The sequence below is a fragment of the Zea mays genome, chromosome 5 (genome assembly GCF_902167145.1).
Source record: "Zea mays cultivar B73 chromosome 5, Zm-B73-REFERENCE-NAM-5.0, whole genome shotgun sequence".
Classification (NCBI taxonomy): Eukaryota; Viridiplantae; Streptophyta; class Magnoliopsida; order Poales; family Poaceae; genus Zea; species Zea mays.
The window spans coordinates 53,760,061-53,825,401 of NC_050100.1; the positions used below are offsets into that span (position 1 = coordinate 53,760,061).

General features: G+C 49.9%; 1 protein-coding gene across 7 annotated transcripts; it reads left to right on the plus strand.

Annotated features, from left to right (window-relative positions):
• The first annotated feature begins 18,429 nt into the window (after nucleotides 1-18,429).
• On the plus strand, nucleotides 18,430-55,875 carry LOC103626355 (DNA repair protein REV1). Of its 7 annotated transcripts, XR_004849267.1 has the most exons (23): nucleotides 18,430-18,849; nucleotides 19,004-19,119; nucleotides 19,203-19,279; nucleotides 19,920-20,440; nucleotides 20,619-20,753; nucleotides 28,326-28,458; nucleotides 28,557-28,645; nucleotides 28,752-28,802; nucleotides 28,912-29,115; nucleotides 47,014-47,067; nucleotides 47,159-47,278; nucleotides 47,593-47,685; nucleotides 50,450-50,509; nucleotides 50,596-50,682; nucleotides 50,775-50,858; nucleotides 51,143-51,215; nucleotides 52,226-52,294; nucleotides 53,131-53,226; nucleotides 53,519-53,868; nucleotides 54,016-54,338; nucleotides 54,422-54,626; nucleotides 54,742-54,802; nucleotides 55,464-55,875. XR_004849267.1 is itself a non-coding variant. In XM_008646760.4 (22 exons), exons 1-22 carry the CDS (start codon nucleotides 18,544-18,546, stop codon nucleotides 55,503-55,505), a joined length of 3,432 nt encoding a protein of 1,143 aa, XP_008644982.1. In that variant the 5' UTR covers nucleotides 18,430-18,543; the 3' UTR covers nucleotides 55,506-55,875. The 7 variants fall into 7 exon arrangements, 5 of the variants coding, with proteins under 5 accessions (XP_008644982.1, XP_008644986.1, XP_035814691.1 ...); XR_004849268.1 differs by lacking the exon at nucleotides 47,014-47,067; XM_008646760.4 differs by having other exon boundaries at nucleotides 54,016-54,626.
• Nucleotides 55,876-65,341: the final 9,466 nt, after the last annotated feature.

Genomic DNA, 65,341 nt, shown 5'->3' on the forward strand with positions numbered 1-65,341 from the left:
TATGAATTTTACAAACTGATTGTTGTGTTCTGTCCACCGTCAGAACAGATTTCGAAAACTGTAATGTTTGATTTGATTAAACGTGGAATCACCTCTTGGTGATTATAAAGGTTGTGTAGTACTTTTGCTAAGATTTCCAAAAAGTCTTTGATCACTCTTTTTGGTGGTCTGAAGGTTAAGTTATAGATGTTTGAAGTGTGAAGTCTGAATCTGTCCAATTCTGAACAGCAAAGCCTTATAATGTATTTTACCCTTGATACATATTAAATCAACCTGAGATGTTTATAAATGATTTGTAGAAAATTTCATTATCTTACTAGAAAGTCTAGGATCACTTTATTTGGATGTCTGAATCTCTAGTTATGAGTTTTTAAAGTCGCAAGTCTGAATCTGTCCAAATTTGGATAGAACTGCTGTGTTAGCACTTTTGACCTTGCTAAGTGTTGAATCATGTTGAGATAAAAATATCAAAGTTATAGAACACTTTGTAAGCTTTCCAGAAAATCCTAGTTTGCTATTTTTGGATTAATATTTGAAGAGTTAGGATTAAAACAAGTAACTACTGTGTTGCTGTCCCAGAAATCTGCAAGTGCGCATTTGATTGTTTAGTTCATCTTTTTTGCTAAAATTGTTTGGTTAGCGCTTAATTAATATAGAGTTGCCATGACTAATCTTAATAATGCATGTGTGTTATGTTTTATATGTTTCTTCTCTAGTTGATTGTGATACAGGAGTTTCATAGACATTGATGCCTAGGTCCTATTTAAACTTACGTTGTCTTGGTTGCTCTTGTGTGGTCAATAGGAGAACAAATGAATGATTAAGATGAGCGTAGTAAATGTGTGTACTTATGATGTCGTATTTGTGTTGCGTAAATATATAAAATGTTGTCATCTTTTTAATGGTGTTAATGTTGATCGCCGATAACGTGTAGATAACTAATGCTAACGTGTGGTTGTTCCGGTGTCTTCCAATTTAATGTTTAGTTCGCTACTGTGTATTTGAATATCTTGTGCTACTTTCATTATATTCATACATATGCATCTTGCATCTCATTTAGGACCAAGATGATGATCGTGCAAGTGATGTGGTGCCAACCACAAGATGCAGTTGGTGGGTGACCTGAAGAATGATGGACATGACCAGTGGATGCTCGCCAAGCGAGTATCCTCGAGCAAGCACTATCTAAGTGTTAAATTCAAGGCAAGCCCCGGTTTTATGCATAATCATTATATATGCTATTTTACTGCACTTAACGTTTGTAGGCTTGTACTGTGCACTTAAGTGTAGGAGTTGACTGAAACCCTAGTTGCATGAACTCAGGAATCCCTTTGAGATGGATACTAGTATGCTAGATAGAGTAGCTGCTTTACTAATTAGGGATCTCGGTAGAAGTCGAGTAATTTTTCTAGCACTCGCGCGAGGTCAGGAAATTGGTTGTATCCATTTTTATATCGTAATGATGATGGTCTGTGGACAACGATCCATGGGGATGCGTTGTCTATGAGACGGAATTTGGAATAAGGATTAAGGTGTGGTACCGTGTGTCAAGCGTTTGAACGTACTAAGCACATGCCGAGAAATATGGTAAATCGGTAAGCCTAGTACCTAAGTGTCGGGGACCATAATTAGGGGTACCCCCAAGACTCCTAATCTCAGCTGGTAACCCCCATCAGCACAAAGCTGCAAAGGCCTGATGGGTGCGATTAAGTCAAGGCTCGGTCCACTCAAGGGACACGATCTCGCCTCGCCCGAGCCCGGCCTCGGGCAAGGGCAGCCGACCCCGGAGGATTTACGTCTCGCCCGAGGGCCCCCTCAAGCAACAGACACACCTTCTGCTCGCCCGAGGCCCAGTCTTCGCCAAGAAGCAACCTTGGCCAAATCGCCACGACGACCGACCGTATCGCAGGAGCATTTAATGCAAGGAAGGCCTGACACCTTATCCTGACGCGCGCCCTTCAGTCAACAGAGCCAAAGTGACCGCAGTCACTTCGCCGCTCCACTGACCGGCCTGACAAGAGGACAGCGTCGCCTACGCCGCTCCGACTGTTGTGCCACTCGACAGAGTGAGGCTGACAGCAGCCAAGTCCGGCCTCGGGCGCCATAGGAAGCTCCGCCTCGCCCGACCCTAGGGCTCAGACTCGGCCTCGGCCCCGGAAGACGACAAACTCTGCCTCGCCCGACCCCAGGGCTCGGACTCGGCCTTGGTCCCGGAAGACGACGAACTCCGCCTCGCCCGACCCCAGGGCTTGGACTCGGCCTCGGCCCCGAAAGACGACGAACTCCGCCTAGCCCGACCCCAGGGCTCAGACTCAGCCCTGGCCTCAGCCGACGGTCTCCGCCTCGCCCTACCCAAGGGCTCGGACTCGACCTCGACCTCGGAAGACAGACTCGACCTCGACCTCGGAGGAGCCTCCGCCTCGCCCCACCCAGGGCTCGGACCGACCATGTCACAGGAGGGACCATCATTACCCTACCCCTAGCTAGCTCTGGCTACGGGGAACAAGACCGGCGTCCCATCTGGCTCGCCCCGGTAAAACAAATAATGATGGCGCCCCGCGTGCTCCATGACGACGGCGGCTCTCAGCCCCCTTACGGAAGCAAGGAGACGTCAGCAAGGATTCGACAGCCCCAACAGCTGTCCTTCCGCAAGGCTCCAGCGCTCCTCCGACGGCCACGACATCACACGAACAGGGTGCCAAAACCTCTCCGGCTGCCACGACGGCATGTACTTAGGGCACTAGCTCTTCTCTGCTAGACACGTTAGCATACTGCTACATCTCCCATTGTACACCTGGACCCTCTCCTTACGCCTATAAAAGGAAGGTCCAGGGCCCTCTTACAGAAGGTTGGCCGCGCGGGGAAGGATGGGACAGCGCGCGCATAGGCCTCTCGCTCCCTCCCGCGCGGACGCTTGTAACCCCCTACTGCAAGCGCACCCGACCTGGGCGCGGGACAAACACGAAGGCCGTGGGTTTCCCCTTTTACGCCTGTCTCCCTCCGGTTTTTCCCCCCTTCACGCTCCATCTCGCGCCGACCCATCTGGGCTGGGGCACGCAGCGACAATTTACTCGTCGGTCCAGGGACCCCCCCGGGGTTGAAACGCCGACACTAAGTGAACATGCCCGCAGATTGATCTCCTCACGCGACCTGAGACGTGGTCTCCCATTCCGGTTATGGTGGGTACAAGTGCGGTCACTGCACGACGGCAGTCGGGGTCAGTGAGGCATTGTACGCTAAGGCGGTGGGCCTCTTTCTGTTGATAGGGAATCGATGGGGACGGTTGATGTGTGTGGGGATGGAGTAGGGCTGGACGAAATACTCGTGGCTCACTGGCTCGCTCGGTTCATGGTCAGCTCGGCTCGGCTCAGATCGGCTCGTTTGAATTTTTTCATGAGCTGAGCTGACATCCTAGCTCGTTTCGTTAACGAGCCTGCTCGCGAGCTAAACGAGCTACCATATTCCAGCAAAACGAAACTATATGCATATCATTTACAGAATAATTGATGAACATGTTATATATATGTGAGGTGTCTATGGCCTATGAATTAAACTAATGATTAATGAACTATGTCTATGTGTTAATTTGGTCTATGCAAATATAATTATGGGTTAAACTGATGAACATGTATGTGAATTGTGAATTAATGAGTGATGAATTGTGCTAATTTAGTGTTATGTTGACGTGGTTTGTGAAACTATGAGTATAATTACTATTTTCTATTGTTAAATTAGTTTGAAATTAACTAAAAAATAATTATTATGTACATTTTTCTGTTATGGCTCGCGAGCAAAACGAGCCAGCTCGAGCTCATAAACGAGCCGAGCCGAGCTGACTCTGTGGCTCTTTACCTTAACGAGCCGAGCCGAGCTGGCTCGTTATCCACCCATAGGACGGAGTGCCTCGCCACGTCGTGTGTTTAGGTTTACCTTGCAAGGTTAAAACTCGATTCGAATCGTCTGCTTCTCGCAGCTAATGAGACTGCTTGATCCATGCTGCTACATTGAGTAATAAGTGGAAATGAGGTGACTGGCAAAAAGATGTTGATTGATAAAATGTTTGATACCATGTATGAAAAGCTAGGTACTCACATAGTTTAAAAAGGATCATACTAAAACTTGAAAAGCTAAAACTTGATTTCAGACTCAGCTAGGGCTTTTGGCAAACTAAACCCCTCAGCCAAACAGTTGCATGTCTAGAGGTAGATGAGTAGACTCCTCACACCGGGTAAGTCTAGCTGAGTATTAGTATACTCAGCCTTGCTTATGGTATAATTTGTGCAGGTACTCCTTAGGATGATTGGTTGCTGGTGTGACTTGGCCTTCATCCCTGCCACCGGGATAGACGGTCGAGTGAGTTACTGCTTCCGCAGGAGAGGACCTGGAGTAGTGTGGCTAGGCTTTGCCATGTTACTCGGTTTTCTCCATTAGTTATTTCCGCTGCATTAAAATTTATGGTTATTATTTCTGAAACTCCGATAATGTAATCACTAATGATACTTTCTTAATTTATGGTATTATGCTTTATTGTATTTCTCTGTGCCTCACCTTCGAGTGAGCTAGTGGTATTCGATCCTGGATAAGTGGCTTTATCGGACTAGATCCGAGGGACTGACGAGTTATTCTGGTTTAAGTGTGTTGCTGCCTTTAAGGGTGCGACTTAGACACTTAAGCTAGAATAATTCGGTCAGTTCCGCCACAGAGCGGTGCCGAGCTGTCTTTCCGTCGTGTGCTATGGTCGGGTCCCCTAGGTGCGTAATCCAAGGTATGGAAACCTCGCCCGTGTTCTCCTTGCATACCGCAATGTGTAGAGCCATTTAATTGGAGTTTGGTGCGCCAGGGCTGAGTATTTGCTTCACCGGCGATGGTCGTGGCCACCGTCTTCCATTTGGGGAGTTTGGCCGGGGGTAGGACGAAGGGTTGTGGTTGGTCGATAGACTAATCGACGGCCCAGATCGATCTCGCGTTAGGACCACGCGATTTGGATCTAAGGGTAGAAAGCGCGCTACGCGTCACAACTAATTGAAAGGGAAATGTGCCCTTGGGCCATTTCTAAGTATTTTGGTGATTAAGTGCCCAACACAAATGGTTTAAGTGCAAAATGGTGGATGAAGTGCAAAACATCAAGAAGGTATGATTCTAGACTTAGTACATTGTTTTTGTGTACTAACATATTTGTCTAAGTGCTAAAATCAGGGAAACAGAAAAAGAAAAGGACTTGGCTGAAGCAGCCAAGACTCAGCGCAGTCTGGGTGCACCGGACAGTGTCCGGTGCGCCAGGCTGGATTCTGGTCAACAGGCCACTCTCGGGAATTCGTCGGCGGAGTACGGCTAAAATTCACCGGACTGTCCGGTGAGCCAACAGTCGGTCGAGCCAACGGTCGGCCGCGCAATCCGCGCGTGACGCGTGGCCGAGCCAACGGTCTGATGGGGGCACCGGACTGTCCGGTGTGCACTGGACAGTGTCTGGTGCACCAACGGCTCCAAATCTTCAACGGTCGGCTGCGCCAATTTATGAAAACAATCTGCACCGGACACTGAACGGTGCCTGTCCGGTGGCACACCGGACTATCCGGTGCGCCACCCGACAGAAGGCAAGAATTGCCTTCCTGGATTGCTCTCAACGGCTCCTAGCTACCTTGGGGCTATAAAAGGGACCCCTAGGCGCATGGAGGAGTACATCAAGCATACTTTGAACATTCTAAGACTCCCGCACTCCATCTTCGCACACTCGATTGACATTCTTAGTGATTTGAGCTCCGTTCTAGTGGTGAACTTGTTGTGTTTCATTTGAGCTCAAGTCTTGGCTTGTGTGTGTGCGTATTGCCGGGATTTGTGTGTGTTGTTTTTCCCTCCCTTACATTCGTGCTTCTTTGTGATCATCATTTGTAAGGGCGAGAGGCTCCAAGTTGTGGAGATTCCTCGCAAACGGGATATAGTGGAAAGAAAGAAAAACATTGTGGTATTCAAGTGGATCTTTGGATCACTTGAAAGGGGTTGAGTGCAACCCTCGTCCATTGGGATGCCACAATGTGGAGTAGGAAAGTGTTGTACTTGGCCGAACCACGGGATAAACCATCGTGTCTCTTGTGCTTGTTCTCACTGTGACTATTGTGTTTCACAAGAGCTCGGTCTTTAGCCACTTGATTTCATTGCGCTAACACTTAATCAAGTTTTGTGGCTTTAAGTTTTAAGTTTTTACAGGATCACCTATTCACCCCCCCTTTAGGTGCTCTCAATTGGTATCGGAGTCGTTCTCTTCACGAAAGGGACTAATCGCCCGAAGGGATGGATCCTAAGGGAAAGGGGATGGTGATCAACGACAAGGAGAAGGAGTCCTTCATCAATGAGCCAAAAGACGACAAGCCCACTGACTCGGGCTCAAGTCACAAGAAGAAGGATGGGAAGAAGAAGAGGCGCATCAAGAAGATAGTCTACTACGACAGCGATGAGTCCTCTTCTTCCCAAAGAGACGACGACGACGAGAAAAATAAAACTGTCAACTCAAACTTTTCTTTTGATTATTCTCGTATTCCGCAAAATTCCAATGCTCATTTGCTTTCCATTCCTCTTGGTAAACCTCCACACTTTGATGGAGAGGACTACAGATTTTGGAGTCACAAAATGCGTAGCCACTTGTTCTCTCTTCATCCAAGTATATGGGAGATAGTAGAAAATGGAATGCAATTTGATAGTACGGATAATCCCATGTTTATCAATGAACAAATTCACAAAAATGCACAAGCTACCACTGTTCTTTTAGCATCCTTGTGCAGGGAAGAGTATCATAAGGTGGGCGGCTTGGATAATGCCAAACAAATTTGGGACACCCTCAAAATCTCACATGAGGGGAACAACGCCACCATGATCACCAAGATGGAATTGGTGGAAGGCGAACTAGGAAGGTTTGCAATGATCAGGGGGAGGAGCCAACTCAAACGTACAACAGGCTCAAGACCCTGGTCAACTAAATCAGGAGCTATGGAAGCACGAGATGGACGGACCACGACGTCGTCCGGCTTATGCTAAGGTCCTTCACTGTCCTTGATCCTCATCTTGTTAACTCTATCCGTGAAAATCCTAGGTACACCAAGATGACGCCCGAGGAAATACTCGGAAAGTTTGTAAGCGGGCGAATGATGATCAAGGAGGCAAGATATGTTGATGAGGCGTTGAATGGCCCAATGCCGATCCACGAGCCTCAAACCGTTGCTCTCAAAGCAACAAGTAGCAGAGAGGCGCTACCTAGCAAGGTGGCGCAAGTTGAGACGGCCGGGCTAAATGAGGATGAAATGGCCCTCATCATCAAGCGCTTCAAGACGGCGCTCAAAGGTCGCAAGGAGCATCCCAACAAGAGCAAGACGAAGGGAAAGCGCTCTTGCTTCAAATGTGGTAAGATTGGTCACTTTATTGCTAACTGTCCCGATAATGATAGTGACCAGGAACAAGGAAAGAATGGGAAGAGAGAAAACAAGAAGGTTTACAAGAAGGCTAAGGGTGAGGCACACCTTGGAAAAGAATGGGACTCGAATGTTCTTCGTCTGACTCCGACGACGAAGGACTCGCTGCCACGGCCTTCAACAAATCGTCTCTCTTCCCCAACGAGCATCACACCTGCCTCATGGCAAAGGAGAAGAAGGTAAGCACTCAAAATACTATTGCATATGCATCTTCAAGTGATGATGAATCTAGTGATGATGAAGTAGACTATGCAAGTTTATTCAAAGGCTTAGATAGAACTAAAATTGATAAGATTAATGAATTAATTGATGCGTTGAATGAGAAGAATAGATTGCTAGAAAAGCAAGAGGATCTTTTATATGAAGAGCATGATAAATTTGTAAGTGTGCAAAAGTCTCTTGCTTTGGAAGTTAAAAGAAATGAAATGCTTTCATGCGAATTATCTACTTGTCATGAGTCTATTTCTAGTCTAAAGAGTGTCAATGATGACTTAAATGCTAAGTTAGAAGTAGCAAATAAATCTAGCTCATGTATTGAACATGTAGTAATTTGTAATAGGTGTAAGGATTTTAATGTTGATGCATGTGTTGAGCACCTTACTTCTATTGCAAAATTAAATGGTGAAGTGGCTAGTCTTAATGCCCAACTTAAGACTAGCAAGAGTAATTTTGATAAACTGAAATTTGCAAGGGATGCCTACACCATTGGTAGACATCCTTCAATTAAGGATGGGCTTGGCTTCAAGAGGGAAGCCAAGAACTTAACAAACCAAAGAGCTCCCATTTTCAACAAGGAAAAAGGGAAGGCTCCTATGGCTAATAGTAGTCAAAAGAATCATGCATTTATTTATGATAAAATTTTTTCTAGAAATGCTTATCATAATATGAGTTGTAATGCTTATGATTCACATGTCATGATTGCTTCAAGTTCTTCCTTTGTGCATGGTAGAGATATGCCTAGGAAAAATGATGTTCATCATATGCCTAGGAGAAATGTTGTTAATATGCCTAGAAAAGTGCATAATGAATCTGCTACTGTTTTTCATGCCTGCAACACTGATTTTGTACTTTTATGTAAAAGTGAGAAAGTGGTTGCTAGGAAATTAGGGGCAAAATGCAAGGGAGATAAGACTTGCATTTGGGCCCCTAAGGCTATTGTTACTAACCTTGTAGGACCCAACAAGAGTTGGGTACCTAAAACCCAAGCCTAATTTGCCTTGCAGGTTTATGCATCCGGGGGCTCAAGTTGGATTATCGATAGCGGATGCACAAACCACATGACGGGGGAGAAGAAGATGTTCACCTCCTACGTCAAGAACAAAGATTCCCAAGATTCAATCATATTCGGTGACGGGAATCAAGGCAAGGTTAAAGGACTAGGAAAAATAGCTATTTCATCCGAGCATTCCATCTCTAATGTGTTTTTAGTTGGATCGCTCGGGTATAACTTGTTGTCCGTTAGTCAACTCTGTAGTATGGGTTACAATTGTTTATTTACCAATGTAGATGTGTCCGTCTTTAGAAGGTGTGATGGTTCATTAGCTTTTAAGGGTGTACTAGACGGCAAACTTTATTTAGTTGATTTTTCAAAGGAAGAGGCCGGTCTAGATGCATGCTTAATTGCTAAGACTAGCATGGGCTGGTTGTGGCATCGCCGTCTAGCACATGTTGGGATGAAGAACCTTCATAAGCTTCTAAAGGGGGAACATGTGTTAGGTCTAACACATGTATCTTTCAAAAAAGATAGACCTTGTGCAGCTTGTCAAGCAGGTAAACAGGTGGGAAGTACTCATCATAGAAAAAATGTGATGACCATATCAAGACCCCTGGAGATGCTGCATATGGACCTCTTCGGACCCGTCGCCTACCTCAGCATCGGGGGAAGTAAGTATGGTCTTGTTATTGTTGATGACTTTTCCCGCTTCACTTGGGTATTCTTTTTGCAGGATAAAACAGAAACCCAAGGGATCCTTAAGCGCTTCCTAAGGAGAGCTCAAAATGAGTTTGAGCTCAAGGTGAAAAAGATAAGAAGCGACAATGGGTCCGAGTTCAAGAACCTTCAAGTGGAGGAGTACCTTGAGGAGGAAGGAATCAAGCATGAGTTCTCCGCTCCCTACACACCACAGCAAAACGGTGTGGTAGAGAGGAAGAACAGGACGCTCATAGACATGGCGAGGACGATGCTTGGAGAATTCAAGACGTCCGAGCGGTTTTGGTCGGAAGCCGTGAACACGGCTTGCCACGCCATAAACCGAGTCTACCTTCATCGCCTCTTCAAGAAGACGTCATACGAACTCCTAACCGGTAACAAACCCAACGTTTCATATTTTCGTGTATTTGGGAGTAAATGCTACATTCTAGTGAAGAAAGGTAGGAATTCCAAATTTGCTCCCAAAGCTGTAGAAGGGTTTTTGTTAGGTTGTGACTCAAATACAAAGGCGTATAGAGTCTTCAACAAATCATCGGGTTTGGTTGAAATCTCTAGCGACGTTGTATTTGATGAGACTAATGGCTCTCCAAGAGAGCAAGTTAATATTGATGATGTAGATGAAGAAAATGTTCCAACGGCCGCAATACGCACCATGGCGATTGGAGATGTGCGACCACAAGAACAAAAGGAGCAAGATCAACCTTCTTCCTCAACAATGGTGCACCCTCCAACTCAAGATGATGGACAGGCTCATCAAGAAGAGGCATGTGATCAAGGGGGAGCACAAGATGATCATGTTATGGAGGAAGAAGCACCACAGGCCCCTCCAACTCAAGTCCGAGCGACGATTCAAAGGAACCATCCTATCGACCAGATATTGGGTGATATAAGCAAGGGAGTAACTACTCGCTCTAGATTAGTTAATTTTTGTGAGCATTACTCTTTTGTCTCTTCTATTGAGCCTTTCAGGGTAGAAGAGGCCTTGCTAGATCCGGACTGGGTGTTGGCCATGCAAGAAGAGCTTAATAACTTCAAGTGAAATGAAGTTTGGACACTGGTGCCACGTCCCAAGCAAAACGTTGTGGGAACCAAGTGGGTGTTCCACAACAAACATGACGAGCACGGGGTGGTGACAAGGAACAAGGCGAGACTTGTGGCAAAAGGTTATGCCCAAGTTGTAGGTTTGGACTTTGAGGAGACTTTTGCTCCTGTGGCTAGGCTAGAGTCTATTCGTATTTTGTTAGCCTATGCCGCTCACCATTCTTTCAGGTTGTTCCAAATGGATGTGAAGAGCGCTTTCCTCAACGGGCCAATCAAGGAGGAGGTGTACATAGAGCAACCCCTGGCTTTGAGGATGAATGGTACCCCGACCACGTGTGTAAGCTCTCTAAGGCACTCTATGGACTTAAGCAAGCCCCAAGAGCATGGTATGAATGCCTTAGAGACTTTCTAATTACTAATGTGTTCAAGGTTGGGAAAGCCGATCCAACTTTATTCACTAAGACCTGTGATGGTGACTTATTTGTGTGCCAAATTTATATTGATGACATAATATTTGGTTCTACTAACCAAAAGTCTTGTGAATAGTTTAGCAGGGTGATGACTCAAAAAAATGAGATGTCGATGATGGGCGAGTTGAACTACTTCCTTGGGTTCCAAGTGAAGCAACTCAAGGACGTCACCTTCATCTCCCAAACGAAGTACACTCAAGATCTTCTCAAGCGGTTTGGGATGAAGGACGCCAAGCCCGCGAAGACACCTATGGGAACCGATGGACATGTCGACCTCAACACCTTAGCGAATACTTAGATATTTAGTTGCTACGCCTTGCTTCGGGATCTGGTATCCAAAGGGGTCTACCTTTGACTTAATTGGATATTCAGACTCCGATTATGCTGGATGCAAGGTTGACAGGAAGAGTACATCAGGGACGTGCCAATTCTTAAGAAGGTCCCTGGTGTCTTGGAGTTCTAAGAAACAAACTTCTGTTGCCCTATCCACCGCTGAGGCCGAGTATGTTGCCGCAGGACAGTGTTGCGTGCAACTACTTTGGATGAGGCAAACCCTCAGGGACTTTGGCTACAATCTGAGCAAAGTCCCACTCCTATGCGACAATGAGAGTGCAATCTGCATGGCGGATAATCCTGTTGAACACAGCCGCACAAAGCACATAGACATCCGGCATCACTTTTTGAGAGACCACCAGCAAAAGGGAGATATCGAAGTGTTTTATATTAGCACCGAGAACCAGCTAGCCAATATCTTTACCAAGCCTCTAGATGAGAAGACCTTTTGCAGGCTACGTAGTGAGCTAAATGTCTTAGATTCGCGTAACTTGGATTGATTTATAGCATACATGTGTTTATGCCTTTGATCATGTTCTTTTATGCATATTGTTACTTGTTTATGGTGCTCAAGTTGTACACATGATCCCCGGTCCTCACAAGTCCATTTGCAAGTGATGCACTTATTTAGGGGGAGGCATGCTACAACTTGACACTTTGAGACTAATCATGTGCTTGAGTTTACTTGTTTTAGTCTCAAAAGTGGATTGAAAGGGAAAGGTGGACTTGGACCATGAAAGACTTCCACTGCACTCCGATGAGAGGGTAACTTACTCCAAGTTCATCTCCATGCTCTTATTGCCTTTTTACTCCTAATTGAAGATTTTGGTGAGGCAATGAGGTTAAAGGGCCAAAAATGATCTCGTTTTGGTGCTTAATGCCAAAGGGGGAGAAATTAAGGCCATAGCAACAAATGGATCAGCTACCACTTGAGAATTTTGAAAATAGCAGAGTTAGAGCTTTTGTTTTTGTCAAAATACTCTTTGTGTCTCTTATTGTCAAAAGTTGGTCTCTGGTGGGGAGAATGTTTGATTATGGGAAAAAGGGGAAGTTTTTGAATCTTTGATCAATTTCTCTTGGAATACCTCTTTTTATGTCTCAACAAGTGTGTTTGACTTAGAGATAGGAAATTGAAGTTGATTTGCAAAAACAAACCAAGTGGTGGCAAAGGATGATCCAAATATGCCAAATTTGAATAAAAAACAATTCTTGTTCAAAATTGCATTGATGTTGCACTCCTTTTAGTTGCTTTTTGTTGTGTTGGCATAAATCACCAAAAAGGGGGAGATTGAAAGGGAAATGTGCCCTTGGGCCATTTCTAAGTATTTTGGTGATTAAGTGCCCAACACAAATGGTTTAAGTGCAAAATGGTGGATGAAGTGCAAAACATCAAGAAGGTATGATTCTAGACTTAGTATGTTGTTTTTGTGTACTAACATATTTGTCTAAGTGCTAGAATCAGGGAAAACAGAAAAATAAAAGGACTTGGCTGAAGCAGCCAAGACTCAGCGCAGTCTGGGTGCACCGGACTGTCTGGTGCTGCAGGCTGGATTCTGGTCAATAGGCCGCTCTCGGGAATTCGTCGGCGGCGTACAACTAAAATTCACCAGACTGTCCGGTGAGCCAACGGTCGGCCGCGCAATCCGCGCGTGACACGTGGCCGAGCCAACGGTCTGATGGGGGCACTGGACTGTCCGGTGTGCACCGGACAGTGTCCGGTGCACCAACGGCTCCAAATCTTCAACGGTCGGCTGCACCAATTTAGGAAAGCAATCTGCACCGGACACTGAACAGTGCCTGTCCGGTGGCACACCGGACTGTCCGGTGCACCACCCGACAGAAGGCAAGAATTGCCTTCCTGGATTGCTCTCAACGGCTCCTAGCCGCCTTGGGGCTATAAAAGGGGCCCCTAGGCGCATGGAGGAGTACATCAAGCATACTCTGAACATTCTAAGACTCTCGCACTCCATCTTCGCACACTCGATTGACATTCTTAGTGATTTGAGCTCCGTTCTAGTGGTGAACATGTTGTGTTTCATTTGAGCTCAAGTCTTGGCTTGTGTGTGTGTGTGTATTGCCGGGATTTGTGTGTGTTGCTTTTCCCTCCCTTACATCTGTGCTTCTTTGTGATCATCATTTGTAAGGGCGAGAGGCTCCAAGTTGTGGAGATTCCTCGCAAACGGGATATAGTGAAAGAAAGAAAAACACCATGGTATTCAAGTGGATCTTTGGATCACTTGAAAGGGGTTGAGTGCAACCCTCGTCCATTGGGACGCCACAACATGGAGTAGGCAAGTGTTGTACTTGGCCGAACCACGGGATAAACCATCGTGTCTCTTGTGCTTGTTCTCACTGTGACTATTGTGTTTCACAAGAGCTCGGTCTTTAGCCACTTGATTTCATTGCGCTAACACTTAATCAAGTTTTATGGCTTTAAGTTTTAAGTTTTTACAGGATCACCTATTCACCCCCTCTAGGTGCTCTCACTAATATAAACTGTGGATTTGCGATCCGGAGGCCACGGTTTCGTACCGCTTCATGGCGTGTGGTGATCTAATCTGCGCCGTCTGCGCATGATCCAATGGTCGGGGTAGGCCGATACCCCTTCGCGGGTCTAACTTTCACTCTAACCCCTCTGTTTAGACGAATTAGAACCCGTCGTCCACGCTAGGATCTTACTGTGTCTTAGGAAAAGTTACCCCGAGGCCTCTGTCTTTCCTGATAAATGAGGCCTAGTCCAGAGTTCATAGGAAATGGATAATTAATAACAGGAAATGATTTTAATGGGAAAATAAATCCTAGAACTTGTTTATTCCATAGAAAATTCATATGAACTCCAAAATAACCCATTCCAGTTTCTAAAATTTTGTAATATTATTATCTATCATTTAGAGTCTCTGTTTTGACATGAAAACAGTAAGAAAAATAATTTCCCACTTAATCCTATTTTAAGCACATAAAACCTTTGGAAATTCATATCTTAAAATCTATAACTCCAAAATTTATGATTCATGTTTCTAAGATTTTATTTTAATGTGTAGATTATTATTATATATTTTGTTTACATGTTTGGTGTGATGTTAATTTTCTCTATATACTGTGCTTGTTTGTATTGTGGCGAGTAGAAGAGCCTATGACTGAGGATCCTGGTGCCCAGCAGATTGAAGTTGCTGAGCAGGATCTTATTGAAGGCAAGTTGTGCCCTTGACCACTTTTTACACAATAATGTTCTTTAATATCACTTATTCATGCATAAGTTTAATTTCGATGGGACCTAGTAGGTCTCCCTAGTCTGTTATCCTTTTTACATTGTTTACCCCTGAATCACATGGGTAGTTTCACTATTGCTTTACATGGTTTTTGGGTTAATATTTCATTATATCCATGTTCCAATTATGTTGTTATTTTATTTATGTTCATGTCAAGATCATCTTTAATGTTAATTGGAACATGGAGAACCACCCGAGAAAACAGTGCCACCACAAGGGTTTAATGGGACGCCCTTGGCTAATTAACTAGGAAAGCTAGTGGAAGACTAACTTACCCGAAAGGGGCAAGGGCAGTAGGAGAGTTGCATGCAGGGAGGTTCTCTGGTTGATTTTGCTGCGATGGCGGTCAGACGAGGGATTCTTGCAAGTGCTCTTCCCATAAACTGTAGCGGGTTTTCAGAAGATAGTGGAACTTTGTAAAGGCCTCATAGTGGATCCCTAGCCATTCACCTCGGTAGTGTCTAAGGGTTTAGCTAACCCTGGCGACATGGGATACACTACTTGTGGGTACAAGGTACAACCTCTGCGAAGTTAAAACTGGTATACTAGCCATGCTCACGGTCATGAGCGGCTCGGACACTCACATGATTAATTTATGTAACTTAAATTCAATTTGTCATTTGCATTCACATGAGATTATTATTAATTTTGTTCTATTATTTTTTTATGGTTTGGTATCCACTTACATTTAGTAATTGCTAATAAAATTTGACCAACTTATTAAAAGCAATGCTCAACTTTAACCCCTATTGTTGATCAGCCTTACACACATGAACTCCCACCTTTGGTGAGTTCATGCCACACTTTGTCCCCACAACTTGTTGAGATATGATCATATGTGAGCTCACCTTGCTGTCTCACACCTCCATAGGAGAAGAACATGTGGTTCAAGAGAAGCCGCAAAACGAGGAGTTTGAATTGATCTAGGTGGCGTTTCCCAGTTGACTTTCTGGCGCCAAGGATATATTTTATTTTGATCTATATTTATCTTTTATTTTGTAAGACTTCTGCTATGTAATAAATACTCTGATTTTATTGTGACATTTATCTCTATACACTCTGTTATTATATATGTTGTCTTCTTTGGCTCATGTATGAGATGCACCCGACTTGTCCCTTAAATCCGGATGTGACACCAGTGAAGACAATAATTCTTGGCGAAGACCTCGATTGACGACTCTCCGCCGTACAATGTCACCGCCCAAACAAACTTCGCCATTGCCACCATGGCATTCGGCATCAGTTGATGAATTTGTATCTCAAACCTTCGCTGCACTTCAACTATAAACCAGTGCGTAGACCAACGAAGTCCAATAGTAAAGAATGCCTCAAAAACCACCAATTCACCCTTCCGCTCGGGGACATCTTCAGCCCACGGAGCCCGCCCCACACCATCCCCGAAATAGCCCAAGCGTTGCATCTCATGCACGCGGCCCGATTAAATCCTCGAGGTCCCAAACTCAACCGTATGATCCGGTTGCAGCTCCACTGCCACCACCGGATCGCTAATCGTCTTCTCTGACGACAACGCATTTAAGGAAGCGATCGTGGCAGAGGCTGATGAAAAAGAAGACGACGACATCACGTACCGGCGGCGGTGGCGATTGCTTAATGCGGGCCAGTTCACCGGCGATGAGAGAAAGAGGACAATACGCAGAAAATGCTGAAGCAATCGAAACTAGGGTTTTCTGTGAGTCAAGTGGGTAAAAATCCCACCGCCTCAGCCGCACCGTCTTTTATAGACTCGAAAAGCGCATCGGAAAACCAACAGTCCCACAGTAAAACGTCACCTGCCAACGACCACATTTAAAAAAACCCCGCGGGGACCACTTCAACCTAGCGAGGGCAGCGTCTCGGCCATCTCCCGAAAAAGACTTCGGGACCAGCTCACCAAGTTGAACCGACCCCTCGGTAGGCAAGTGTTGGGGCGAAGGCCATCCACCCCCTCGCTCGGTTTATTTAAAACATAAAGAAAACAAGTCATGTCAGTCACAGAGAGCGGAGTCTACCTCAACCCTCACACGAGGCAGCCCCTCGGTCGAAGCATCAGCGAAGGCTTGGGGTGAAGGGACCAGTCGATCCAAACGGAGGCTCCTCAAGACCTCGCTTACCGCAACTCCACACGCTGACCATGACAGGACTCGAAGACCCGACGCCCCGAGCGAAGACCGCAGTTAATACCCACGCGTGTTAGCGAAATGGGCCCACACGACATATCTGTTGTTTCGTGGTTAATTATAAATATCTTACACTAACAACACCATTGGCCCAGTCCATCAGAACATTCAAACTTTCCATTGCTTGGGTCACCTGACCACCTCACACCACGAGCCTGTTTGGTTCGGCTTTTTTCTGAAGAGCTTTTCTGAAAAGCTGGCTGTGCAGAGAAGCTGGTGGTTAGAATCTAGGTGTTTGGTTCGCCTGCTGTGGAGAAAAGCTGGTGGTTAGAATCTGGGTGTTTGGATACGCAGATTCTGAGATTGTAGATTCTGATTCAAACAAGTAAACAGATATAAACACCAAACCAGCAAGAAGGTCATTACATTAACATTAGTAGAGTTCATTACAACATAACTATCGGTACATTGATATATTAAACTACGACACTAATGCATTAGCAATTGCATCTTGAAATGCACTCATGTCTAACTCATCTGATGTGCTACTACTACTCTCACCTATGGGTACATCATGAGCATGGCTAGTAGGTACAAGTTGGTCAAAGTCTCGATTGTGTAGAGCACTGTCTCGAATGAAGTTATGCAATGCCATGCAAGCAATAATTATCTTTGATTGCTTTCTCAGCGAAAACGAAGGTAGACTAAGAAGAATTCTCCACTTCGTTTTAAGCACCCAAACAGTCGCTCTATAACATTACGTAGCGAAGAGTATGCATAGTTGAAAAATTCTTTGCTACCAACAGGTTGCCTCGCATTTTGCCATTCTGAAATATGGTACTTCTAACCCTTATAAGGTGCAAGGTACCCCTTTCTGTTCGGATAACCTGAATCCACAAGATAGTATTTACATGCACAAACATAAATGTTAACTTCAATACATATGACACAAAATCATAAAGTATGATACAAAAGTAAAATATAGTTATAATTTCCGGTGGATGCGGGAACCTATCCGCATACGTTATCAAAGTATCTTGTAACACTCTAGTGTCATGCACTGAACTTGGCCAACCCGTGACAACAAATGTGAACCTCATATCGAAGTCACAAACGACCATGACACACCAAGAAAAGCAGTAAAAGTAACCAAGAAGTTGATATTAACATCACCTTGGTACAACTGGATCTTCGGACGCAACAAGAACAACCAGATTAGTCACCGAAATCTGAACATCACATGTCACACGTTAATCGTTAGTAACCCGTTTTGAAATAGTCGTGAATAGAGGGGGGAAGTATTAACCACGGACGTGGATGCAACCTAAACCCTAATCACTACATGGGGGAGGAACGGATCCGTAACAACACGGCGGAGGATAGACAGGGTCGAAATGGAGGTGACGAATATACCTGCGAAGACGACGATGCGATGGGGGAGGAGTCCAACCTTGACGATGCCTGCGGGATGTGGCGACGGAGTTGCGGCGGCGCGGTCAAAACCCTGGTGAACTGAACGGTCATGGACCTTATCCAAACGACCCAGGCGGTGGAGGACGACGAGCGGAATCGTAACGACATAGAGGATAGGAACCTCGTACCTGCGAAGACGACGAGGAAGGCGGCGGATGAAGCAGAGGGACTGCGGAGGAGGCCCGCGTCCCGCTGCGACGGTGGGAGTTGCGAGGGGAGAGAGCTGCGGCGCCGCGCGGTCCAACCCTAGCGAAATGACCTCGGCTTCCAGCGGACGCTAACTGCGGGCGACTTTTGGGTTCCTATAGGTGGACAGCTTTTGAGCGAAGCGCGGCGCCTAAAGCTGTCCCAAAAGCTAGCTGTTTGGGAGCCGCTTCTGCTTCTGGCGGCCATAAGGCGCACACAAGCTGAACCAAACAGGGGCGCGTCTCTCCTCCGGTACCGGCCGGCATGAGCTCCACCTCATCGGGCCGCCGCGCCCCCTCATCTTCGGCGGCGGTCGCCTCGTCGCCGGGACAGAAGCGGGCGAGGGATGAGGCCAGCAGCGGGTCCCCATCCGACCCCGACGCCGCCAAAAACCCTCGCCGCGCTTTTGCCTCCTCCCCGTTCGCCGACTTCGGCACCTACATGGCTGCGAAGAACAGCAAGCTCGCTGCGCAGTTCGATGCCGACGCCAACACCTCAGGCACGGACGCCGGCGGTCTATTCGATGGCGTCTCCATCTTCGTGGACGGCTTCACAGTCCCTTCTAGCCAGGTGACTGCCGCGCGCCAACGGTTCATCTCATCTCAAGGGTTCTCATACACCGCTTAATTATCTCACCGCAGTATGATTACTTTAGATGCAACCGTATGATCATATCGATTTGACTTTTTCCCCCGGGGTTCGTTTTGTGTTTGGGGTTTGGTAGGAGCTGAAAGAGATTATGCTGAACAATGGAGGCCGGTTTGTCAACTACTTTTCCAGGCACACGGTAACACACATTGTTTGCAGCAACCTGCCTGATAGCAAAATGAAGAATCTGAGGTACGTAAGGGAAGAGGGCCTCTCGGTTGCCATTATCACGCTTTCTGGTTCGACCATGGTGATCATGCTGCTGTTTGATCCAGAGCATTCAGCAGAGGACTTCCTGTTGTTAAGCCAGCATGGGTGGTGGATTCCCTGGCAGAGAACCGGCTCCTCAACTGTATTTTCTCTTGTCCTTACTCACCTTTGTGTAGACAGCGTGCAAAATGGCCTGCTTCCTTCTTGCACTTTTGTTTCACTAGTGATGCCTACAGATGTTTAAGTAATAGGGCTAGCGCTTTTTATTTCCTTGTAAAACTGGTAACCCCAGTCATGTACTGGTGACATTGCTTTCTTAAAAGCAGAGGTAAAATTCCTTTTTTTTTAAAAAAAGGAAAACTTTTGTTTCATTAGTGTTATAGCTAGATTGAACATGTTGCTAGTAATACACTGGTTGATAACAGGGTTGATTGAGCTGACATTGTATGATTACATATATACGCTCTGATTGTAATTTTTTCCTGAAACTGAGGTAGATTTTTTTTTCTAATCATGAGTGTAGATTCTGAATATTTTGTTTGTTATATTAAGATAGATCGCCCCACACTTCTGTCCATCCTTATAACTATGCTTTATCATGAAGGCCTACTTGTAAACTTCTGTGTGAAATCATGATCTACACTATTTTGTTTAGTTTTGTGAACATATGTCCTCATTTACGATAGGAATATCAAGATTAATCTCTTAAAATAAGTGCATACATTGCATGCACTTATGGCTTCATATATTCATATATTTGTTTTTTTATTATTTTAACTAAGGTGCTCCTTATCAAATAAATCAGAATAGTTCTTCAAGCCGAAAGCAGATGAAGCTTTCTTCTTTCTTTTCTGAGAAACAAAATGAAATATGCCACAAGGGGGAACAAAACAACCAAAATAAGGATATTGAGTTCCAACCTTCATCTGCTCAGGAGGGATCACAGTATCAAAGTGGGGATTGTGAAAGTGAAGCTTCAATGGATACTTTGGAGCTATCAAAGGACTCGTTGTCCTCAGATGAACAGAAGGCATCAGCATTTGAAGAAAGAGAGAGCGGAGATTTCACGGTTGATGAGGGTGAATACGATTATGAAACTGCCTGTTCGGAGAGCCGTAATGACACAGATGGTAACCTTGGTGTGCCTCAATCCCCTAATGCAAAGTCAAGGTGTTCAAACTTATTCAGTACAAGATCTACAGGCAGTCATTTGTCCTTGTCATTGGAGAAAAGTGCAGCTAAACCTTCTGGCCGACCACATTCAACCCTAACAGATCCAAATTTTGTTGAGAACTATTTCAAGGTATGTAGTTGGAACAAATAACAATATTTGATTTGTCAGTCTCAGTCACATTTGGTGCTCTGTTATCAATACGTTTGCCATTTTATGTTACGAAAGCTTCTGTTACTAAGCTTTGCTGCTGCTACTCTTGTTTGGTCATACTGGTAGTTTTATGTGATGTTCTTGTTTGGTGTTGTAGTACTCTCGACTGCACTTCATTGGGACATGGAGAAACCGGTATCGGAAGCGCTTCTCAAATTTGCTAGAAGCTAAAGGCATTAAGTTGAGTGCTGATCATTCAGGGAAGAAGAAAACAATCATTCATATTGATATGGTAATCTTGTAGTGCTATGGTGAGCTATAGATATATAGAATAGAATCGCATCTTCAACAATTAATTCTTATCAAAAAAATCTTTTATTTTGTGGCTATGAGTGTGATACGTAGTTCCTTTCTTGCTCTTGGGCATATTACTTTTGCCATCAGCCCATCACATCCTGTTTAGTCGCAGAAAGCTATTCAGCCATAAAAAAAGGAAGTCAGGTTAGTTTGCAGCATGGATTTCAAATATACATTGAATCCAGTAATCATGATGGACTGATAATGTAGTTGTAAAGAGCAAAGGACCCTCTGAGGAATATGACTGTACAAAATGCTAACCAAATGCTAATCGTGAATGCAAGTACCTACTGTTGATCCATTGATTCAACAACAACAACAACAACAACTGTTAGAGTATTAGGCCTGTTAAGGCTAGGCCCATGTGGCCCATGTAAACACTATATAGCTACCCTGTTGGGTTAGCCCTAATATAGAGAATATTCACTCCAATATGGTATCAGCCCAGTTTTCCTCCCTACAGCCGCCGCTGCTCTACCCTAGGGTTTCAGCTGCCGCCGCCCTATCCTAGGGTTTCAGCCGCCGCCGCCGCCAGGCTCCAGCCTAGGGTTTCTGGCGCCGCCGGCCTCCATCTGTCGCCCCTGCTGCCTGGCGCGGGGCCTCTGGCGGCCGCCGGCTGACTGGCGTTCTACGTCGCGCGCCCCTGCTGCGCCGCCTGGCCGCGTCCAGCCGCGACCCAATCACCGCCGTGCGCGCCCTCGGCCGCACCGAGTCCGGCCGCGCCGCCCCGGGTTGTGCCGCCGCCGCCACTTCTTCCCCGGCGCCCATGGCTGGTCAGCAGCGCCCCTCTCTCTCCACCTCCTCCTTCCCTCCCCTCTCCTCCTGGGTGCGCGCTGTCTCCCCTGGCCGGCGCGCCGTCGTGCCCCACCCCCTGCCAGCCGCCACTGCCTCCCCTGCTGGCGCGCCACCCCTGGTGCCTGGCCCGTGGGGGTCGGATCCTATCTCCCCTGCCCTCCTGCCCGCGTGGGGGGCTGAGCCTAGCGCCGCCGGTGGGACCCCCACTGCTGCAGGCGCCGCCTCGGCTCTTGCGGCCGTCGCGGATGTGGTTCCGGTAGGAACTGCCGGTCTGGAGGATCCCAACCCGCCACCGCCAATCCCCCTGTCGCTGGTTGTCGATCCGCCGCCTCCTCCGCCGGTCACCCACCGGGGATACACTATCGCCGCCCTCACCGCTGCCTGTGCGGAGCATGCTGCTCGACAGGCTCGCTTGCGGGAAGCGGCCCTCGCGTGGGAGCGCGAGCGCGAGGCCGCCGATGCTATCGCTGCTCAAATTGCCGCGGCGGAACAACACCTCGCCTCGCCTGCGGCCCACGACGGCGGGGCCACCTCCTCCGACACCATGGGCGGCGTGTATGGCGTCCCGACCGCACCGACAGTCGGGACCGGGCCTCGCACCATCCCCACGGTGCTCTGGCATGACCCGGCTGACCCGCTCGTGGCTCAGCTCCACCTACAGGCTGGGAGTGTCCAGAACATTCGCCTCATGGTTTCGGTCGTCCTGGAGTCTGAGTCGCCATCCTACACGCGCTGGCGGGACTTACTTCTCCTCACCCTTCGCCGCTACGCCCTGGATGACCACGTCCTCTGCGACCCCATCGGCGTGGCGCCGACTGCTGCGTGGGTGCGCCTCGACAGCATCGTACTCACCTGGATCGTGGGGACGATCTCCGTCGACCTCCACAGCCTCCTCCGGAACCTTCCGCACGCTCGGGCTGCTTGGCTTGCCATCGAGGGCCAGTTCCTGGGCAATGCCGAGGCCCGGGCTCTCCGTCTCGACGCAGCCTTCCGCACCTTCGTCCAGGGAGACCTCGGCATCAGCGAGTACTGCCGCAAGATGAAGACCATGGCGGACTCACTTGGCGATCTGGGCTGCCCCGTGGAGGACCGCATCCTCGTCCTCAACGTCCTCCGCGGCCTCAGCGATCGCTACACCCACCTCCGGTCGTTGATCATGCGCCAGCGCCCCTTCCCTACCTTCCTCCAGGTCCGCGACGACCTCGCCCTGGAGGAGATCACTCTGGGTGCTCAGGTTGCATCGATCTCCGGCCCGGGGTCCTCGTCCTCCTCGACAGCACTGGCGGCCTTCACCCCCGACCCGTCCTCCTACTCCGTCACAGTCTGCCATTGGCCCTCGTCCTCCCGGGCCGAGCATGGGCGGCGGGGGTCGTGGTGGCGGAGGCGGGGGCGGTGGTGGTCGTCGCCGCCGTGGTGGCCGCGATGGTGGTGGGGGTGGCTCCGGCGGTGGTGCCCGTGGCAACGCACCGACACCGGGACCCCCGCAGGGTGCGCCTTGGCCCACTTTTCACCACCCGTGGTCCGGTCGCATCTCCATGTGGTCGTTCCAGGGGCCCGGTTCTGACGCTCGTCCCCCGACGGTCATGTTCGCTGGTGCGCAACCGGGGTTCACCTCACCGCCGGGGTTCGCCCTCGCCTCTCCATCGCCCTGGCCCTCGACGCCTGCCGTTTCGTCGTGGCCCACGTCGCCGGCTACGCCACCGTCCGGGCTGATTGGTTGGGACGCGGCCGCCCTGGCTGCTTTCCAGACTCCCACTCTGACTCCGCCGATGGGTCCCGAGTGGATTGCGGACACCGGTGCTACCTACCACACCACTCCCAACCCTGGTATACTCACCTCTGTTCGCCCTCCTTCTTCCTCTCTCCCTTCATCCATCATGGTGGCGAATGGCTCGTGTCTTCCTGTCACATCTGTGGGTGCCGCCGGCTCTCCCGGCTCTTTTCGCATTCCCGATGTTCTTGTCGCCCCTTCTTTGGTCCACAATCTTCTTTCTATTTGTCGGTTTACTGCTGATAATTCTTGTTCTGTTGAGTTTGACTCTTCTGGTCTTACTGTGAAGGACTCGGCAACTCGGCGCCCCCTCCTCCGATGTGACAGCACGGGCCCCCTCTACACCCTTCGGCTTCCGCACGCCACATCTTCTTCGTCTTCGTCACCTGACACATCTGCTGTTTTTGCCGCCACCACATCTACTACTACCTGGCATCGTCGCCTTGGACACCCCGGACGTGATGCCTTTCTTCAGCTTACTCGTAGTGCCACTATCCCATGTACTCGATCTCCTGAGGAGCATCTATGTCATGCATGCCAGTTAGGCCGCCATGTTCGTCTTCCGTTTTCCTCTTCTTCCTTGCATGCTACTCATGTTTTTTATCTTGTACACTGTGATTTGTGGACTTCTCCCATTACCAGTATGTCGGGTTACAAATACTATCTTGTCGTGCTTGATGATTTTTCTCATTATGTGTGGACTTTCCCGCTGCGTGCCAAGTCTGAGACTTTCCCCACCCTCCGCCACTTCTTCGCCTGGGTGTCCACTCAGTTCGGCCTCACCATTAAGGCTGGGGGTGGGCGTTCGGGTTACCCGAAATTTTCGGGTCGGGTAATTCGGGTATTTAAAATTTCGGGTTTTGAGAATCGATACCCGAAATTATAACGGGTTTTACAATACCCGAAAATTCAGGTACCCGAAATTTCGGGTTCGAGTATTCCCGAACTACCCGAACTGTTGTGTTGGCTTCGTAAAAACACATACACCCTATTAAATTAGTATAAAATATAGTTTGAATAATGATATACATGGACATATAAAACACAAACAATCTACAATCACAAGTTATGCACACTTACACATAATTATAGATGTACAAATTAATAATTAAACATGACATGAGTACATGACACATGAAAGTTCGGGTAATTCGGGTATTTCGGGTACCCGATTGTGATACTCGAATTACCCGAAATAAATTCGGGTTTTGCAAGTTGCTACCCGACATTCCCAAACAAAATTCGGGTTTCGGGTATTTCGGGTTCGGGCTCGGGTATTCTAGGTTCGGGTTTCGGGTTACGGGTTTTTTGCCCAGCCCTAATTAAGGCCGTTCAGTGTGACAACGGTCGGGAGTTCGATAACTCCGCCTCCCGTGACTTCTTTCTCTCCCACGGCATGCTGTTACAGATGTCTTGCCCATATACCTCCCCCCAGAATGGCAAGGCTGAGCGCATGATCCGCACGACCAACGACACCATCCGGACTCTTCTTCTCCAGGCGCACCTACCGCCACGTTTCTGGGTCGAGGCCCTACACACCTCTACCTACCTTCTCAACCGTCTACCTTCCACTGCGTGCCCGGCCCCCACTCCTCACCAGGCACTCTTCGGTACCCCTCCACGCTATGACCACCTCCGTGTCTTCGGGTGTGCTTGCTATCCGAACACCGCGGCCATTGCTCCTCACAAGCTAGCACCCCGCTCCACCCTCTGTGTGTTTCTCGGGTACTCCCCGGACCACAAGGGCTACCGCTGCTTTGACCTCTCCTCTCGCCGTGTTCTCATCTCTCGCCATGTGGTGTTTGATGAGTCCGTTTTCCCTACTCCACCACCACACCACCCTCCTCCGACCCTGACCCTGACCTCTTCACTCCCTTTCTGACTGACACGGTGGTCGAGCCACCTATCCTTCCTCTCCCTGCAGGTACCCACTCACCGCATGTCGGTCCTACTTCCGGCCCGGTGCCTTGCCCGGGTCCGGTCGTGTCGCCTACGGCGGTGTCGCCTCTCCGCGGAGCCCTGTCTCCGATCGCCCCCGGGCCGAGCGGGGGTGGTGGGACTGCACCGCCTGCAGAGCCGTCGGTTCCGACCCCTCCGGCCCGCTTCGCCCAGCCAGTGCGGGTCTACCAGCGCCGGCCGCCGCCGCCGGGGTTCGAACCTCCGCCACCGCTGCCACCGCCGCCGTCACCACCGATGGCCCAGTCCCCGCCAGGGACACCTACACCTCCGCTGGGGCCTCCTGCGACACGTGTCGAGACGCCGGTGTACCACCCACCGCTCCTTCACCGCGACCCACGGCATGTCCACCCGATGGTGACGCGGCACGCGGCTGGTACCCTGCCGCCCCGTGTCCTGGCGGCCACGTCCGGAGACTCGCAGGTTTCTCTGGTACCCTCCTCCGTCCGCACCGCCCTGCTGGACCCCCACTGGCGTCAGGCGATGGAGGAGGAGTACGCGGCGCTCGTCGCTAACCAGACGTGGGACCTGGTGCTCCGTCCGCCCGGCACCAACGTCGTCACCGGCAAGTGGATCTGGACACACAAGCGGCGGGCTGATGGTACCCTGGAGCGGTACAAGGCTCGCTGGGTTCTTCGGGGCTTCACTCAGCGCCCCGGAGTCAACTACGATGAGACCTTCAGCCCGGTTGTGAAGCCGGCCACCGTCCGCACGGTGCTCTCGCTGGCCCTCGCTCGCTCCTGGCCAGTTCACCAGCTCGACGTCAAGAATGCCTTCCTGCACGGCGCCCTCACCGAGACCGTCTACTGTTGTCAGCCTGCGGGGTTCGTGGACTCCTCTCGCCCTGACATGGTCTGCCGGCTCAACAGGTCCCTCTACGGTCTCAAGCAGGCCCTCCGGGCGTGGCACTCCAGGCTGGCTACGTTCCTGGTGACACTGGGCTTCGTGGAGGCCAAGTCAGACATGTCTCTGTTCGTCCACCATCATGGCGCAGAGACTGCCTACTTGCTACTTTACGTGGATGACATTGTCCTCACCGCCTCCAGTCCGTCACTTCTTCGCCGCTTCGTCGACGCCCTTCAGCGGGAGTTTCCGGTCAAAGATCTGGGCGTGCTTCACCATTTCCTGGGGGTCACTGCTGAGTCTCGCCCCTCAGGACTCCTCCTTCACCAGCGATAGTATACTCTTGACATTCTGGAGCGGGCCCAGATGAGTGACTGCAAGCCCTGCTCCACCCCTGTCGACACGTAGGCCAAGCTCTCTGAGGCCACGGGTGACCCAGTCGTGGACCCCACTGACTACAGGAGTCTTGCCGGTGCCCTTCAGTACCTCACATTCACCAGGCCGGACATCTCCTATGCCGTGCAGCAGATCTGCCTCCATATGCACGACCCCCGGGAGCCCCACCTTGCGGCTCTCAAGCGCCTCCTCCGCTACCTCCGGGGCACCGTCGACTACGGGCTGCTTCTTCACCGGTCTACCTCCTCCGAGTTGGTCGTCTACACTGACGCTGACTGGGCCGGGTGCCCAGACACTCGGCGCTCCACCTCCGTCTACGCCGTCTTCTTGGGCGGCAACCTAGTTTCCTGGTCGTCGAAGCGCCAGCCGGTCGTTTCCCGCTCAAGTGCAGAGGCGGAGTACCGTGCCGTGGCCAACGGCGTGGCGGAGGCTGCCTGGCTCAGGCAGCTCCTCGCCGAGCTTCACAGTCCCCTCTCCAGGAGCACGTTGGTCTACTGCGACAACGTCAGCGCGGTTTACCTCTCCACCAACCCAGTGCAGCACCAGCGGACCAAGCATGTAGAGATCGATCTACACTTCGTCCGCGATTATGTCACTCCCGGTGCTGTTCGGGTCCTCCACGTCCCGACCACCTCCCAGTTTGCCGACATCTTCACCAAGGGTCTTCCGTCCTCGACCTTCGCCGAGTTTCGCTCCAGTCTCAACATCAGTAGTGGCTAGTTGAGTCTGTGGAGGGATCCTTTTGTGTGATGTACTTCTTTCTTTTGAGTCCAGTCTGTGTACTCCGCTGCGTCGGTAGTCCAGACTGCGGGGGGGGGGGGGGGGGTGTTAGAGTATTCCTATTGTGTGATGTACTTCTTCTTTTTGAGTCCAGTCTGTGTACTCCGCTGCGTCGGTAGTCCAGACTGCGGGGGGGGGGGGTTAGAGTATTAGGCCTGTTAAGGCTAGGCCCATGTGGCCCATGTAAACACTATATAGCTACCCTGTTGGGTTAGCCCTAATATAGAGAATATTCACTCCAATAACAACAACAACAAAGCCTTTTTGTCCCAAGCACGTTGGGGTAGGCTAGAGATGAAACCCCATATGAAAACCTCATAGCTCAACCCCAAAGAAAAGAAAAGGGAGACAAAGGCAAAGGAGAACCGAAAAACGACGAAACAGGGAAACACATAAAAAGAGATAAAACCCACAAGAACCAGCAAGATCTAAAGGGGCACAAGAAAAGGTCAAACGATTAAGGAGGAAAAGCGAAACTACAAATCAGGGTTCGGACACGTGAATTGCACACTTTCACCCCTTCCTATCCACGACGAGCTCTTTATCAATATTCCACTCCTTCAGGTCCCTCTTCACAGCCTCTGTCCACGTCAAGGTAGGTCGACCTCTACCTCTCTTCACATTCTCGGAACGCCTAATTATTCCGATATGCACTGGTGCCTCTGCCTAATAATTGATCCATTGATTCAACAATAAACAAAAATACGAGTTGCCTGATTCTATGTGAAAAAGAGAGTCAAGCAGGTGTACATGAAATGAGGTTTATGCTTGAAAGGTTCAGTCCATATTGTAGTTTCAAATTTTGAGTTACTAGTTGAATCTATCACTAATGGGAAGCCATTTTTTATTTTCCCTTCTGTCATACTCTGCAATTCCAAGATGTAGTTTGGTAATGCTTGTCTTCAGGAATATGCTTGATTGCTTGTGTTATACTTAATTATGTTGATGACATAGTGTTTCCACCAGGATTGCTTTTTCGTGTCTGTGGTCATCAGAAATATGCCAGAGCTGCATGATAAACCAGTAGCAGTTTGCCATTCGGACAATCCTAAAGGAACAGCAGAAATATCGTCTGCAAACTATCCTGCTCGAAACTATGGTGCTGCTATTTTATTTTCCATTAATTGAGACTTATAATTTAGTTATGTGAACACATTTGAAGAGATAAAGGCTGGCATCCTCATTGGTGCATTCCAGGGATAAAGGCTGGCATGTTTGTTAGAGATGCTAAAGCTCGGTGCCCTCACCTAATGATCGTTCCTTATAACTTTGATGCATATGAGGAGGTATATATTTTTTAAGAATTCTAGATAGTCCATTTGATGGCTAACTCAACTTTTACTTTTGTTGAGTAATTGAGTTTGAGAATCTGAGTGACTGAAATTCTTGTAGGTTGCTGATCAGTTCTATGGTACTTTGCACAAACATTGCAGTAAGGTTCAGGTAAGATTATCCATGCTGGAGACATCATATCTTCATTGGTGATACATCCCCATAGTTTGATTATTAGAGATCTACATCTACAGTACTGACAATGTTATCAACAATTCAGGCTTTGAGTTGTGATGAAGCTTTTTTGGATATGACTGAATGCTTACATGACAATCCTGAGGAAGTAACACAGAGAATAAGAAGTGAGATTTTTCATGCAACAAAGTGTACTGCTAGTGCAGGAATTGCTGAAAACATGCTCCTAGCTCGATTGGCTACTAGATCTGCAAAGCCGAATGGACAATGCTTTATTCCATCCGAAAAGGTATATGTATGCTGTTGCTAATGGACATGCTCCTAACTGTGTGTGTGCCCACTGCAATTTCAATACATTTATACAAACAGCTCCATGTTCTAGGTGATTTTGAATGAGGACCGCAATATTTATTTCATGTAGGATTTTCATAGGATTCTTTTTGAGGAAAATATTCAGCTCAAACCATGTCACCTTGAAGGCACATATCTAGAAGTTCTTTTTTTTGAAATGGTGCACATCCATAGTGCATCTATAGATGTACGTGGTCGTAAAAGTTGAGATTCAAACTCGTTCTACGAAAATTCACAAGAAAATAACAAAATTCATGTGCATGTGCACTAGAAGAGAAAATTGCCTTCCAGTAAATATGCACCTTAAATTTGTTGTTTTCACATGATTTTATTAGAAAATTACATTTGAACTTTTGCGACAATGTACATCTATAGTGTCGGAGAGTGAAATCCCAACCCTAATCCAGGGTTGGGTGTATATTATATAGAGGAGTTAGGTGGGCTAAGCTCATTACAATATGGGTAATTAGGTAAATACAAGAGAACCCTATTGTTCTGAGGGGAAGTGTAGGGGCACGAGACTCGCAACTGAACACCACGGGAGAGAAAGGAGCGAGAGGCGGAGTTGTCAAACTCGCGACGTTATCGCTTTGGAGGGCACAAACTAGAGGAACTGGGTAGAGACCCAAGCGAAGAAGTGGGTGAGGGTGTGAAAGGTGTCGGGCTTGAGCTACAGAGGAAAAATCTAGAGAAAACGAGAGAAATCATGAAAACGAGAGAAATCATCCAGGATGACCAGATAGTATTGGTAACCGGAGATGCTTGGAACAAGGGGTGTCCAAAGGTCACAGTGGATGAGGTCGAAGGGGAGCTTGGGACATAGAAGAGAAGGGTAAGCGAGTATGACGCCCGAGCTGATAGAGATGACAAAGCGAGGTGGAGTTACCGTATGGGCAAGGAATGGCCGATAGTCGAGAGAGGACGTCGTGGTCGAGGTGGCCAAGACAACGGTGCCAAGTGGAGGTAGGGGTAGTGGAGGCAAGGGCGTAGGGTTGGACAAAATGGGCAGAGGAAGGTGGGGTAGGGAAGCGAATAGGGTATAGGGGACTGGAACTGTCGTAGCGAGCAACCACAACACGAGTGGTATGATCCCGTATGGTGAGTCCCCAAGGATCGAACTCCATAGAGCAACAGTTGTTAGTGGTGAAGTGACAGATCGAGAGGAGGTTCTGGATGATGTTGGGGGCAACAAGGATGTTGTTGAGGTACAACGGACCAAGAAGGACCATGTCACCTACTGAGGTGACAGGCAGAGTCGACCTATTGTCGATAGTGATGGAGGAAGGGGAGGTGGGGTTATGGGGATGGGGTAAATCGACAGCTCCAGTGTCGAGAGTGGTGTGGAATGAGGCCCTGGAGTTGGCAACCCAATCGGTGGGAGGAGGGGGCGACGAAGATAGGGGTGCGAGAAGAGAGGCAAGGGAGGCACCCTATAGAGCGACCGGGAGGGGAGTTGAGGCTAGGAGCGAGAGTGGCGCCGGCTGCAGGGAGGAACGCACCAGGAATGGGCGACGCGGTATCCGAGGCGAGAGCGCCGCCGGGGAAGCACGAGTCGCCAGCCGTCAAGGAGGGAAGGCTCGAGTCGCCAGCCGCGGACTTGACCAGGCAAGAGAGGCGCCAGTGGGGGTCTAGCCCGGCCAACCGCGCGACAGGGGAAGGGGCGCGCGACGCAGGACAGAGGCTGGGGCGGCGCCTATGATGCACGAATATTTCACAAAACTCACGTACCGGTGTCGGATACCATATCATATATGGATACCCCTTGGATACTTTCGGATACATATCGGAGGCGTATCAGATATTTCTGTAGATTTAAATAAATAAAAAAGACGGATACTCCAGGGACACCTCTCCGATACCTGTGGGATACGTCCCAACACTAGTTCAAAGTATATGCTCGTGCTCCTGTATCGCACAGCTGCTGCCCAAAGCCGCCTCTCTGCCTCCTCTTGTGTGCTCTCAGTCGCCGCAGTTTGTCGGTCCTTGGTCGCCTCCGCCGCAATTCGCGGATTCGCGGCCGCCTTCGCCGCAGTTCGTCGGTCTGTGGCCGCCTCCGCCGTAGTTCGCCGGTCTGTGGCCGTCGCCGCCGTCACCCGTCAGTCGCCGATTGAAGCAGTCGCCAGCGCGCTGCGAGGTTTGTGGCTGTCAGCCTGCCAGTCGCCGGCGCGCCGCGAGGTCTGTGGCTGTCAGCCTGTCAGCCGTCGATTGGAGCTGCCGCCGCAAGGTCTGTGGCCGCGTTCTTCCCCTCTTGCTTCTCAAACTCCTTTCTTCTCAATTTGCTGACTGCTACTTCTCTAGTCTTGTTAGATCTCGTTGCGATGAGTTCAAGTGCATCTATTGAAGCCAGTGGTAGCAGAGGAAGCTTTCTTGTCGCCAATAACCCTGCTATTGCAGGACAGGTCTTAGCTGTTGCTCGTGTGGTTCTTCGCGATGACGATGAGAAAAAGCCATTCTGGAGGTATGCTGAGATACTTAAAAGAACTAGAAAGGGTCCGGGGGGGATGTGAGGATTAGATGTAGACTTTCTAACCATGATTGGAATGGAAGCTATTCTAGAGTTAAAGCACATCTGTTGAAAATTCGTAGTTTTGGGGTGAAGTTTTGTCGAGTGGTGACAGTACATGTTTTTGAACAACTGAAAGTTGAAGTTGCTGCAGCCAGTGTTGTTGCTGATAGAACCATGCCTAGAGATATCCCACTTCTAGTTGAGGGCAATGAGAAGAGGAAGAGGAGGGGTGTTTTAGCTATTGAATCTAGCTTCAATTTGGATGTTTGGAGACAACTTGATGAACTAACAACTAGAATGTTTTACACTGGTGGTCTGCCTTTTAATCTTGCACGTAACCCATATTTTAGAAAGGCTTTCATGTTTGTTGCCAATAATCCAATTGGAGGTTATGTCCCTCCAAGCTACAACAAGTTGAGGACAACGTTGGGCGGAGGCCGAACACGCCCTCGTTCTAAGCTCACAAACCCTACTTCACTATCAATTGTCTTCGCAGACTCATTTGTTAGGGAAACTGTTTACTTCGATGATAAACCCTATTACTAATTAGAATCCTCTTTATTGTGGGAAACACTAACCTTAACTTGGGTTGGGTGATGCATTAATAGACATGAGGTAATTGGGCCTGACCCATTACATAGGGGTGAGAAAGTAATTACATGGGGAGAACCCCAAACCCTAAACGGGATTCTAACACCCCCGCAGTCGCAACTGTATCATGTATAGATAGAGACTGGAGCGAAAGTCTAAAAATACACTCGACGGTAACCCCTTGGTGAAGATGTCGGCGAACTGTTGTGTGGTGGGGACTCTGAGAACCTGAACGTCACCGACAGTGACACGCTCGCGGATGAAGTTCAGGTCGATCTCCACGTGCTTCGTGCGCTGATGCTGTATGGATTGGTGGAGAGGCACACCTGCTGGACGACATAGGCGATGTCGGGCCTGGAGAAGGTGAGGTACTAGAGTGCGTCGGTCAGGCTCCGGTAAGATATCGCGTCGGCGATCGGGGGCCTATCGTCCTCAGAGAGCTTCGCCTGAGTGTCGACTAGCGTGGAGCAAGGCTTGCAGTCGGACATGCCAGCCCGCTCTAGGATGTCGATGGCGTACTAGCGCTGGTGAAGGAAGAGACCCTGGGACCGACGTTTGGCGGTGATGCTAAGGAAGTGGTGGAGGGGCCCTAGGTCCTTCATCGTGAACTCTCGCTGAAGGGCGACGATCGTGCGCTGTAGAAGGTTGGCGGTGGATGCCGTGAGCACAATATCGTCGACGTAGAGCAGGAGGTAGACGGTGTCGGCATCGCGCCGGTAGATGAAGAGTGACGAGTCCGACATGGCCTCAATGAAGCCGATGGAGGCCAAGTAGGAGGAGAAGCGACTGTACCAGGCCCGCGGCGCTTGCTTGAGGCCGTATAGGGAGCGGTTCAGTCGACAGACCAGATCTGGCGAGCGGCGTCAACGAAGCTGGTGGGCTAGCTGCAGTAGACAGTCTCTGTCAGAGTGTCGTGGAGGAAGGCATTCTTGACGTCGAGCTGATGGATTGCCTAGTCCCGTGAGAGGGCAAGGGCGAGGACGACGCGAACGGTGGTGAACTTGACGACGGGACTGAAGGTCTCGTCGTAGTCCACTCTGGGGCGTTGGGTGAAGCCCCGAAGGACCCAACGGGCCTTGTAGCGGTCGAGGGAGCCGCTCGAGGTCAGTTTGTGGCGAAAGAGCCACTTGCCGGTGACCACGTTGGTGCCTGGTGGACACAGCACCAGGTCCGAGGTGTGGTTGGCCACCAGGGCCGCGTACTTGTCCATAGCACGACACCAGTGTGGGTCGGCGAGGCGGTGCGAACAGAGGAGGGGATCAGGGAGGCGTCTGGAGGAGTGGCGGTCGTATCAGTGGCCAGAATAAAACGGTCGACAGGGCGGAGAACGCTGGCCACGCGCCGAGTCAGCATCAGGTGGATGTGCCCGGGGTCGTGGTGGATGGCGACAGGGTGGTACACAGGCGTCTCAAAACCGGCCGTCGGGACGTCAGGGGCCGTGGGCGTGGCCGGCTCGTGGCAGTGATAGACGACGGCGGGTTTGGCAAAGCGAGCCGCGTTCGTCGACGGGCCCAGATCAGTGGGTGCCAAGGGAGGGACGCGCCCGCGACAGTGGTAAACAAGGGCGGGGTCGGCGAAGCGAGGCACGCTCATCGACGGGGCCGCGCATGGCGCAGGAGGAGTCGATGGGGTCGCGCGTGGCACATGCAGGGATGACAGGGCCGTGCGAGGCGCAGACAGGGACGACGGGGCCGCGTGTGGCGCTGGAAGAGGCGTCGAGGCCGCACGTGGTGCAACAACGACGCAAGGCGGGGTGCCTATGGGGGGAGGGTAACCGGATCGAACTCAAGGAGGGAGTTGAGATCGGTGGGTGGGGAGGAGCCAGCAAGGGGAAACACATCTTCGTCGAAGATGACGTGACGAGAGAGGGTGATGCGGTGTGAGGCAAGGTCAAGACAACGATACCCCTTGTGGTCAGGGGAGTAGCCAAGGAAGAGGCGACGAGTGGAGCGAGAAGATAGCTTATGGGGAGAGGTGGCGGAAGTGTTGGGATAGCAGGCACAGCCGAACACGCGAAGGTGGTCGTAGGAGGGGGCTGTGCCGTACAAGGTGAAGTGGGGAGTAGGGTGGCTCACCGCCTTCGAGGGAAGAAGGTTGAGGTGTGTGGCGGTGTGCTGGGCCTCTGCCCAGTAGCTGGCAGAGAGAGACGCCTGGAAGAGAAGGCAACAGATCATATTAGTGGTGGTGCGAATCATGCGTTCGGCCCAGCCGTTCTGGGTAGAGGTGTAGGGGCACGAGAGACGGAACTGGACGCCATTAGTGAGAAAGAAAGAACGGGAGGCGTGGTTGTCGAACTCGCGGCCATTGTTACACTGCAGGGCACGGACCGGGCGACGGAACTGGATGGAGACCCAGGCGAAGAAGTGTGAGGGTGGGGAACGTGTTAGACTTCAATCGAAGTAGAAAAGTCCAAAGGAAATGGGAAAAATCATCCAAAATCACCTAATAGTATTTATAACCAGAGAGACTGAGTACAGGGGAGGTCCAGAGATCACAATGAACCAGGTCAAAAGCCTGCTCAACCCAAGAAGTAGTGAATGGGAGACGAGTATGTTGGCCTAACTGACAAGCATGACAGAGACCCTCAAAATGTCCCCTACTACATGAAGGATCTAAATTGCTGGTAAGCTTGGTCATGACGTCATGTCCTAGGTGGCCGAGACGACGATGCTAAGTGGTGGAGGTGGTGGAGACCGGGACGAGAGGTGGAGACACGTCGGTGGTGGAAGGCCGGAGCATGTAGAGGGGCCCGACGCTGTCACATCGGGCAATAGGGGTCCGGGTGGCCAGATCCTTCACAGAAAAACCAGAGGGGTCAAACTCAATGGAACAAGAATTGTTGATGGTGAACCGACGAACAAAAATGAGATTATGGGTGATATGTGGGGCTACGAGAACGTCGTTGAGATAGAACGGCCCAGGGAGAACCGAGGCACCTACTGAGGTGACCGACAGAGTGGTATTGTTTCCAACGACGATCGAGGAGGGGTGAGAGGAATGGATGGGATGGGACCGAGAGAGCATGCCTGTAGTGGGAGTGGTGTGGTAAGAGGCACCAGAGTCGATCACCTAGTCGAAGGGGGGTGGGGTCATCGCCATGGTGTTGAAGGCGGTGGCAAGGGAGGCATGGTCTCATCCTCCAGCCAGCGGGGACCAAGGTGTCGAGGTGGTGGTCCCCGGAGGCGTGAGCTGGGGCGAGGCCGGAGTCGTCGGTGGGACGTCGTAGGGGGCGTCGGGGTTACGCCATAGGGAGGCGCTGTCAGGAGGGCCGACGCTGGAGGACGGGAGGCACTCAGGGCCTGGCCCGACCGCATGGAGATGGTCCCGATCCAGGGGTTGTAGAATGATGGCCATGCCTGGCTGCCACCCCCGGCCGGAGGGACCACCTCGGGTGGAGCCGCCACCCTCGCGGCTGCCCTTGCCAGGTCGACGACCTCCATCATCGGTGGAAGCCGAACGAGGAGCCGCGGGGATGGCGGGTGGAGGGCGGGCAGGGGTCCAAGCCGGCGGAGGGCGAGGGGCTTGCCCTCCCCGAAGGCACCTGACCGTCGAGAGGAGCGCTATAGAGTGCCGAGGCTGGGGCAGGTGCTTCAGTCTCTAGGGTGAGCTCCTCGAGGAGAAGCTCGTTCCGCACGACATGGAATGTAGGGAAGGGCACGATCCTCTTGATGAGAGCCTTCAAGTGGTCGTAGCGGGGGCTGAGACCACGCAGAAAGTTCAGCACCAAGGTACGATCGGTGACAGGCTCGCTGAGGTCGCGGAGAGAGTCCACCATGCCCTTCATCTGGCGGCAGTACTCGCCGACGGAGAGATCCCCCTGAGAGAACAAGTGGAACTGGGCATCGAGGTGGAGCGCCTGAGCCTCCCGGTTCCCGAGGAATTGGTCCTCGAGAGCGAGCCATCCCTGGCACGCGGTGTCCGCCTGGTCACGGACAATGTTCTGCAGCTCGATGGTGATGGTACCATTGAGCCACAAGAGGACGACGCTGTCCATCTGAGCCCACGATGGAGACAGTGGGGCGATGGGGTCGTCGAGGACGTGGTCGGGTAGGGCGAATCGTCGAAGGGTGAGGATGACCTGAGCGCGCCACCGAGAATAGTGGGAGGACGCTGGGTCCAGCATGATGGAATAAGTCTTGAGCATCTAGAGGACAACAATCGCTTTTGACTGTCCTCTGTAGTCCTTGAGCATCTAGAGGACAACAGTCGCTTTTGACTGTCCTCTGTAGTCCTTTAGCATCTAGAGGACAGCTTGACTGTCCTCTGTAGTCTCTTTAGCATCTAGAGGACAACAGTCGCTTTTGACTGTCCTCTGTAGTCTCTTTAGCATCTATAGGACAATCCTGTTGTGTAGTGTGTGTGAGAAGGTGTGGTAGTGCAGCCTCTAGGGCTATAAATATGGGTCTCCAACCCTTAGATGGGTATGGCATTGTGTAGTGTTTGAGGAAATAAACAGAAAAATTGCCCCAACTCATAGTGTCATCCTCTTGATGAGAGTTAGAGTCCCTCTACTTACAATTGGTATTAGAGGCAAACTATCCTGCAGCCTAAACATCTCGTGCTCATCTCCTTCCCGCGCCTCTCCCCACACTCAGTCGGCAGCAAGAGCTCCAACTGTTCCTTCCTCCCCTGCTCAAACGAGCAACCTTTCGTCTGAGACAGCCTCTTCCACAAGCAGCGACCCCTCACTAGCCCACCATGTCCCTACGCTCGACCACTTCGAGTGCGCGGCGCCAGCAGGAGGCCGAGGTCGCCGCGACGCAAGAACGAGAGCGAGCAGCAGCAGCGGCTGCAGCGACAGCGGCGAGGGCAGCACGGTTGGCGGCGGCGGAACTGGCAGTGGCGAGAGCGGAAGTAGAAGCAGCGGAGGCGGCAGATGCTGCACGTGCGGCGGCAGCAGAGCTCGAGGTTCTGCGCGGCAGTAGAGCTGGCAGCTCTGCTTCTGTCGACGACAACACCGACGAAGAGCTCAGGCTGGCGAGGGAAGCAGCGCGAGAGCAGGCGGCACAGTGGGCAGCCGCGCATCCCCATGGGGGCGCACGTGGCGGCAGCCCAGATAGGCGCCGACGCGCTGACGGCGCTCCGGGCGAGGGCGCACGCGGTGGCAGCCTAGATGGGCGTAGACACGCCGGCGGTGCTCCCGGCGGCGGCGACCGAGTCGACGGAGATCGCGGCCTCTACAGGCGGCGCGGCTCTCCCTCCCCGGATCGGTACCATGGTCGCCGCATGGCCCAGGCCATTGTCAGGGACATCGGTCCCGGCGGTGGGTGGCCTACCCTCACCAAGACCAACTACGTCGAGTGGGCCGTGGTGATGAGGGTACGGCTCCAGGTTCGCCACATGTGGGAAGCAGTTCGGTACGACGACGTCGACTACCACGATGATTGGCGGGCGCTGGATGCCCTCATTGCTGCAGTCCCGCCCGAGATGCAGTTTTCGCTTTTCCAGAAGCGGACTGCCAAGGAGGCCTAGGACGCCATCGCTGCGACCCGCATCGACAGCGACTGTGCCCGCAAGACCACACTGCAGACACTTCGCAAGGAGTGGGAGAACCTGGCCTTCAAGCCAGGTGAGGATGTTGATGACTTTGCTCTCCGCCTCAACACTCTGCTGCAGAAGATGGTGCAGTTCGGCGACGACACCTACGATGAGGAGAGAGCTGTTGAGAAGCTCTTCCGTTGCATCCCCGAGAAGTACAAGCAGATTGCTCGCTCGATCGAGTCTCTGCTAGACCTCTCCACGATGACGATCGAAGAGGCGATAGGTCGTCTCAAGGTGGTCGATGGCGACGAACCACAGGCTCCCTCTGGGCCTATCACTATCGGCGGGAAGCTACATCTCACTCGGGAGCAGTGGGAGGCCTGCCAGGGTGACAAGAAGAAGGGGGAGTCCTCCTCAACACGAGGCCGCAAACGCGGCAAGCAGCGCAAGGCGCGTGGAGGCGCCCAGGCCGGGGCGCGAGGACATGCTGAGGGTGGTGCACGTGGAGGTGCCCAATGCGGCGCCGTCGGCAACAAGAAGCCGGCACGAGATGACGGCTGCCACAACTGCGACAAGCTTGGCCACTAGGCCAGGGACTGTCGGCAGCCACGACGTGGCCAGGCCAACGTCGCACAGGCGGAGGAGGAGGCCCTGCTCCTGGCACATGCAAGCATCGAGCCATCTCCAGCGGCACCGGCCGCAGCGACACTCCACCTTGATGAGTCGAAAGCACGCGCTTTCCTCGGCGACGGCTCCAACAAGGATATGATCGAAGGATGGTGCCTCGACACCGGCGCCACTCATCACATGACCGGCCGACGGGAGTTCTTCACCGAGCTTGACTGTAGCGTCCGAGGCTCCGTCAAGTTTGGGGACGCCTCCGGCGTAGAGATCAAGGGCGCCGACTCAGTCGTCTTCACCGCCGCGTCTGGTGAGCACAGGCTGCTCACCAGAGTCTACTACATCCCCGCGTTGAGGAACTCTATCATCAGCTTGGGACAGCTGGATGAGAACGGTTCGCGCGTGGAGGTCGAGCACGGAGTCATGAGGATCTGGGATCCCTCTCGTCGCCTTCTTGCCAAGGTACGCAGGAGTCCAAATCGGCTATACATCCTCAATGTAAAGGTGGCACAACCTTGCTGCCTTGCTGCTCGTCGAGACGACGGGGCATGGCAGTGGCACGAGCGCTTCGGGCACCTTAACTTCGAGGCCCTGAAGCGGCTCAGTGCCAAGGAGATGGTACGAGGCCTGCCGTGCCTTGACCATGTGGAGCAATTCTGCGATGTCTGCGTGTTGACAAAGCAGAGACGGCTCCCCTTTCCCCAGCAGTCGAGCTTCCGAGCCAAGGAGAGGCTCAAGCTCGTGCATGGGGACTTGTGTGGCCCAGCGACACCAGACACACCAGGAGGACGACACTACTTCTTGCTGCTCGTCGACGATCTCTCCCGCTATATGTGGGTGATGATCCTTGGCAGCAAGGGAGAGGCTGCGAACGCCATCAGGCGTGTCCAGGTCGCTGCGGAGGCGGAGTGCGACCGCAAGTTGCGCGTGCTGCGCACCGACAACGGCGGCGAATTCACGGCGGCTGAATTCGCGTCGTACTGCGCGGACGAGGGCATTCAGCGCCACTACTCCGCGCCGTACAGCCCGCAGCAGAACGGCGTCGTCGAGCGGCGCAACCAGACGGTTGTGGGGATGGCTCGGGCTCTCCTCAAGCAGAGAGGAATGCCAGCTGTCTTCTGGGGAGAGGCGGTGGTGACAGCGGTTTACATCCTCAACCGCTCGCCCACCAAGGCTCTCAACGGGATGACACCGTACGAGGCTTGGCATGGGCGCAAGCCAGCGGTCTCTCACCTACGGGTCTTCGGCTGTCTCGCGTTCACCAAGGAGCTTGGCCACATCAGCAAGCTCGATGATAGGAGCACCCCGGGGGTGTTCATTGGCTACGCGGAGGGCTCGAAGGCCTACCGCATCCTTGACCCAAGAACACAGCGTGTGCGCACGGCGCGCGACGTAGTGTTCAACGAAGGGCGAGGATGGGCGTGGGACAAGGCGGTGGACGACGGCACGACTCCGACGTACGACTTCACCATCGAGTACGTCCACTTTGAGGGAGCTGGGGGAGTAGGCAACTCTTCTCCGAGCAGGTCTACCCCAGCCCCCAAGTCTCCACCGACTCTAGCGCTACACTCTCCAGCTCCGGCTACAACGAGCTCTTCACCACCACGCACTCCAGCCACGACTCCGGCTACAGCGAGCTCTTCGCCACCACGTACTCCAGCACCGACGGTACCCTCTCCGGGAACGTCCTCTCCGACACCAGCTCGTGTCGAGCACGACCCAGTGGAGCTCATGACCCCTCTGTCCCGCGACGAGGAGCGCGTCGACGCGTGCTACGACGGCGAGCCGTTGCGGTATCGAAGGGTGGAGGGCCTTCTCATCGACCCGTCGGTGCCAGGCCCTGCATCTTGCATTCTGGCAGGAGAGTTGCATCTTGCATGCGACGATGGTGAGCCTCGGTCTTTCGCGGAGGCCGAGAAACATGCGGCTTGGCGTGCTGCGATGCAGTCGGAGATGGACGCGGTTGAGACAAACCGCACCTGGGAGCTCGCTGATCTCCCTCATGGTCATCGCGCGATCACCCTTAAATGAGTGTTCAAACTGAAGAGGGATGAAGCCGACGCCATCGTCAAGCACAAGGCTCGCTTGGTGGCACGCGGTTTCCTACAGCAGGAGGGGATCGACTTCGACGATGCTTTCGCCCCCATGGCACGGATGGAATCCGTGCGACTCCTCCTTGCGCTGTCAGCCCAGCAGGGCTGGCACGTTCATCACATGGACGTCAAGTCGGCGTTTCTTAACGGCGACTTAAAGGAGGAGGTCTACGTACACCAGCCGCCAGGTTTTGCGATCCCTGGCAAGGAGGGCAAGGTGTTGCGCCTGCGCAAAGCTCTCTATGGCCTGCGATAGGCACCGAGGGCGTGGAATGCCAAGCTGGATTCCACGCTCAAAGGAATGGGTTTCACGCCAAGCCCGCATGAGGTGGCCATCTATCGGCGGGGCAATGGAGGAAGTGCCCTGCTGGTGGGTGTCTACGTCGACGACTTGGTGATCACCGGCGCCAAGGATGCAGAGGTGGCAGCGTTCAAGGAAGAGATGAAGGCCACCTTCCAAATGAGTGACCTGGGGCATCTCTCCTTCTACCTGGGGATTGAGGTGCACCAGGGAGACTCCGGGATCACACTTCGCCAGACCGCCTACGCCAAGCGCATTGTTGAGCTGGCTGGGCTCACTGACTGCAACCCAGCTCTCACTCCGATGGAGGAGAGGCTGAAGCTGAGTCGCGACAGCACGACGTAGGAGGTGGATGCTACACAGTACCGGCGTCTTGTGGGGAGGCTTCGCTACCTCGTCCACACACGGCCTGACTTAGCATACTCCGTCGGCTACGTTAGTCGGTTCTTGCAGCGACCGACGACGGAGCATGAGCAGGCTGTGAAGAGGATCATCCGCTATGTTGCGGGGACTCTCGACCACGGTCTCTACTACCCGAGGTGCCCTGGGGAGGCACACCTTGTCGGGTACAGCGACAGCGACCACGCCGGTGACATCGACACTAGCAAGAGCACAAGCGGGATCCTCTTCTTCCTCGGCAAGTGCCTCATTAGCTGGAAGTCGGTGAAGCAGCAGGTGGTGGCCATGTCCAGCTGCGAGGCCGAGTACATAGCGGCGTCCACTGCTTCGACTCAGGCGCTCTGGTTGGCTCGACTGCTCGGTGATCTCCTCGGGAGAGACACTGGAGCGGTGGAACTCAGGGTGGACAGCCAGTCCGCTCTGGCATTGGCCAAGAACCCCGTATTCCATGAACGGAGCAAGCACATCCGGCTGAGATACCACTTCATCTGAGACTGCTTGGCAGAAGGGAGCATCAAGGCGCGCTACATCAACACCAAGGATCAGCTTGCAGACCTGCTCACCAAGCCCCTTGGGAAGATCAAGTTTGTTGAGCTTTGCTCCAGGTCCGGGATGGCCCAACTTTCTCACAAGACGACGCCCAAGACTTAGGGGGAGAATGATGGAATAAGTCTTGAGCATCTAGAGGACAACAATCGCTTTTGACTGTCCTCTGTAGTCCTTGAGCATCTAGAGGACAACAGTCGCTTTTGACTGTCCTCTGTAGTCCTTTAGCATCTAGAGGACAGCTTGACTGTCCTCTGTAGTCTCTTTAGCATCTAGAGGACAGCAGTCGCTTTTGACTGTCCTCTGTAGTCTCTTTAGCATCTATAGGACAATCCTGTTGTGTAGTGTGTGTGAGAAGGTGTGGTAGTGCAGCCTCTAGGGCTATAAATATGGGTCTCCAACCCTTAGATGGGTATGGCATTGTGTAGTGTTTGAGGAAATAAACAGAAAAATTGCCCCAACTCATAGTGTCATCCTCTTGATGAGAGTTAGAGTCCCTCTACTTACACAGCACCACAGATACGAGGGACCGAATGTTGTGGACCCCGGCAGCCTGAGCATGGAGGGCGGCGACGGTGTCGGCGTCGAGCCCGGAGGCATGGGGGAGCCTTAGGGGTCAACAGGGGGTCAGGGCGGCAGAGAAGGAGGTGTTGTGCTGTGGCCATAAAAGCGGTCAGGGCAGCGCTCATGGCACACTTTTGCTCCAGGGCCAGGGACGCGACACGCTAGTGCTCGTGGGAGGCGGTGACGACCACCTAGATGGTGGCGATGGCCGCGACGAGCGAGGAGGATGCAGATGGAGGAGTCGTCGACGACGGGGCGATGTTGACCCACGTGGTGTCGGAGATGGTGGGGAAGCTTGGCGGGGTATGACGACGGGTACTGCTTCTGCTGCGCCACGAGGGTAGATGGGTGCTGCTGTGGCGCGTACGTAGTAGGGGAGGTGCCGGGAAGGGGCCAAGGCCAATGATGAACGGGGCCCCAACCTCGGTGAGCGCAGTGGTGGCCGGGCTGCCTGCAGCGGGTAGGGGGTCAGGGAGGAGGCCGGTAGTGGCAGCAGCGCTGCTGGTGAAGAGACCGATGGTGAGAAGAGGGACGACGACGGCGGTGATGTGCACGCCGGCTGCCCAATCAGCGACATCAGAGAGGGTCGGGTGCAGGCCCACGCCTGCACTAGAAGCTGCAGCAGTGGCTGCAGTGGAGTAGCTCGTGGTGGTGGCGGCAGCATGGTCGGCCGCGCCCGCGCCCGTCGTTGAAGGTGGCGGCGGCTCTATGGGAGGGCGCCGACGGGGAGAAGAGGAGGGGCGCCGGCTGGAGAGGAGGCCGGCGGGGGTGTCCGGCGAGGAGGGGCGCCGACGGGAGAGGAGCCTTCGGGGGTGGCCGGCGGTGGTAGAGAGTGGCCAGCCGGCGGCTGGGTGGGGAGGGTGGGGAGAGAGATAAAATATGAAAGTGGAACCTAGCTCTATACCATGTGGGAAACCCTAACCCTAACTTGGGGTTGGGTGATGTATTAATAAACTTGAGGTAATTGGGCCTGACCCATTACACAGGGGTGAAAGCGTAATTACACGGGGAGAATCCCAAACCCTAAACGGGATTCTAACATTTATAGATTAGAGGCTTCCACAATCTTAGGGATAAGCCCTGCCCAGGCGTGGCGGATAAGCCTCCTTCCCTGGTTATTCTCTAGCAGACCTTCTAACATACTACAGATCGGATAACTAAGTTGGATCTGTTATTTATCAAGCAAATCTGCTCTCCTCTATCCACTAGACCTTCCCGCACTGATATTTGCACCCTATAAATAAGTCCACAACAGCTCTCCTTCACCCTCTGCGAAGTAATTTTAGAGCGGCCCAGTTCATAATTCTCCCGGTCCGGCCCACCGGAGCGTGGAAACCTAACATAAGACGAGTCAACTCCCTTCCCGGTAGCTGCCCGATCACCGTGCGGCGGTGTACCGGGGTCGACGACGAGCAACAATCTTGAAACATGCCAGCGTTGACGAGCTCGCCGCCGGTTTCGTCACCGGCGGCGACATCAGCACTCGCAGGCGGCGATCCGACAAGTTTGGCAAGCGCGCACAGTTTCAAAAAGCAAGGCATGGTTGTCCAGCGGCGCGGCCGCGTGAGCATTTATACACACAGTGCCACCTCGGTTTCCCATTCGTCACATAAAGTGCCCCCTTCGAGGCGGTTCACCGGATGGTCGAGGGCAGCGTTCGTCCAAATAAGGTTTAAGACTTCGGGATTGGCCCATAAGGATGAACCACTCCTTCGGGGGGCTACTGTTTGGCGGAGGCCGAACACGTCCTTGTTCTAAGCTCACAAACCCTACTTCACTATCAATTGTATTCACAGGCTCACTGGTGTAGGGACTCCGACCGAAGAGGCCTTCGATCAGGCGGGCCCGACATCGAGGGGCCGCACCGAGCGGCGGCTGAACGATCAAGACTTTTCGCTACATCCCAGAAGCGAAGTCCTCGTCACCCCTTGCGGCGCTCCGGAAGCAAAGCCCTCGTTCACCCTCCGTCTGGCTAAGTCGGCCGAAGGGTAGCTGGAGACTTCGCTACGACCTGGAAGCGAAGTCCTCATCACCCCTCGCGGCGCTCCGGAAGCGGATCCCTCGTCCACCCTTTGCTCAGCCAAGTCGGTCGAAGGGAAGCTGGCACGAAGGCTTCGAGGACACCGACGAAAGCTACACGCTGATCAGCACCACCAACGCTGTAATTACTCTGTTACATGGAATATCCCTTGGATATAGCTGGTATACAGGGGCATGGTCGTACTTTGGACCACCTACCCCCTGACGGGGCTATAAATACCCCCGTCCTGTAGCAGGATGGGACGCGCATAACGAGAAGCAACAGTTCCTTACCATCTGTCTTGTCGTGCACCTGAGATCTCACCTTCTTTCCGAGTGTTTGGGTCCACCTGATAGCGCATCCACGTGTGTCAGTGCCCAACAGACAACTCTTCTTGTGCAAGAGAGGACACATGTGGAGAGAATGCTGCAGCCCGTGAAGGAAACTTGGAGCTTTAAAGTATAGATGGCCAGCCGTGCCGGGCTAATCGGGCCGACCCGGAGCACGGCACGGCACGGCTGGTGTCGGGCCCGTGCCGGCACGGCCCGATAGGTAGTGCCGTGCCTGGGCCGAGCATCAGGCACGCTGGGCCGGCACGGGCACGACACGATTAGACCCTAGGCACGGTTAGGCACGATTATGTATGATTAGATCCAAACACGACTAGTTAGCTGTGTGCTGTAATCTTTTTTCTTATCTAGGGTTTTCTCGTAAGGGTGAGTTTTTACCTAAATAGGTTTTTAATGAGTCAACAATTGCACTAAACAGTTCAATATTAGCTATTTTAGTATGTTTTAACTGTGTTTGTGAATATTTGACTAAAATTCTGTGGTGTAGTGCTAAACGGGCTATATGGGCTAAACGGGCTATATGGGCTAAACGGGCTAAACGGGCCGGCACGGCACGGCTAAGCAGGCTTAGTGCCGTGCTTGGGCCTGGCCTCAGGCACTAGTGCCGTGCCGGCACGGCACGGCTATTAAACGGGCCAAACGGGCCGTGCCCTAACCGTGCCGTGCCTGGCCGTGCCCGGGCCGGGCCGTGCCGTGGCGCCCATTTGGCCATCTCTACTTTAAAGGCGTAAGTTTTGTTTCAGATGGATGGTCAGATGCTCAAAGACGCCCACTCTTTCTGTTACAGAAGATGGCCCAATGTTTCTTAGAGCGATCAACACTGAGGGAATATCCAAGACCAAGGAGTATATTGCAGAGAAGATGTTAGCAGTAATTGATGAGGTTGGGGCACAAAATGTTGTGCAAGTGATCACTGACAATGCTGCCAATTGCAGAGCCGCTGCCGTCATAATTGAGCAGAAGCACCCTCATATTTTTTGGACCCCTTGTGTTGTGCATACTTTGAATCTTGCTTTGAAGAACATATGTGCTGCTAGGGAAATTGAAGATGTGCTTTATACTTAATTCCAGTGGATTAGCGAAGTCATTGGAGATGCCAGCATGATTAAAAATTCCATCATGAATCACTCCATGAGGTTGGCTATGTTCAATGAGCAAAGCAACCTGAAATTCCTTGCAATTGCTGACACAAGATTTGCCTCTGCTATTGTGATGTTGAAGAGATTTATTGCTATAAAAGATGCTCTTTCAGTGATGGTAGTAAGTGAAAAGTGGAGTGCATATAGGGAAGCGGCCCCCGCGGCGGGAGCAGGCGCGATGGGCGCAGTCGCGCCATGGGGAATGTAGAACGCCGCCGAGGCAGGGAGAGAGGGCCGCACGGGTGCACCCGTGCCGTCTGCGAGCACCAGGGCGCTGTGCAGTCACGCAGAGGAGAGGGAGGGAGGGGTAGAGGAAGGGAGAAAGGGCAGGGGAGGGAAGGCCGGCAACGTTGATGAGCGGCGCCGGCGACGTTGATGAGCGGCGCTGGCGACGTTTATGAGTGGCTGCCTATGACAGCTGCTAGTGGCGGTTACAGGGAGAGGGGAGGAAGAACTAGGCTCTGGTACCATGTTGGAGAGTGAAACCCCAACCCTAATTTAGGGTTGGGTGTATATTGTATAGACGAGTTAGGTGGGCCAAGCCCATTACAAGAGAACCCTAACCTAACCCTAGACAAGATTCTAACATATATATGCACTATGGTTGTGCACCATTTCAAAAATTTTGAGAATTTCTAGGTATGTGTTTCAAGGGATTTTTCATGATTGCATTGCACCAGACAGGGCGGTTGGCACTTTGCACCAAATATTTGGCCTATTTTTCATTCCTTCAATCTAAACAGGTCACACAGCTAATGAATGGATTGCTAAAACAGTTAAACAAGCTTAGGATACAATGAATCTTACAGTATCATTGTCCTGTTAGCTCCTAATACAGGCAACACGGATACATGTATGATCTTACCTGGAATAGTTTCCTAAGTATATTAAATCTGCTTAACTACCCTAGAGCTTAGAAGGTCTTAATGGTTATTCAGCTGAGTCTTACTTAAGGCCCAATCTGAAAAAAGGGAACTGACACAGGAATTGTGAAGAGAATACACTGCCTGCAACATTCGTCTGTTCCCAACAGACCTAAAAAGAAGCTTGGAGGTTCGGATATCACATCTATGTTGTTCAATATCTCTATGAAAATATTGGCTGTTGAATCAGTTATTTTTTCTGGGAGTTGATTTAATAGTTCTACTCATTCCCACAAGCTTGTTGGGTATTGAATTGAGTTACTAATTTGTTTGTCTTTCCTTGAATTCCTACCTGATTAAAGAAAATCACTAGTGGTGCCACTCCCTCTAAAAGGATGTACTTTGTACTACATGCTGTATGTAGCTTGTCTAAATAAGTTGATATCATAATCTCCATAAGGAGTTAGGGACATGTGATTTACTGACTGCAACATGTATCTCTTACAGGCTGATGATTATCTGAGTAGTCTCTCTATCAAAGCACTTCCAGGCATTGGTCATACAGTTTCATCTAAACTGAAAAGCAAAGAAATTGAATATTGTAGTCAACTTCGCAATGTTTCAAAGGTTCGTCGGTGCTATTTGTGTAGTGTAACATGAAGCAGTCCCCTTTCCTCATTGAAAGAATTTTTTCCAGTCCTTCATTTTACAAGTGTTACTGTGTTCCAGTCTCGACTTTAAATGCCATTTACTAATGCAGAATAAAATCCTTCTGTTTAGAAGTCATAAGCACATCGTCTAGGTTGTCTACTGTGTGATGGTCACGTAATGCCAACTACATTCTTTAGGATTATATACAATTTCTTGTCTAGATGAATATTGATGTGGTTTCTCACCTATCTCCTTCCAAATATGGTTATTACATCTTAGTGCTTTTGTAGGATGCCCTCCACAAGGATTTCGGAAAAAAGACTGGTGATCTTTTATGGAATTATTGTAGAGGAATTGATCATTCAATTGTTGGATCTGTTCAGGTAGAAAAAAGAGCATCCCAGCCATTGCTTCAGTTGTTTTTTTTATCGAACGCGCAGGAGAACTGCGCATGTTATATATTAGAGAGGAATAGAAGCCTTACAAAAAAGGAGATGTTGCTGAGCAAATCTCCCAAGGACCCTACATATACCCGAAGGTAATTACAAATTGGTACCGTAACTTGACCCGACCTCGCCCAGAGCTGCAACTAAGCCAAGGCTCTCAATCTCCTTAGCTCCTGCTATTGCCCAGCTAACACACTCATCAGTTGTGAGTGCCTGTGTCTATTTTGTTTTACTGAAAATTGTGCTCAACTGGTGTATGGGATGTAAATACCTGGAGCAGGCAGCTCTGCTGATCTGTTCATGCTCCAAAGAACATCTAAGAAATAGATTCAGAAATAACAATTTGAACAGTCCAGTTTTAGTCAAGCATTTGGGTTGCTTTCAAGGTGATTGGCAAAATCAGAAGACGGTTCCTGTGGAGAGGAAGGAAATAAGTTATGGGAGGGCATTGTTTAGTGGCTTTGAGCAAGGTTACTAGACCAAAAGAATTGGGAGGTTTGGGCATCTCACACCTGCAGAAAATGAGTTGGGCCCTTAGATTACGCTGGCTCTGGTTGCAAAAAGCTGAACCTGGCCGGCCATGGGCATCCTTTAAACTAAATGTTCATCCTTCGGTTATGGCCTTCTTCTATGCAGCGGTTTCTTCGGTGGTGGACAACGGTACGAACACCTTGTTTTGGACAGATAAATGAATTGATGGCCTGAGTCTTTGTCAGCTGGCCCTCATCTGGTCAAGTTGGTTTTCTCTAGGGCCAAAAAGAGAAGTGTCCATGATGCTCTCACTTCGAGGAACTGGGTGCATGACATAAGAAGTGTTATCACTGTAAATGTTTTATCTGATTTTCTCAAAGTTTGGGACCTCACTGCAGACTGGGCCCTGCAGCCGGACCAGGAGGATAAACATATATGGATGCTTTCAAGCTCAGGAATCTACTCTGCCAAATCGGCATACAACAGTCTCTTCCTTGGAGCAACAACTTTTAAACCTTGGGGAGGATCTGGAAATGTTGGGCACCTGGAAAATGTAAGTTCTTCATGTGGCTCACAGTCGTTGCTGGACAGCTGACCGTCTGGCGGAAAAAGGGTTACCTCACCCTCAAAACTGTTTGCTATGTGATCAGGAGGAGGAGACCTTGAACCATTTGTTAGTCTCCTGCGTTTTCTCTCGGGAAGTTTGGTTTCAGATTATGAGATTTGTTGGGCTGCAACACCTTGCTCCTGGCCATGAGAATTCTTCTTTTGAGGATTGGTGGGAAGGAGTTACCTTTTCTACTGTTGGACCAGCATACAAGGGGCTGCATAAGGGTCTGAATTCCCTGAACATTCTTGGAGCTTGGGCTATCTGGAATCACCGCAACCGCTGTGTTTTAAACGGTGTCCAGCCTTGTACTAACTTGGTAATCAATTGGGTCAATGAGGAGTCTCATCTTTGGTGTAGGGCTGAAGCCCGTGGATTATCTAACATCCTAGCGCTCCAGCACACCAATCGGTGACCTCTGGTTTGGGGTCTTCAAGGTCACGGGTCTAGCTGCCTATTTTTGTAAATCTGCATCTATTATAGAGTGTGTGGGTTTTGCGTGGAGTTGTATGAGGTTCTCTTTTTACCTCATCTTTTCTTCTTAATATAATGATACACAGCTCTCCTGCGTTTTCGAATACACATACAAACTGCGGCCAGGTGGGAAAGTTTTGGTAATCGCCGAGGAAAAAAGTGTGGGAATGAGGATTTGAACACCTGACTTCTCTTTTAGGTAGGAGAGCACCAGGACCAACTGTTCAGCATGGTTGGTTGTGCACATATGTAGACTACATCCTTTATGCAGGATGAAGGTACTAAAAGAGTGATGATGGTATAGAGGGACACCTGCGGTTCATTCATTCATTGGGAACTGCAGGTTGGGCTAGTGAGTCTATTTTCTCTTTTGTGAATATATAATAATTTGGGATCTTGTAGTTCCATATTAGTTCTGTTTTCAGGTTGAAGAATTAGGCATTTCATCCTTTGTGTATTGCTGGCTCATTAGTTGAGCATATCTTGAAAGAACTATATTCTCCTTTCCCTTTTAAAAACTCAACCCGCGGGGGTAAGACCGTCCCACGACATTACAATTAAGAAGACCACATGCAAGTCGAGAAAATCCCCGAATGTCTGCTCCACCCATACACAACGGTATCGTAGCTCATGTGAGAACGACCGCGGCCGGGGTCCCAGGACATTACAATTAAGAATACCTCATGCAAGTCGAGAAAACCCCCCGAATCTCTGCTCCACCCATACACAACGGTATCGTAGCTCATGTGAGAACGACATGTGAGAATGACCGCGACTGGGGCGGGACCTTAGACCTATGCTTTGGCATGGGATAGACGAGGGATTTTTTTTTTAACTCAAGCCTGAATTTCGCTCCACGGGGAGTCGAACTCAGGCCTGAGGAGTGCTACTTATACCACTTAACCAACTTAGCCAAATACCCTCTCACTCCTTTCCCCTTATGATGGTATTAAATTTTAAATTGACTGAATATGCTTCTGTGTACTTGGGACTCCAGCATTAATGTGAAGGGTATTTGTTTGTTGTTATAATATTTAACTTTTTGTTCTAACATCTTGCCCAACCCTTTGGAAGGAAATATGGTGATAATAAGTTTAGTGATATTAATTAGTTGCTCTACTAAAGTATTGTCCTCTGCACACAATGCAGGAAACAAAATCTGTGGGTGCCGAAATTAACTGGGGAGTCAGATTTAATGACAACAAAGATGTGGGTCCTTTCTGTTTCTCTGTTCTATATCATTGCAGCACTATGCTGTTTCATGTTTGATTTGATCACTTTTATGTTGGTTGCAGGCCGAACATTTTCTTAACAACCTTTGCAAGGAGGTTTCTCTACGCTTGCAGGGTTGTGGAGTTCAGGGACGTACTATTACCCTTAAGGTTGTTTCTATTGACTATACACACTTTTCTTTCACTCATCTATACAGTAAATAGTTAAGTATCAACTGAATGTTTGCGACTTTGCGTTGAAGGTGAAAACAAGAAGGGAAGGTGCTGGGGAACCAATAAAATATATGGGATGTGGTGACTGTGAAACCACGAGTCGTTCTATGACGGTATGGGGTTCACTGGCGCATATGAATACATTCTATTTTTTTTACGGGAACACAATAATACCATATCATTAGCGTTTTTTGTAGTTTAATTATTATTGTATGTAATTGTGATGATGCATAAGCTAAGTGTTTGTCCAATATTGTGATTTATGATTATATGAAGTGCACATTCTTATATGCATTATTTGCTTCTAAATTTCCATGATGCAAAAATGTGATATGTTACCAGGTGCATTGTGCATTCTTTTGATTTCTAATCTTTACTACTCTGTACTGTCTCAAAGATTGCAGGTGCAACTGACAGTTTTGTCACTCTCCAGAGAATTGCAAAACAATTATTTTCAGCTCTTCATCTTGGTAAATTCAACATTTTTTTCCATGTCTTATAATCTTATATGCACCCTATGTGTTGTAGACCTTTAATGAAAATTCTATCATTATTATGTTGATGACTACATTAAGTTGCATGCACCAACTAATTCAAGAGGTGGACAATTCAGTTATATTCCAACACCCCCTCACATCGAGGCTCTGTGTGGCTCAGACGTGAAATAGGAGCGAACAACCGTTATTTTTATTTAATTATGCTGACCAGGATTTGAACTCGAGACCTTTGGCTTTGATAACCGTTTTCAGATCGTTCGACTAATCACGATTAGTCACGATTAATCGGGTTGATCGGTACTCAGTGCTCGATAAGGGGGTTTGATTCGATCAGGTGATTTGATCGTCCATATCGTCTGACTAGTCGGTGATATGTAGCGATTAGTCGTCTGGTTAGCGATCAGTCGCGTTAATTACTCAGGTTCAGACTTCAGTTCAAAGTTTCAAACTTCAGTTAAGACTCCAGACTTCAGTTGTATGATGATCTCATATAGGTGTTGCCTTCTTGGTCATGGTCTAGTAAGTTGTAGAATTGCAGTTTCATAGTTTCATATAGACTTGTTGCTGGAGATGTACTGCTGTTTTGGACTATTCAAGTATTCATACTGCTGTTTTGGACTATTTATACTACTTCCTTGTCTATACTTGTGCTTGTCTTGAGCAAGTCTCTATGCTATATAAGTATATATCTATATATAGTGTTATATATATCCTGAAAATACATAGGACGACCAGGGACTACTAATCGCCCTGATCATCCTCTAATCACGACTAATCGTCTGATCGCCCAGTGGCATCGATCAGACGATCAGGAAACAATGTTGATAACATATTAAGTTATATGCACCAACCAGCTTAACCCAAAAGCTCCATATTAAGTTGCATGCATCAATTAGTTCAAACCCAAAAGATTAAGCTGATAGGAAGAGAGGTGAACAATTCACTTATTCCAAAAGACTAAATTGTGCAATCTCACATTCCAGATGTGAAGGAAGTTCGTGGAATTGGACTGTCACTATCAAAGCTTGAGCATGCAGATTTGGGCCGGGGAGGTATCTTTAGCTATTTGGATTCTTTCTTTTTCCTTATATTTTTTATCCCTGTTTGGTTTGGTGTAAAGATTCCTTTTGGATTTCAATAATGGATGTGATAACCAAGCAACATTGTTTCTATAAAATAATAAAAGGTGTGATCTTTGTGCATTTTCATCTGATTATAGGCATCTCAGAGCAAAGTATGTCTTAAAACTTAACTGTAACAACAGATTAATCTGAAAGCTATGTCTAAGGTGCACTACTGTCTATTGTTTGTAGATGCTTCAGTTATACTGTTAAGACCGTTGCTAGCTGAAGGAAATGTTACTTTTAGGAAAGAGCAGCGTCTTGAATATTGACAGCAACTTAGCATTTGATCCCTGGACATTTGATGGAACCTAGATATGTATATGCTAGATCCTAGAACCACTGCAATACCCCATGATCCCATCACATGTCAGTATGTCACATGTTATAAAGGAAACATAACGCTTTGTGGCATTTTTCTTTTCTTATAAAGGAAACATTAGTTTAATATTGCCTGAAATAAAATAATATCAAAAGACACATATGCTATATATTGGTTTAACAAGTCAACAGTTCTTACAATTTACTTATTGGCCCTTTGGTTCTCAAGTGCTTCCATACTAAAATGATATTTAATAAGAAAGTATGTCGACAACAAGGAAGAACTACCCTCCCTAAGTAAGGCAGTAGATATTCCCTTCCCCCTTCCAAAAAAATAAAAAATAAAAAAAAATCTTCATAGCTGCCTCTGCTTCTGTTTCTGGCACTTGACATATTTTGTATGAACTTAGTTCCTTGATCCTAATGGTTCTTATTTTCCAATGAAGCATCGCAAGGACATATGCTTGAATCGTGGCTTGCTTCACCAGCCGCCAAGCTCAAGAAACAGCAGAGTGAGATACTGGGGAATGTTAATGTTGCAGGTATTGGGCAACTGCTGCTATCATGTGAAGCTATATTTCGCAGTGGTGGGAACGTATCTCGTGCTCATAGGGGTACCGTGCTCACATGCACATTTTAAATCTGATGCGTTCATCTTGAATCTAATAGTAGCATCACTTTTATGAAGGGAGGTGGAAGGGGTTCTTTATAAAATTGCTGCTGCTGTTAGATACGAGATGGACGTACCGGATTTAAAATGTGCATGTGAGCACGGTAACCCCTATGTTCATTGTGTTTTGTTCGATGGGAATTGATTGTTTGGAGCTTCATTAGGGACCAGCGGACTGAAGGATTTGAGATCTGGACCATCACATACAGCAGAAGCGAACCTTAGAAATGATAGGTCTACTGTATTTCACAATGTCGAGCTGCCTCCGTTGTCCCAACTTGATTTGGAGGTCCTGAAGAACCTTCCCCCAGAGATAATGTCTGAAATGAATGAAATGTACAAGGGAGAATTACAAAGTCTTGTGGACACCCTCAATAGTGACAAGGGCAAGGAAAATAGTTCAAAATCTCTTGCTTTGCCTGCAGTTATTCGTAAGTCTGTACCTGCCGATGCAAAGCTTCAAGGATACAGAGACCACAGAGACTCCATGCATTTGGAGGAGGAACATACTAAGGTGAGCTGTGTCACTGGAAATAAAGTGGCGCTGGAACTTTTTAAACAAAGTGCAAGCACGTGATTTAGTTGCTGTCACCTCCTCATCTTGATATTTGGAAGTTGGAACCTGTTTCACACTATTCTAATTTTACCTTTACACCCGTAGGGAAAATCTGACAAACAACTATCAGAAGCTAAACCAGCCAATAATGCTTCATGCTCAAGAGTTAGTGCATCAATTGAGAAAACAACAAAAAGTGTTACACAACTTGATTTGATGCCTGATTCGCTAAGCCAGGCAGATCTAACAGTTCTGCAGGAATTACCTGAGGATGTGAAGGCTGATTTGTTTAGTGCACTTCCACTGCATAGATCAGGAGATCCTGCATGCAGCACTTCCAATGTATCTGAAAGTAAATCACCTAATGTGGTTAGAGCTGAAAATAGATCTTCTAATGATGGTGGAACTGATGATCTGAAAACCCCAAGGTCTTTTCTCCCACCAGGAAGTTCTCAAAAATGGATCGAACAGTTTAGAGTTAGCAGTTGCCTGATTTTGAACGTAATTGCAGAGCAACACACAGATTCCAGCTGTCAACGACCATTGTCTTCTGTTCTAGAGCCTGTAGCTTCGTTCCTACCTTTGTGTCCTAACCCAGGTAGTGAAGAATGGAATGAAACTCATTCATGTCTCTCCGAGCTTCTTAGACACTACATACAACTGAAAGTTGAATATGATATTGAAGAGCTCTACAAATGTTTTTGCCTTTTGAAAAGGTAAGAACCATTAGATAGAAAGCTGTTTCTTGCGATCAAAATCTCAATAGTTGCATTCACCAAACCAATAAATATGTTGTGTCATGATGAAAATATTTTGTTCTATTGGTTCCAGATTCTCGTCAGCATCAGAGTTTTTTCTGGATCTACATGATAGCATCCTTCCTTTCCTACAGGTAAAATTCTACACATCTAGTTACTCTTTGTTGTGCCTGTATGTATAGCTTGTTGCATTTCTATACCTTTGCACCCTGCTATTTCGTTTCACCTACTTCAAGGCCTGTTTGGATAAACCCATCTCAATACATGTTGGTAGGAGTGGAAATTTAGCTATTTTGCACTTATACTCCTCCCAATACATGCTGATGTCATAGTTGAAGTTGGAACGGAAACCCTAACCCTATCAGGGTTGGGAGTGTATATATATATATATATATATATATATATATATATATATATATATATATATATATATATATATATATAGCTGAGTGTTGTGGGTCAAGACCCATTACAATGGAGATATACACAGTAACGTAAACATCACTCAACAGTTGAGAGCCGATTTCATGTTTACATCTGTAAAATTCCAGCTGTTCATTCTGGAGGCCCTATCCATTTGTGTTCTCTGCCTCGTCATCGGTTGATCAACTTGGACAGGCTGGGGCCCTTCACCCTTGCCTCATCTGACTATTTGAATACCGAATTTGTTGTTTTTCTTCTCCCTCTGATAAAAGCAAACAGTGATCTACGTACACGAGACTTTTCTTGCTTTATTATTTGATTGATGGAATACATGAGATTTTATATGGCATCTACTGTGCAATCATCTTGTAGGATTCTATCAGCCAGCATTACGGTGGGACACTGCAATTCTAGCTCCTTGCTCAAGTTGTAGCCATTCTATTTTGCTAGAAAGGAAGAAGCAATGCCGTGAATGTGCGGAGAGACGTGTTATGACAATCTGCGCCTCCAAGCAGCTACTCAAATCCCGTGCTGGCAGATTCCTTGGACGCGTTTATAACTTTATTATAACTAATTGATGCCAATGCTGGAAGTTTTATTGATATATTCATTGCATCTATGGATCAATAGATGCCATGTGGTTCGATATATCATTCGTGGAGCAATGGTTTGAAGGGACCTTTGCTGTGCTTTGATGTTCCCAGGCGAATTTCATGTTTGCTTCATAACCCATATGAATTTCATGTTATCTTTGTGTTGCTACCAAAAAGGTTCCTGGTTTGAAGTTCTTTGCGTCAAATTTTCACCTATGATCTGAAGTACCATCCGTGCATCCTAGTTATTGGAAGCTTTACATGAGCTAATATATGCATTATCTAGTGCCATGGACCTCTGGTAGAAATGCAACCAGTCTTTGAAAGCAAATCACAATCAGCATAAAATAAAGTAGCCCGTGGAATATGACCCACGACTGGCTTTGCAGTTTGTAGCGTAAACGACCCTCTAGTCTAGGCTCTAATAAAACATACTAGTAATTTGTGCGCGCTTTGCGCGCATAGAAAGTTAAGTGATAAAAAATTTATGTCTTCGTAACTAAATAATTTATACGTAGAACAACTCACCAAGATCATCAAAAATAAAGAGTTGTACACCAATTCATCTGTAGGGACTTGAACAGGTGCACAGAGTTGTAGCAACTGGGTTGAGATGGAATTACCATAAGAGCTAGTTTTGTGTGTTCGAACTTATACCGTTAGGTTGTATTTATACAAAATATCTGCAAAAGGCTAAATAGACATTCATACATAATGCAGATTGTATTTATATAAAATGCAACTGTTCTTCCTTGCATGAGGCTGCTGCTTCGTAAGGAATACAGGAAGCTACTGCCACTGCTTCGTTTCTAATAGGTTCTCAATTTGGTACTACGAAGCAAGTAGCTGTTGCCTAACAAATCCTTAGACAATCTGAATCAAGTAGTTGTTGTCATATTGGCTTGACAAATCAGCAAGTATTCTTGATCCTTCAGAAAATTAGTGAATAGAATAAAAGTAACAAATCAGCAAGTATACATGTTTGGTGTTGGATCCTTGAAACAAATATAACTTAACTGCAAATATCAATCTTTTAAGGAGTACAGAGTAGATTTATCTTCTCTATATCCACCTTCAGCAAGATAACTATCACTGCTTTCAATTGCCTTTGATAATGTTTTATCTTGTTCGTCGATGCTTAGCAACAAATGGATCTGTAAAGGTGAAGTAAATTTTAGATAATTTTAAACACAATGCTTTCCAACTAGATATGAGCGAACTCCTTTTCCAGCTAGATATGAACAAAGTGCTTTTCCATTTAATTCAAGGATGTCAGATTCACCTGAGCTGAGCAAGACACAAAACCATACCTGACATAGCAGAGTAGGACGCCTCACCTTTGTGTCACCGTAGGTTGAGATATAAACAAACTCCTTTTCCAGCTAGATATGAACAAACTCATTTTACTTTTAATTCAACTATCTCAGAGCAGGACGCCTCACCGCCGTGTCACGGGAAGTTGAGGAAGAGACCAGTGGCACTTAGGTCGGCGAACCCAGCGCTGGCCCAGCATGCACCTAGGTCGAACACCACTGGTCACGCGAAGGAGTCGTCATCAAGCAACGCCTTCCCTGCTTAGGGGAAGTCGGAAAGGCCGAACCCTAGCGTGATGGCCTCGGTGTCATCCATCCCACTCCCGACCTGCAGCAGTAGGTGCGATAGGGAGTCAGTCGGGTCGGCTGTGGGGGATAGATATCCCCTGGGTCCACTAAAGAAGTAAAAGGCCTCACGAAAGGCCCAAGGGCCCAATAATTCGTAAGGTCATTCTTTCGTGGGCCTAGGGAAGGACAACCAACAAAGAAAAGAAGACGTGAGACTGATTAGCGCAAACCCAGACGGCCCACAACGTCGGGCGAATGAATCGCAACAGAGACCCGACTTTCCCGCGCTGAAGCCCACATGCAACAGAGTCATGCGAGGATAAGTCGGCAAGGGTTACGTAGGGATAAACTCAAGAGGTTCACTATCTTTTAGCTACTTGTTGTTATCATACTCACGTGTACTGCCCCACGGTCGAATATATAAGACCTAGGGGGCACCCCTTCAGAACGATCGCCCCTGTTCTACTTAGCCATACACATAAACTCTCTACGTCCTCTATCCGGAGGACCCTTTTGTAACCACGCTCATATACTCACCAGGACGTAGGGTGTTACGCACTTCTAAGCGGCCCGAACCTGCAAATCTTGTCTACTGTTCCTCGTGCGACCAGCACGAACCATTTTGCTACAGTCGTCGACACCGTCCTACTCCTAAAAACACCTTGAGGGGCAACCCCGGGTGTGCGGTCGGACCCAAAACACCGACAGCTGGCGCGCCAGGTAGGGGGTGTGTCGACGATCCAAGCTAGCTCAATGGCCGTCACCTTCCACAGCAAAATCGCCGTGCGTCCCGGATCTGTATTCTGCTTCGGGACAATCTCGTCCGTAGCAGATGAAGAAGGAATTCTACACCGCCTCGCAGATCTGCCGGAACAGAAGTCTCCTCCAACAAACTCCGAAAATGCTGGAAAGACGCTACCTCCGGCTCTTCAGAAAAAGATTGTCTCCGGGGAGGCTGGAGCTAGAAGCTCGCTGACCCGGAAGACTCCGCTGTCTACTTCCCCGACGAAAGAATGGACACGGGTCATGAGAAAGAAGGAGACCAGGGAGAGACAAGTCGTTCTTCCCGTTCCTCCGACCTCAAAGGAGAACGGAAAGAAAGTCGCCGCGGCAGCAGTACCGTTCTACCCCGACGTCCTCTTCATCGGGAGAGCAGAGTCGCTCGCCATCTCCGACGATGAACCGACCGCGCCTGGAGAAGAACCGCCTCAGCGAGAATCCCGCCGACGAAGGAACCGACGCAGGAACGTTCGACGACATCACGCAGCTGGAGAAAGGGATCCGGAGCAGCCTGTCTCGCGAGACGGGGTCTCAGAGATAGGAGAAACTCCGGAAGAACGCGTCTTCAGGGAACGAAGGAACTCTCGACGGCGTGATCGCCGTCGGACTCAGGAGCAAGCCGAGCAAGATGCAAGGCAACGACGCGAGAATCCGCTCTTCGGGCGCAACTTGAACCCCGACTTCGCTCGAGCTATGAACACGCCGAGCGAAGTCGGAGGCGTTCTAGCTCGGATAGCTGACGGACTTCCTCGGACTCCCGACGCCGAGGGATACCGACGCCTGTTTACTCAGGCGGCCAACCATCTTCTACCGCTCGCTCACCCGCCGAACGATTTGCGACACACCATCAACAGTCGCCGAGACGCGCGAAGCTCCATCAATGCTTCGCGCGAACGGCGGCATGAGAACGAAATTCGCCGTCGGGAGGAGTATGACCGAGATCATGGCTTCCCGACTCAAAGCCAGGCCACCAGGACTGAGTCGGCAACAGCTTCAACTGGCGGTACCACCCGGGGACGGTCGAGGAACCGCCACCACCACTCCCCTCCCCGGGACAGACGTCATCCCCGACGACAGGAGGACACGTGCGGAGTATCTGCACTTACTCCGCGCCTTAGGGCCATCCAATGGCCTCCCAACTTCAAGGTATCCAATGTCAACAAATATGAACCTAAGCAGGATCCAGGGGGTTGGTTAGCCGTCTACACCACTGCCGCTCGAGCTGCCGGAGCATCCGAAGACGTCATGACCGCATATCTGCCCATCGTCCTTGGGCAAGATGCGCTGCAGTGGCTGCGACATCTACCCCGACACTGCATCGACGACTGGGGAGACTTCAGTCGACGTTTCATCGCCAACTTCCAGTCCCTCTCCGACAAGCCGGCGCAACCATGGGACCTCAAATCCATCAAGCGCCGGGGGGATGAGACTCTCCGGTCATACCTTAAAAGGTTCCAGACCATGAGAAACCGCATCCCCGAGGTCACGGAGGCGGCCGTGATCGAGGACTTCTACAGAGGATCCAATGACTCGGTTTTCGTCCGAGCCATACTACAAAAGGCGCCGACTACTTCCGAGGAGCTGTTCCGGGAAGCCGATCTCTACATCACCGCCGACGAGTGGGCCCAGGATCTCATCGGAGGAGCAAAGCCCGCACCGGCAGCGCCACGGCGTGACGCGAACCAGCCGTCCGACAAACGCTGGGAGAAGAGGCCCCGAGAAGAAGTACACGCCGCCGGACCACCCGCCTCTCGCGCCCGAGGAGGACCTCGTGGAGGCGAGCGCACGCTGGACGACATCCTCGACGCCCAGTGCCCGTACCACAAGGACATGCGCCACACCCTTCGAAACTGCCGGGACTTCAAGCACTCCGTCGGGCACGGCCGACCCTTCCAACCTCTACCGCCTCCTCCGCCGAGGGGAGGACCAGATGAACCACGACAGCCCCATCGGCAGGAGGTGGGGGGAGGAGGAGCTTTCCCGCGCGTTGACAGGGAGGTCAACGTCATCTTCGGCGGACATGGGTCGCAGGAGAACAAAAGACAACAAAAGCTCAACGACCGCCAGATACTGGTGGCGACCACCGGTCCTCCCGCCCCGTACCGGTGGTCGGAGCACCCGATCACTTTCACTCGGGAGGATCAGTGGCTCAACTTCGACCATCCAGGCAAATACCCGCTCCTCGTCGATCCGGTGATCCGAGAAAGCCGGGTAAAGAAGGTGCTAGTGGACGGGGGGAGCAGCATCAACGTCACCTTCCCCCGTACACTCCAAGGCTTGGGAGTTCACCTCAAAGAGCTCCACGAGTCGGACACTCCTTTCTTCGGCATCGTGCCGACGGAAGGGGAGTACCCGCTGGGCCACATCTACATGCCGGTCACCTTCGGAACTCCGGAGAACTACAGAACCGAGTTCCTGAGGTTCGAGGTGGCGAACTTCGACTGCGGGTACAACGCCATCATCGGGAGGCCGGGACTGGCCAAATTCATGGCCATTCCGCACTATACATACATGATACTGAAGATGCCGGGACCACGAGGAATCATAACTGTGCGTGCCGACTTCCAAGGTGCCGCAGAGTGTTTCCGAGTGGCCATTCAGGCAGCCCTCACCACCAAGCCGTCGATGGTTCCTTCTACATCGGCGAACTCTAAGCCTGAGGAAGGCCTCACGGTACCAGCGAATGAAACTCAGGCCGCGACCTCTATGCGGCCGACTGAAGAAACCAAAAGAATCAACCTGGGGTTCGCTGACGAGCGCAAGACGGCTATCATCAGCTCCAGTCTGAACGACAAATAGGAAAGCGCGCTCGTCCAGTTTCTGCAAGATAACCGGGATGTATTCGCGTGGCAACCTGCGGATATGCCGGGAGTCCCAAGAGAACTGGCCGAGCACAAACTGAAAGTCTACCCCCAGGCGAGGCCGATTCGACAAAAGCTACGTCGTTTCACGCCCGACAAGAGAGAAGCCATTCGTGCCGAATTAGCTCGCCTGGTCGCGGCTGGATTTATTAGAGAAGTATTACACCCTGAGTGGTTAGCCAATCCTGTTCTTGTACTCAAAAAGAATAAAGTGGATTGGCGCATGTGCGTCGACTATACCGATCTCAACAAACACTGTCCGAAGGATCCCTTCGGGCTCCCGAGGATAGATCAGGTGGTGGATTCCACCGCTGGATGTTCTGTGTTGTCTTTCTTAGATTGCTATTCCGGGTATCATCAGATTAGTTTGGCAAAAGAAGACGAGGAAAAAACGGCGTTCATCACTCCGTTTGGTGCCTTCTGTTATACCTCCATGCCGTTCGGCCTCAAAAACGCTGGAGCGACTTATCAGAGAGCCATTCAAACATGCCTAGCCGATCACTGGGGCAAGCGTGTGGAGGCTTACGTTGATGACGTGGTGATCAAAACTGAGAATCCGGAAAACTTCATCGAAGATTTACAGCTGGTTTTCAACAGCCTGAGAAGATATAGATGGAAGCTCAATCCTGAAAAATGCGTTTTCGGGGTACCAGCAGGAAAGTTGCTCGGATTTATCGTCAGCCACCGGGGAATTGAGGCTAATCCAGATAAGATTGAAGCTATCATGAAGATGGAAGCTCCTCGGTCACAAAAAAAGGTTCAACGACTCACAGGATGTATGGCAGCTCTAAGCAGATTTATATCCAGACTGGGGGAGAAAGGCTTGCCGTTTTACAAGCTGCTTAAGAAGGTGGATAAGTTTCAATGGACTTCAGAAGCACAAGAAGCTCTAGATGCACTTAAGAAATTCCTGACAACACCACCAGTACTAAAGCCGCCCCGGCGAGCTACGCCAACTCAACCAGCTGAAGATTTGCTGCTATATATCTCTTGCACGACTCACGTGGTAAGCACTGCGTTGGTAGTCGAACGAGTGGAAGAAGGGCATGCTTATCCGGTACAACATCCTGTCTACTTCATCAGTGAGGTTCTGGGTCCATCAAAGAAGAAGTATCCTCAAGTTCAGAAGCTATTATATGCAGTACTTCTAACTGCCCGCAAACTACGCCACTACTTTGACGACCACAAAGTCATAGTAGTTACTGGTTTTCCAATAGGGGACATTCTTCACAACAAGGAAGCCATTGGCCGAATAGCCAAGTGGGCTTGCGAGTTGGGATCCCATGATATCGAGTTCCGACCTCGCACAGCCATCAAAACTCAAGCACTGGTTGATTTCGTATCAGAGTGGACAGAACAGCAAGTACCGGATAATCCAGAAACCGCAGAAGTATGGCGAATGTATTTTGATGGCTCGCTGAAACTGCAAGGAGCAGGAGCAGGAATTCTCTTCACTGCACCTGGAGGCGAGCACCTCAAGTATGCTCTCCAGCTGCTATTCCCGGCCTCTAACAACGCAGCCGAGTATGAAGCTTTGATACACGGATTAAACATCGCCATATCACTGGGCGTCAAAAGATTGATGGTATATGGAGACTCTCTGGTAGTCATTAGTCAGATAAACAAAGAATGGGATTGTTCAAGTGATTCAATGGGAAAATACTGCGCTGCCGTCCGAAAGCTGGAAGATAAGTTCGAGGGTCTGGAATTTCATCATGTGGAAAGGGATCGTAACACAGCAGCTGATACACTATCCAAGCTCGGATCCGGTCGAACTCAGGTCCCACCCGGGGTTTTCGTGCAAGAAATTACACGGCCGAGCATCTCAATAGATCAAACAGAAGAGTGCAACATCGTAGATCAACCCGAGTCAGACTCTGATGACTGGAGGAGGCCGATCATTAAGTACATAAAGAACGAAGAAGAACCAGACGACAAGAACTCGGCAGAGCGCATTGCCAGACAGTCGGCTCACTACACACTCATTGGGGAGATATTATACAGAAGGGGTGCATCAGGTGTTCTCATGAAGTGCATTCTCCCGTCCACTGGGAAGCAACTTCTGGAGGAGGTCCATGCAGGGCAATGTGGAATACATGCAGCCTCCAGAACACTAGTCGGGAAGGTCTTCAGGTCAGGATTCTATTGGCCGACGGCGAAGAACGACGCAGCCGAGTTAGTTCAGAGATGCGAAGCTTGTCAATACCTGTCAAAGCAACAGCACATGCCAGCACAGCAGCTACAGACCATACCAGTAACTTGGCCTTTCGCATGCTGGGGATTGGATATGATTGGACCTTTCAAGAAAGCTCAAGGAGGTTACACCCACGTATTGGTGGCGATTGACAAATTCACTATAAATGGATAGAGTTCAAGCCCATTGCTTCTTTAACCTCTGCTAAGGCCGTGGAATTCATACAGGATATAATATTCAGATTCGGGATACCAAACAACATCATCACTGACTTAGGATCCAACTTCACCAGCTCAGAATTCTTTGACTTCTGCGAGCAAAAAAGCATTCAGATCAAATACGCATCTGTGGCGCATCCAAGAGCCAACGGGCAGGTTGAGCGAGCCAACGGAATGATATTGGAGGCACTCAGGAAAAGGGTCTTCGATAAGAATGAAAAATTCACAGGAAAATGGATAAGAGAACTACCTTATGTCGTTTGGAGCCTGAGAACCCAACCTAGCCGAGCCCTGCATGGAAACACCCCTTTCTTCATGGTCTATGGGTCGGAGGCAGTGCTACCTGCTGACCTCAAGTTTGGGGCGCCAAGATTGATCTTCGAAAGCATAGCGGAAGCTGAGGCCACCAGGCTGGAGGATATTGATGTACTTGAGGAAGAGCGATTGAATGCAGTAATCCAATCAGCACGGTACCAGCAGACTCTAAGGCGCTATCACGATAAGGCAGTGCGGCAACGGTTCTTTTCAGTAGGAGACCTCGTCCTCCGCCGAATTCTAACGGGGGAGGGACGGCACAAGCTATCACCCTTATGGGAAGGACCCTTCATAGTAGGAGAGGTCACTCGGCCCGGATCATATCGCCTCACCCAGACGGATGGCACAGAAGTTGGGAACTCTTGGAACATAGAGCACCTCAGAAAGTTTTACCCCTAGCTGTATTTCAAAACAGCCGGGGCGACCATGTACTCTGTAAAGTGGAAATATGTCATCAATAAAGATAGATTTCAAAGATACTCGGTTCGTTTATGATCGACTTGCATTCTTACTTAACTCGGGGTGACCACTATGCCCTACAAACGGAGCAATCGACTTAAGTCGGCAACGACTTAAGGCGGTGTAACATGCTCACGCTTACTTAACTCGGGGTGACCACTAGGCCCTGCAAACGGAGCAATCGACTTAAGTCGGCAACGACTTAAGGCGGTGCAACATGCTCACGCTTACTTAACTCGGGGTGACCACTATGCCCTACAAACGGAGCAATCGACTTAAGTCGGCAACGACTTAAGGCGGTGCAACATGCTCACGCTTACTTAACTCGGGGTGACCACTATGCCCTACAAACGGAGCAATCGACTTAAGTCGGCAATGACTTAAGGCGGTGCAACATGCTCACGCTTACTTAACTCAGGGTGACCACTATGCCCTACAAACGAAGCAATCGACTTAAGTCGGCAACGACTTAAGGCGGTGCAACATGCTCACGCTTACTTTACCTAGGGGGACCACTATACCCTACTAACGGAGTTATCGGCTAAAAGTCATTTACGGCTTAAACCGGTATAGCATACTCGCGCTCATGCAGTTCAGGGGATGATTTCCATATCCCACAAACAAACTTCATAATCATCATGTAGCGTTACCACAAATTCGAAATTCGGATACAATAAGAAAATGATGATGTCATTTGAATGATAAGCCGATAACCTCTAACGAGTACTTGATCATGCTAACTGCGCGCTCAGAGCACGCGAACTGTTTCTTTATTTTCCAATGTCTTTCTCAGGAACGACTGACGAAGAAGGGCGATTCGAGGAGTCAGGGGCAGCATTCACATCGGCTCTTATATCTTCAGGGACAACCACGCCAGGTCTTCTCATCAAGATTCGTCCCGCCCGAATGGCCTTGTCCAGGGCCTTATCGCGCTGAGCTTTGAAAGTGGCAGCAGTTTCTTCGGCAACTTTAACAGCCTGCTAGGCAGTTTCTAACTCTTGAGCAATGGATTTCTTAGAAGCTCGGAATCCCTTGATGATGGTATCCTTTGCTGATAGCAACTGTGTAAGGTGGGTCACTTCGTCCGAGGATTCTTGCAGCTGACGACGCTGATTGTCCAACTCCTCCATCGTAAAGCGGTGGCTCCTCTCCAAGATGGTCAGCGAGTTGCTGGAATCTTGGTACAATCTGTCAAGGTTGTCGCGAGAAGCAGCAAGGATGCGTTTTTC

What these genes read in the sequence shown, in the direction of transcription:
- LOC103626355 (XM_008646760.4), top strand. Translation starts at nt 18,544, where the DNA reads ATGAGCTCCACCTCATCGGGCCGCCGCGCCCCCTCATCTTCGGCGGCG. An exon ending in AGAGAACCGGCTCCTCAACT is followed by an intron (nt 19,280 to 19,919) that starts GTATTTTCTCTT and finishes ATTTTAACTAAG; the next exon opens with GTGCTCCTTATCAAATAAAT. An exon ending in TTGTTGAGAACTATTTCAAG is followed by an intron (nt 20,441 to 20,618) that starts GTATGTAGTTGG and finishes TTGGTGTTGTAG; the next exon opens with TACTCTCGACTGCACTTCAT.